A 72,089-nucleotide genomic window follows, 5' to 3' on the forward strand; every position below is an offset into this window, starting at 1 on the left:
CTTAGGGTGATGATTCAATAATCAGCACACTAAGAATGATATTAATGTCCATTAACTACCAAGAAAAGGGTTGCTAGGAGTATTGATTTCACACATCATGATTCACTTGTCGGTATTCCAGTTGCGACAGCACGACACAGAGGAATGAATAATGATGGCGAGAAGTATCACTACGTCAAGAATTCATAAGGGAAGGTGCAATCCTCATGACATTCCTAACATAAAGTGGATAGTAATTCAGGGTAGAACAGACCAATAGCTTGATTGCATTTGATCTGCAAAATACAACTGCTTTGACCCAATCCTAGAAAGGGATGAGGTACTGGAGTTTGTTTCTCCTAGTCATTCTAAAGTAGAACGGCTCGATGGACCACAAGAATAATAGGCACCGATGAACGAATGCTCACATACTCTTGACTATCAATTGATAGATGAAGGTCGGAATATAACGGAAGGGGGACAACTCAAAGGAACATATAACTTTCCGAGTTGTGGATGCATAGATTAACATGTCGAACCAAGTTCAACAGGTTTCTTCCAGATAACCCATGCAGAAAGGTAGAACTGGCAGAATCACAATTATGAATGGAGAACTCATCAAGAGCACTCTGGTTGTGATCTTTTGATCCAACAAACTTCTGCCATAAGTGGTTCATAGTATTTGGAAGAAGGAAATACCACGGACCTCGAGGACTAATGCAAAGGTTACTAATAACCTAAAGGAACGAGCAAACACTATCAACATGAAGTAAGTAGGGTGAATCTCGGGTTCAAAACCCAGAAATAGAAGGCCTACTAACTAAATGGCATCACGGGATGCTTTCAAGAATGGTGGCCAGAATCATCACACCGGGAACACAAAACATGGCTAGATTACTAGATGACTCCCTAAAACACCTAGGGTCATAATAATAGCTCCAACATATATGTCGAGGCAATAGAGTACCTCAACTGAGTGTTTAGTGTGCTTATTCTGACCAAAAGGACATCGGGAATGGAAAGAAAGGATTTGCAAATGCATCAGACTATTTAGAAACCTGGGATGACTCGGACAGCATGACGGGTGTAAATGCTCAAAAATATTTGAGACATCCTGCCAAATGGTGGCATAACCACTCAACAACACAATATCAAGGTTCCGAGATCAACTGTCAACACACAGAAGTAGTAGAAACTGAACTGGGCTTAAATCCATCAATCCTATAAGTCTATGGATTAGTAACACGTCATCCTAATAGATAGATGAGAAGGCCTAATTCTTAATCCCCATAGAAGAGAAGAGGATGACTCAGATCAGAAGGCATAAGGTAAAGGAGTAAAAAGAGCCTTACGTTCCCTTCCCCAATCAATTCCCTTACATAACTAAAGCATTTCTAGACACAACTTTGACCAGTTGGCTTGATAAACCTACAGGCAGTCAGGCTCTGATACCAAGATGTCAGGACCCCGATTCCAAGTCACATCGATCTAGCCGGTAACACCTCATATCACTTTGCGGCCTCACGCACGGTAGTCCCACGGGTGTCACCTTACCATGGCCCGGGACCATTTGCGCCTTTTAGCTCACGTATATGATAGTGTCGCTAGCATCCATATGATAGAGAACCCAGGCCGACATGGCTAGTCGTGAACCCAAAGCGGCACTAACCTATGGGGATAGGCATACATGAATCACATCGAGCATGTCGGTCAGCAGCGTGTGAATCCGGGCTGTAGCACTGGGCTAACAGGACTCCGGGAATCCAGGCTGTAGCAGGCTAGGCAGGACTCCGGATGTCACCGCGTGACATTTCCCCGAAGGGACAGACACAGGAACGAAGTGAAACACATGCCGGCCAGTCAAGTGTCCTGAGCAGTAGTGCTGGGCTAGCAGGACTCCGGTGAACCGGGTTGTAGCGGACTACTATGGCTCATGGAAGCACTAGACTACATTTCCCCATAAGAGAGGCTGCCAAGGATAAACAACTAGATTGTCGGATCCCACACATACCAAGCATTTCAATCATACACACAATATGCTCGATATGTGTAAATACAACATGGCATCACAACATAACTCTACAACTCAAGTATTTATTCCTTAGGCTCCGAGGAGCGGGATATTACAAACATGGGTCTCATGACCCAACAATCACAGCATACAAATCAAGCACATGCGGAAGCTTAACATGTCTGAGTATAGACATCTACAAATGGAAAAAGGCTAAGAAGCCTGACTATCTACCAGATCCTGCCGAGGGCACAAGATCGTAGCTGAGGTATCAAGCTAACGTCGAAGTCCACGCGGAACTACTAGCGAGACTGAAGTCTCTCTCTGCAAAACATAAATTAAGCAAACGTGAGTACAAAGGTACTCAGCAAGACTTACATCAGAACTAGCTACATATGCATCGGTATCAACAAGGGGGGTGGAGTTTAACTACAGCAAGCCAGCTTTGACTCAGTGGCTAACCTGAACTACGACTGCAAGCAACTCTTTTGAGGTGGCGCACACGAGTCCACATATTCACCATTCAATACACCACTACGGAACTGCTCCCGTCTCCCTACGAGAAGGCCATCCATAGCACTCACACTTATCTTGCGAGTTTTAGAGTATCCACTTTCACTTGTCTATGAACTATGCAAGGGGTCCAAGTTTCCATATTCGAGGAATCCGGCTATTCGAATAGATAATGATAACCCTGCAGGGGTGTACTTCTTCACACACGCTCCCACCACTTACCACCATATACACGTCATGTATCTCGGCAACCTTCAAGCGGAAGCCTGGCGAGGGTGTCGGCCACGGCCTACCTAAACACTTAAGTCTCTAGTCCAGGTTTATCGCCTATCCAGGTTCCATCCGCAGGGAGTCCGGCCGAGGTTTCCACATATGGCCCCGAACGATGTGAACAGGGTTCCCGAGACACCAAACGGGCGCCCGGTACACCGTGCCACGGTGTATCTACCGCAACACAGCCCACCCCTAGGGTCGGCGCTACGCATAGCCGCCAACACATAACCTACAAACACCAGAAACTAGTTGCAACTCCTGGACAGAGTACTAGGGTGATTAAGAAGCCGAGAGGGTCAATTAAGGATCCCAATGAGTGGTAGTAGCTGTTCATGGATCACAGACACAGAACTCAGTTCCTGAGGACGGCTGCAATGAGACAACCCACCATGTACTCCTACATGGCCTCTCACCGCTACCTTTACCAAAACATGTTCACACACTTAGCTCACACACAGTAGGACATGTTCACACACCTCCGATTCATTCCTGATGAATCAAACCTGACGCAACTCTATGCAATAGCAGGCATGACAAACAAGCATGAATGAGTAGGCACATCAGGGCTCAAACAACTCCTACTCATGCTAGTGGGTTTCATCTATTTACTGTGGCAATGACAGGTCATGCAGAGGATAAGGGGTTCAACTACCGCAACAAGTAACAGATGAATCGTTGTTGTCCTAATGCAGTAAAGGAGAGCAGGAGCGAGAGAGTGGGGTTGTATCGGAATGAACAAGGGGGTTTTGCTTGCCTGGCACTTCTGAAGATATCATTGGGTCTTCATCAGTGTCAACGATCACAGCGTCAGTACAACGTCTATTGAGAGGGGACAACCACCGGCAATAGAGAAGGAACACAATCAATGCAATGCACAACATGATACATGACAATGACATGGCAATATGTTATTGTTTGAGCTAATGCAACTAGCAACACAATTAAATGAAGTTGGTTTGAACCCAAGTTCAAATTCAAACTCCGCATGTGGTTATTTAAATACCATTCATTTGATTTGTCCTAAACAGTGGCCTTAAGTTGTTCTAACATGCATGAAAATGGTACAGATGGATTCCTTGAATTTTTTTTGATAATTTTTCATATATAAATTATTTCATTTGGAGTTATGGTTGAATTTCTATGATTTTTAGAAGTTTTGAGCATTTTCTGGAATTTCTGAATTATTTCAAATCCAGAAAATGATTAACTGCGTCAGCATTGCGTCATGCTGGCGTCTGCAGGTCAACAGGGCTGTCCAGGTCAAACCTGACGGCTGGGCCCCACTAGTCAGTCTCACAGTTAACTATTTGGGTTAACTAGACTAACTAAACAACACTGGGCCCACTGGTCAGTGACTAACTAAACTAACTTAATTAAGTTTAGATCTAACTAACTGGGTTAGCCGGGCGAGGCCCGCATGTCAGTGACTCCAGGGTCAAACAGAGGTCAACCTCGGGTCAAACCCGATGCTAACTGGGCTTTGACCCACTGCGGGGCCCGCTGTCAGTGACTAGGTGAGGTCCAGCTGGCGGGGATTAGCACTAATGACCCCGCCACGTCGGCTGTCACCGGAGTTGGCCGGCGGCGACCAAACCCGCGGCGGCAACGCGCCGGACTTGCGCTAAAGGCGACGGGGGCGGTGGCTAAGGGCATCAGGGCGTAGCCCGGACTCGCCCGCATCCAGGGAGGTAGGTGGGTGGTCGTGGGGGCGCCAAAGCTCGCCAGAACGGAGCTCGCGGCGGCGGTCGGAGCTCGGGTGTGCTCGAGTTCGGCGCTGGGATGCACAACAGGGGCGTGGAGAGGGCTACGGCCTCCTGGGAGTGTGGCAAACGCGGTGACCCGCGTGGCTGTGGCCACGTCGACGGCGTCGCCGGCGGAGCAGAGTGCTCGGGCTCGGTGGAGATGGCGGCTAGGGGGCGCAACCGAGGCGTAGAGGAGGGGGGTTAGGGGCAGGGGCTCACGGTAGATGCAGAGGTGGCCTCGGTGTGCTCGGGGAAGCACCGGAGCGAGCGGGGCGGCAGGAGGCATCTCCGGTGGCCGGCGACGAAGACAATGAAGATGGCGTCGATGCAAGGCCTCTGGCGAGGCGTGGCCGGACGGAGAGGACGAGGGAGGCGTGGCGATGCTCGCGGACACGTCGGGGAGGCGAGGGGAGCACGGAGGCCGCGTCTACGGCGTACGGCGGCGACGAGCTCCGCTCGACTTCGGGAAAGCGAGGGGAGGGGAGAGAGCTGCGAGGAGGGAGGAGGTGCAGAGGGTCGAGGGAGGGTGCGTGGCGCCCTCGGGTGGATCCAGCAGCGTGCAGGCAAGCAGGAGGTGGCCGGCGCGTGCGCGCGCGCGTCGGGCACACGCCCTCCTGCCTACTAGCAGGAGGTTGAAGACGGTGGCGGCTGCGGTGGGCTGGGCTGCTGCTGGGCTGCACAGTGTTGGGCTGCGGATGGGCTGCCAGGTAAGTTAGGTGGGTTTCCTTCCTATTCTATTTTTCTTCTGTTTTCTATTTTTCTGCTGCTGTTTTGGCTTTAGTAAAAATACTAAAGCATTTTGTAAAATGCTGGAATAATTTGTGGACACTCTCTAGATTATTCTAGTGGCCCACATTTAATTTCAGCATTATCTGAGCATTTAATTTATTTATAGTATTTAAATGCCCAAAGTCAAATACAATATGAATTAATTCCAAAATCCAGGAATGACCTAGAACTATGTTCATCATTTTTGGCAGAGGCTTTCACCCTTATCAGAAATCATGAACATTTTCAAAGGGCATTTTTGGGTTCATTGAAAATGACTTTAGTTGAGCCTATTTGAAATCCATGTGGTGCTAGGGTTTGAACATCCCCATTTCAAGTTTCTGAGAAAAAGTAAACATGATGCATGGAGGTTATGCAAGGATAGGCAAGACCAAGCTAGGGCTGTGACATTGGAAAGATTGGTATCTTCAGCGATGACTATTGCATGAGGACGAATTTTTGACACAGGCGGCAAAGCCTTGCTGATCGAAAGAGGTTCCATCTTCCTTCAAACTAGGATACCCACTCGCTACATCTGTCGGGTCTAGTTTCGGTACCCATGCTTTGGCACGGCTCAATGCTGTTACAGCTCGGGCTCTAGCACAAGACCGCTTGATTTCTTGAAACCTGGTGGGCAAGATGGACAGTTTCTTCAAAACATCACTTAACTGGTTTGGCCCTTTATTCATTGGGGAGATAGTAGCGAGAGTCCGCTGAGCTCCGGTGTATAGTTGCTCAACAAGAGTATAGACCGCCTTGAGCTTCACCAGTGTGTCTTGGCTAAGGTTGCTGCTCCTGGGACCCGAGTAAGTTTAAATTTGGTCAAATGGAGGCTTAAATTATGACGACAAATACTCACTTTGGATAAATAGCAAAGTGACTTACCGAAGATAGCAGAAACCATCTGAGACTCACGGTGTTTTAAACCGGCGAGTTCAGTGATAACTTCCTCAAGAGTCGCCTCTGCTTTCTCAGCATGCTGTATCAGGGCAGTCTTTTCCTTAGCCCAAGCCTCTTTATCCGCAGTAAAGCTGGTCTTCAATTTTTCCGATTCAGACACACTAAACTGGAATTTTGATTCAGCCTTCTGGGTCTTAGTTTCCTGAGCCCCTAGCCGGGTCTTGGCCTCGTTTAGTTGAGTTTCCAATTCAGTGGTAGCAGCCTACAAGCAGCACATATTTATCAAACATATTTCAAGGCGGATTACAACAGTTAAGTCCCAAGCACTTTGCAAGCGAAACCACTTGGCACTTGGGGGCTAATGTCTGTCAACGCAATTTTTCAACGGAAATGGCTTTTCTAAAGTCCCAAGTGCTTTGCAAGCACAACACTTGGCACTTGGGGCCTAATGCATATTGCTTGTCACTTCCTAAAGATGATCTGGGTGAGCTGTCAATAGTCTCAGCTGACTCATGGAGGCTATATAGTTCAGTTCTGTTCTTTTACAGTGATCAATAGGACCGGCTCATTCATACTGATTAAACCGGCCCTTGGGGACTACAAATGCAAAATTATGCTACTATTAGCATCCGGTTTAGTTTTAAGTCGGACTTCGAGGGAGTCTAGGACAGAAGCTTGTAAATTTTTTAAGTCTACAGATTATTCAATCTTATCATGATCAGAAGACTAGGGGGCTGGCAGGATATATAACTAATATAAGCCAAAAGACGTACCTCATACTTCTGGTGCATCTGTTTGACCATCTCAATTTCCAAGTCACAGCTGGAGTGTACTTGACTGAGATAACCAGATAATACTTCACTATTACTCAATTGAGCATAGTGGGAGACGTCGAACCTCACTTTCTGTCTTTCCATGATTTCTTGTTTGGCAGAATGTCTCACTAGTACAATTGGATTCCCCGGTTCAGTAAATCCGGTGCCAGTGATTAAAACGTCATCAGCATGAGTTTTTGGCGGGTTAACTGAGCTTGACGGTTCAGTAGTTTACGGATCAATATTGGTTTCATCAATAGACAACTCAGGTATCTCAGATTGAGCATGGCGAGCAGGATCTTCTGGTTGTTCAGAGTTTTCTGGTGCAAAGGTTGGATGGTCCGATTCAGTGGCTTTAGGATCTTCGGCCGGTTTTCTCACCTTCACTTTCTTGTTGGGCTTTGCTTGACCGCTAAAAAGAATTTGGACAAGTCGGCATAATGATGAAGATATAAAGGTACAGAAGAAAGATAATTATTCTTACCCAGGGGCAGTCTTGAAAGCCGGCAGTTGAGTCTACGATGAATCGCCAGAGGAAGAGCGGGAAATCTCCTGCAAAAATAAGTCAAAGGAATTGAGTGGTTAACGAAAACAAAAACCTACCAGTAAATAAAAGAGTTAAGGTCAAGAAGAACCTCATTTTGACGTTTTCGAGGAGTGTTTGGTAAACCGGAGGATAAATCTTCACCTCCATTGGTCCCGGTCTAGCGGCGGCTCTCATGTTGCTGTCGTTTCAAAAGAAAATCAGGTTCTAAATAATCCAAGGGGTGTGAAAACCTTACTTTTCGGGTTACCCACCGAAGTTTCTGCCTTGGTAAAGGTTCTGAGTCAGAGGAAATGATAGTTACCTCTTCTTCAACCGCTTGGCTGGCTCTCGTGTCATCCTGACAATAGTCAGTGTCAATAAGGTGGTCGAAACACAAGCCAAGAGAGTCAAGGGCTACCTCCGACTCAGAAGTTTCGTCCAGCTTAAGGAGATCATAGGCGCTTGGCTTCTTCCTAGATCTCCCGATGGTCTTTTTGGCGGCTTTCGCGGCAGCCCTAGCCTTTTTGGCAGCCTCATGGTCATATTTTGCCATCCAGAAGTCAGATTTTGCCTGCGGAAGAATAACATATTTGAGTTCATGCAATGTTTGGGTGATGAAGTAAGGTAAAATAAATCACGAGGCTTACATATGGCGGCGGGTTAAGCTTGCAGAAAGGATTTAAGCCCACTTTGCTGCAGTTTTCAAATTTGCTATTTACAAGCATTGTTGCCATTTCAATGATGCCCTCTTCAGTCAGACACAGAGAGCTATGGAGTAAGGGATCGTCTGTTCCTCCAGTGTAAGTACACATTAAGCCGGGTCGGCGGCTTAAGGGTATGATGTAACACCCACAATGTGGCTATATCTCCCACGTGTCGGGGCACCACTTAGATGCATAGCCGCATGGTAGGCATGTCGCAAGAGGGGTAATCTTTACACATCCCATGTACTAAATAAGAAAGGGATAAAGAGTCGGCTTACAATCGCCACTTCACACAATACATAAATATATCATACATCATCCAAGGTACAATCAAAGGTCCGACTACGGAACCAAACTAAAGAAAGACAACCCCAAATGCTAGATCCCCGATCGTCCCAACTGGGCTCCTCTACTGATCATCCGGAAAAGAAACATAGTAACGGTCTGAATCCTCGTCGAACTCCCACTTGAGTTCAGTAGCATCCCCTGCACTGGCAGTATCGGAACCTGCATCTATTTGGAAGTATCTGTGAGTCACGGGGACTCAGCAATCTCACACCCTCGCGATCAAAACTATTTAAGCTTAAGGGTAGGAAAGGGTAGTGAGGTGGAGCTGCAGCAAGCACTAGCATATATGGTGGCTAACTTACGCAAAAGAGAGCGAGAAGAGAAGCAAAGCACAGTCGAGAAGCTAATAATGATCAAGAAGTGATCCTGAAGCTACTTACGTTCAAGCATAAAACGAGACCGTGTTCTCTTCTCGGACTCCGCCGAAAAGAGACCATCACGGCTACACACACGGTTGATTCATTTTAATTAAGTTAAGTGTCAAGTTCTCTACAATCGGACATTAACAAATTCCCATCTGCCCATAACCGCGGGCACGGCTTTCGAAAGTTCAAAACCCTGCAGGGGTGACCCAACTTAGCCCATCACAAGCTCTCACGATCAACGAAGGATATTCCTTCTCCCGGGAAGACCCGATCAGTCTCGGAATCCCGGTTACAAGACATATAGACAATGGTAAAACAAGACCAGCAAAGACGCCCGATGTGCCGACAAATCCCGATAGGAGTCGCACGTATCTCATTCTCAGGGCACACCGGATGAGACATCCTACGAGTAAAACTAACCCTCAAGTTGCCCCGAGGTGGCCCCGCAGTCTACTCGGTTCGGACCAACACTCAGAGGAGCACTGGCCCGAGGGGGGGTTTAAAATAAAGATGACCCTTGAGTCTGCAGAACCCAAGGGAATGTATATGGTGGTAGGTAGGCAAATGATAAAATCAAGGTTGGGCCTTGCTGGAGGAGTTTTATTCAAAGCGAACTGTCAAGGGGTTCCCATAACACCCAACCGCGCAAGGAATGCAAAATCAAGGAACATAACACCGGTATGACGGAAACTAGGGCGGCAAGAGTGGAACAAAACACCAGGCATAAGGCCGAGCCTTCCACCCTTTACCAAGTATATAGATGCATTAAAGTAAACAAGATATAATAATGATATCCCAACAATATCCATGTTCCAACATGGAACAACCTTCATCTTCACCTGCAACTAGCAATGCTATAAGAGGGGCTGAGCAAAGCGGTAACATAGCCAAACAATGGTTTGCTAGGAAAGGTGGGTTAGAGGCTTGACATGGCAATATGGGAGGCATTATATAGCAAGTGGTAGGTATCGCGGCATAGCAATAGAGCGAACAACTAGCAAGCAAAGATAGAAGTGACTTCGAGGGTATGGTCATCTTGACTGCAAAGTTCTCAGAGTTGACGAAAGCTTGATCCTCGTTAGCATACTCAACAGGTTCCTCGATCACATACTCGTCTCTTGGCTCTACCCAAAGCAAGAACACAAGCAAAGGACCGACAATCAATCACGGTGCAATGCAGAAGCAACATGATGCAAAACATGGCATGATATGCAAGAATTATATGCAATGCATATGCATGCTCCGGAAGGGGCAGATTGATCAAGGCATCAACTTGGCAAACCAAGTGTGCCGCTGGAAAGATGAGATGATTTCGGTTGAAATCAATATAAAGATCACCGGAATCGGATGCACAGTTTGCAAATGGCAAGCAAAACAAGAATGGCACAATTCCGCGATTAACAGCATGATGCAATCTAGAATGCAACAAGAAACTAAGCTACTGCACACCAACATACCAACAAAGAATATGGGAGTGATGTACTCAAGATGCTTGAGAAAACATGAACACTGAGCTACGGATAAATCACAAAAGAGCAGGTTCAAACAATCATGGCAAAAGTGCAAAAGATATCAGCTTCACAGACTTAGTGAAAATACTAACATGCCAGGAATAACATCAGGAAGCCATGTTTAGAGCAAGCAAAAAACATGCTACAGGAACATATCAGAGCAAACTAAGGTATGGCATGAATCTACTAAATGCATAGAACTAAAGTCCCTTACCGATCATGAGCCAAAAAGACACAGAAGTTATGATGGCACCCATGTAAACATAGCAAGTTTTATTAACAGTTTCAAACTTAGTAGAAAACAGAGCATGGCATAAATAGAACTATGAAGGCATATTTGCGAGCTCAATTCACTCACCACAAGGCATTGCATGACAATATAAGCATGGCAACGGCAAGATGGCATGTTCATGAAGCTAACCATGGCAAGATCAAGTTCATAGCATGCTTGTATCACTAACAACAATCATGGAAAAATTGATTAACATGTAAACAATCTGCCAGGAACATTTTATAGTACAAGTAGAGCAAGATTAAGACATGCTAGGGCACTCCATAATTTCAAACAGGGCCATGGATGGATACATCATAACCATATGTCCAAAACATCCTTACTGAACATACTCAAAACAAGCATGGATCTCATCGTAGCATCATGTTTACATGGCATCAAAATAACAGCAGGCACAAGACTTAGTAAAATCCTAAGTCCCTGAAATCAGCAATATCATGAAGGCTACTTTGCATGCTTGTGTTAGTCACCACATTTATCACAAAAATACATGGGAAGCACCCCTGTAAATATGGCATGGCATAGATCAAAACACATGTAGAGCTCATGCCCATATGAAGCACACATCAAATGTGACAAAAATGACAAATCATCATACTCTGATAAGTAACAACACCTAACAATTTATAGCACTCTTGCATCAATGATTTGGGCATCAAGATGGACTCAAACAAGCATGCCACAATGGAATGTAATGAAGGGCATCTCACAATGAACATTTTGATATATCATGCGCATGAAACAGAGCTACGGTCATGGAGTTATGATGCAATGAACAGGGCATAAAAATTATTGGATCTGAGGACTTAGAAAAATAACGGACGAGCGTCGGATAACTAAACTATGCGCGAGCGGGGATCTGGGGGGATTGCTCACCAGATGGGATCGTCCCAGAGAGGAGAAAGCGGGTGGGCCTGACGGGCCGGATGCGGGGCAGGGCCCACTTGGAGGTCGTCCTCCTCCCGAACCCTCCTGGATCGGGGAGGCAGGAGGCGACGAACGTTGGCGGGCGGCGTGGGCGGTTGCCGGCATGCGGCGGAGCAGGGAGGCGGCGGACGGAGCGCGCTGGAGGTGGTGCACGAGGGCGGCGGTGGTGGTGCGTGAGGGCGGCGGCGGCGAGGCACGACACGCGGCACGGTCGACGGAGCAGGGCCACCGGCGGCGAGCGGTGCGGTGGCGCGAAGGAGGCGGCGGTGGAGGGATCCGGCGAAGCGAAAACGGGGCACTCGGGCGTGAGGCGCGGCCCGATGGCAGAGAGATGGCCCCGCGAGCCAGATTTGGGCTCGCGGGCCCGACGGTGAAGTGGGGCGCGGTGGAGGCGACATGACGCTCCCTGATTCGTCGGGGTGACGCGGCCGGTGGACGCGTCCGGCGCGGGCGGACACGTCCAGCGGCGGAGTGGGAAGTTGTTAGGGTTTCATCTGCGCGAATTCGATGGGGATCACATATATATAGGTAGAAGGAGGTGGGAGTGTCCAAATGAGGTGCGGTTTTCACCCACACGATCGTGATCTGACGACGGAGGACATGGGAGTGGTTTGGAAGGGTTATTTGGCCGTTTTGGAGGGGTGTTGGGCTGCAACACAAAAGAGGCCTTCCGAGTTACTCGGTTGGCCGTTGGAGTATCAAACGGACTCCAAATGGCACGAAATTTGACATGCGGTCTACCGGTGGTGTTCCAAGGCCGGTTGGCAAATCTCGGTCCAATCCGAGAATGTTTAACACCCGCTCATGAAAAGAGGCAAAAGGGGGCGCCGGTGCATGTAGGAGTGTCGGATTGCAAAACGGACAACGGGGAAAATGCTCGGATGGATGAGACGAACACGTATGCAGATGGGATGCACATGATGACATAATATGAAATGCATTACATGAACAAAATCCAAAACAAAGACAAAAACCCAACCATGAAGGGAATCTCGTAACTTAAACCGAAAATGGCAGAGTCGGAGTTACAAATATGGCAAGTTACATCCAGGGTGTTACAACACTCCACCACTACGAGAGGATCTGAAAGAACTCCAGATATTCAGAACGGAGGTGGTCCTCGCGTTCCCAGGTGGCTTCTCGGTCAGAATGGTGTGACCACTTCACTTTCAGGAATTTGATAGACTTGTTGCGAGTCTTGCGCTCGGTTTCTTCAAGAATAGAAACGGGATGCTCATGATAAGACAGGTCTTCTTGGAGATCAATCTCTCCGAAGTTGATGATGCGCTCAGGAGTCTTGAAACACTTGCGAAGCTGTGACACATGAAACACATCGTGCACATTTGCGAAGTTGGACGGAAGCTCAAGTTGATAGGTGAGGTCGCCTCTTTTGCCAATGATCTTACCGAATGAAATGACACAAGCCCTGAGCATATCTTCAAGAATTTGATTGACTCGCTCGACTTGTCCACTAGTTTGAGGATGGAAGGCTGTGCTGAAGCGAATGTTGGTGCCCACGGCCTTCTGGAAGGAATCCCAGAACTTAGAAGTGAAGATGCTTCCACGATCTGAAGATATCAACTGCGGAATGCCGTGCAAAGAGACAATCCTGGAGGTGTATAGCTCTGCCAGCTGAGCTGCTGTGATAGATTCTTTGATAGGAAGAAAATGAGCCACTTTTGTAAGCTTGTCGATGACAACAAAGATAGCATCATTTCCATGCTTGGACTTGGAAAATCCAGTCACGAAGTCCATCTCAATATGGTCAAACTTCCATTCTGGAATGGCAAGAGATTGGAGGAGACCAGCTGGCCATTGGTGTTCTGCTTTCACCCTTCTGCAGGCATCACATTCATTCACGAATTGAGCAATTTCTCGCTTCATTCGAGTCCACCAATACGACTGCTTGAGGTCATGGTACATCTTTGTACTTCCAGGATGAATGGATAGAAGGGAATTGTGAGCCTCGTTCATAATGACTTTCCTTAGATCACCTTTAGGAACCACAATTCGATCCTCGAAGAAAAGAGTGTCTTTGTCATCAATGCGATACCACTTGTGTTTGGGTTGGCTCTTGGCAATCCCATTTTTCACCTTCTTCACTATGACGCCCGGATAATTAAGTTACAGTGAACCTCCTCTAATGATGCCACGTCACCTCGGTTACTGTTGATAAAGTCTCGTTAGTTCAAAACCAATTCAAGTTTAAATTTAAGTTAAAGGCAAATATCAAAAGTTTTCAAATATTAAAACTAAAATGTTCATGTTGTGCCAAATAATGCATGGGTAATTATGGTGAAGAAACCACACTATTATAAAGTGTTTAAATACTCTAGAGTGAATAAAGCATTAGCAAAAAAATGATTATTTATATGCTTTTAAATATAAACAAATGTTAAACTAGTTTATTTAGTCATCAAAATTTTTGTGACAGTGTCTTATATTATTATGCTAATTTAGGAGCAAGGGTTATACTTTGTAAAACTAATTCGCTAACTAAAATAAAGAAAGCAGAAAAGTTTTGAAAGAAAACAAAAGCAAAAATAAAATAAAATAATGTAAACAGGCCGAAACCCCTGTCCACCTAGGCTGCGACCCACCGGACCGGCCCCCTCCCTCGTCGCCCTTGTCGTCTCCCCAACCCCCCCCCCCCCCCCCCCCCGCCCCCCCCCCCCCCCCCCCCCCCCCCCCCCCCCCCCCCCCCCCCCCCCCCCCCCCCCCCCCGGCCTTTCGTGAGCCGCTCGGTGAGCTCCACCCCTTTCTCCTCCCGTTCCTGCGGCCACCACCAGTCAACACGCGCCGCTGCGAGCGTTCGAACGCACCCGGTCCCGCGACGAATCGTGCCCCGCAGCCCCGCCTTCGGGATCGCCCGAGCCATGGCGTCCGCCCGCTCGTCGCCGGCGACGCTGCGGTCCTCCTCCGGCCGAGCCGCCTGCAACCTACATCCCGCTGGACGCCTCTGTCTGACCCCCGCGTGCGCGTATGCTGCCGCGCCCGCTCGCCTCTGGCCTCGCTTTGCCTCGCCTCCGGCCGGCGCTTGGCCGCACCCCGCGCCGCTCGCACAAAGCCCCGTCGTGCCCGCTCGGCGCTGTCGCCACTGCCTGCTAGCTACTGCTGCTCCTACATGTTGCTGCCTGCTGCATCTGCTCGCTGCCTTTTGCTACTAGTGCAGCGCTTCTACAGTAACATTCAGTTACTGTAGTAGTAGCTAGCTTTGCTGCTGCTGCGTTGACTAACCCTTTGTACAGCTTCTAAACAGCGACTAAATAATTGTTAACTGGTCTAATAAAAATATAGGCAGATAGTACACTTGACAAGCTCCAAGTTACCCCATTTGACCAAATTCAAATAAGGCATGAATTAAATCCTACAAAAATTATAAAATGCTATCTTGTGTTAAAAGGAATAGATTTACTTCCTAGCATTGTGTGTGTTCGTGTTTGCCATGGCCGAGCGCCCGTGCAGGTGTGCCATGTGATGTGTGTGCGTGAGTGCGTGCGCTGTGTGTGTTCTGTAGGTGTGTGTGATGTGTGTACAGCGTGTGTGTGGCCGTGTGTGGGACTGCCCAAATTAGTTTAGGTCTAATTTAATTAGATAGATTAGTTTTAGGATTACTTTTGTTGTTTAGCTAGTATTAGTATTTAATTAGTGCTAAGTTATTTTAGTAGTAGATGACATGTGGGTCCTCATTTAGATAACTTAGGTTTATTTATTTGTTTAGGAAAATAGTCTATGACATGTGGGCCACACATGCCCTTTTGACTAGTCAAATTGACCTGGTCAATTCGGATTAAACAAAATATAATAAATCCAGAAATTTCAGAAAATACTTAAAACTTTGGAAAATCATAAAAAAATAACCATAACTCCAATGAAAAAACTTTGTACATGGAAGTTGCTCAGAACGACGAGACGATTCCGGATACGCAGCCCGTTCGTCCGCCGCACACCCCTAGCATAGCAAACACGCAACTTTCCCCCTCTGGTTCATCTGTCCGAAAACGCGAAACACCGGGAATACTTTCCCGGATGTTTCCCTCCTTCACCGGTATCACCTAGTACTGCGCTAGGTCACCCCTAGCACCGCGTATTGCCTTGTTATGTTTTGTGATGCTTTGATTGCCCTGTTATTTATTGTGTTCCCCCTCGTTACTTCTTTCCGATAGACTCCGAGACCGCGGTTGAACCAGTGATCGACTACTTCACCTTCGAGGGTCCGTTTCTATCTGCAGAGCAACCAGGCAAGCCCCCCCCCCTCCTCCTTGATCACCAGATATCGCCTACTCTCCTCTATACTGCTTGCATTAGAGTAGTGTAGCATGTTACTGCTTTCCGTTAATCCTATTCTGATGCATAGCCTGTCATTGTTGCTACAACTGCTGATACCTTACCTGCAATCCTAAATGCTTAGTATAGGATGCTAGATTATCATCAGTGGCCCTACATTCTTGTCTGTCTGCCATGCTATACTATCGGGCCGTGATCACTTGGGAGGTGGTCATGGGTATATACTTATACATAATATATGATACTTGTGGTGACAAAAGACGGGTCGGCTCGAGGAGTACCCGCGGTTGATTCACAAATTGGGGGCTGGAAGGACATACTTTCCCGACAGCCCTCTGTGTGGATCTTTGTGGCGAAGCGACAGGGAAGGTTGAGACCACCTAGGAGAGAGGTGGGCCTGGCCCTGGTCGGCGTTCGCGGTTATTTCAAGATAACACGTTTAACTAGATCTTGGTATTTGATCTGTGTCTGGCCACTGGCCTATACGCACTAACCATCTACGCGGGGATAGTTATGGGCATTCGACGTCATGGTATCAGCCGAAGCCTTCATGACGTCAGCGACTGAGCGGCGCGCGCCGGATTGGACCGTAACCTTGCTCTTGTATTAAGGGGGCTAGTTCTGCTTCCGGCCGCGTTCGCAACATGCAGGTGTGCAAAGGGCGATGGGCCCAGACCCCTGCGCCATAGGATTTAGACCGGCGTGCTGACCTCTCTGTTGTGCCTAGGTAGGGCTGCGACGTGTTGATCTTCCGAGGCCAGGCATGACCCAGGAAAGTGTGTCCGGACAAAGAGGATCGAGCGTGTTGGGAAATGTGGTGCACCCCTGCAGGGAAGTTAATCTATTCGAATAGTCGTGATCTTCGGTAACAGGACGACTTGGAGTTGTACCTTGGCCTTATGACAACTAGAACCGGATACTTATTTAAAACACACCCTTCCAAGTGCCAGATACAACCGGTGATCGCTCTCTCACAGGGCGACGAGGGGAGGATCATCGGTTAGAATTATGCTACACGATGCTATTTGGTGAACTTACTATCTACTCTCTTCTTCTGCTGCAAGATGGAGGTTACCTGAAGCGTAGTCTTCGAAAGGACTAGCTATCCCCCTCTTATTCTGGCAATCTGCAGTTCAGTCCACATATGATACCATTATTCCATTTGATACCAATGCATACATTTGTAGTGTAGCTCCTTGCTTGCGAGTACTTTGGATGAGTACTCACGGTTGCTTTGCTCCCTCTTTTCCCCCTTTCTATACACGATTGCTGCGACCAGACGATGGAGCCCAGGAGCCAGACCGCACTGTCGATGACGACTACTACTACTCGGGAGGTGCCTACTACTACGTGCAGCCCGCTGATGACGACTAGGAGTAGTTTAGGAGGATCCCAGGCAGGAGGCCTGCGCCTCTTTCGATCTGTATCCCAGTTTGTGCTAGCCTTCTTAAGGCAAACTTGTTTAACTTATGTCCGTACTCAGATATTGTTTGCTTCCGCTGACTCGTCTATGATCGAGCTCTTGTATTCGAGCCCCCGAGGCCCTGGCTTGTAATATGATGCTTGTATGACTTATTTTTATTTGTAGAGTTGCGTTGTGATATCTTCCCGTGAGTCCCGGATCTTGATCGTACACGTTTGCATGTATGATTCGTGTACGATTGAATTGGGGGCGTCACAAGTTGGTATCAGAGCCGACTGCCTGTAGGAATCCCCCTTCCACACTCCTTGGCCGAAGTCGAGTATAGACATTGCAAAACTTTTACTAACATGGCTGTGTGCCTTACGGGCCCACGTCGCCATTTGGATGGTATTAGGATCTTTTATTCCTCATCTATACTCTGGGACTCTGATCTCTCTTCTATTCGGGTTAAAAGATTTCTGCTAACTCTAACTCTAGGTTCTCGTAAGTCCTTTCTTCCGGAGAGCCCCTTATTACAGATGATCATCTGCTGCACCAGAAGATTCAACAGATACTCTCTGATGTTCGCCCGAGAACTTGTGCTCATCGCTTTTGCGATTTCCTTCCACCGTCAACCCTATGGAAAACTACATACACTTGCCATAAATACAAACATTTCTCGTTGCTCTTGTTATTACAAGATGCCCCGAAATACTCTATGTTGTCCCGAGAATCCTTTGAGCTTACTACCATGTTGTTCTTTGCCACATGAATACCCCTACGGATAATTTCTCGCACTTACCGGGGATCCGTTCGTCCCCAGTTGTTCAGGTGTTTCGCAAAATTCTTCGAATTGCCATTCGAACTTCTGAAATCCTCAGTAGCCTAATGCTCTTGTTCTTCTTTACCGTCTTGCCTAATGGTTACTTCCATATGTCAAACAATATTCATTAAAATACTTTGTGATCGACAATCTGATCCCGTTGATTCAACTTGTGTGTGAATGCACACAATCATTAGTTATTCCCTGAAAATTATCCTTCTGGCTCAGACGTCATTTTGAACATGAGCTGGTTGTCGACCAACCAAATTGCCATCGATTGTAACCCTAAGGCTATTCAACTTATCCATCCCTAATCAGAGCATTGCTTCTGATCCCTTGTTTTGGAATTCATAATTCCTTTGCATTTGAGTTTTGAGTTAGTCAGTTGTTTCTATATTCTGATCCCCTTGCAATCTTTCTTCCTCTGGTTGAGTACCGATACTCACATCAGATCCCTTATGGACCACTAGATCCTTTATTGGATTTTTTTCGACACCATCCTTCATATTCATTAAACATTGTGAGCTTTTCTTCGGATACATAATACCTTTGGTAAATTGTATCCCTTGCTTTTGTCAACCATGCTCTGCTCCCGAACTTGAGTTATTCGCTCATTGAAGTTGGGGGTATGTGTTCATAAGATGCCCCGATGGGTTAAACCTATGCCTTCCTTACTTTGTGTGAACCCGAAAGATTTCACGGGTCATAATTATCTAGTATTGCACCAGGTAAAACTTTCGACAACTAATGTCAATTTCGAAAAGCGAGAGGTGAATGGAAGGTTATACCTAGAAGAAGTGGGAGTCAACCTTGAACTTTGTGTTCATGCCCATGGACACGGTGTATATCCTATCATGGAAGCTTCTTGTAATAATAACTATTCCCTTGATATAATATCATTTGGTATTTGTGAATTGGTCCTTTGCAATTGTGGTTCCGATCATATTTTCTCCTTGATTCCATTTCTCGGACTAGTTAAAGCACTTGTCTTCTGCAGATCAATGCACCTCTGCGACCTCTATTATGTTCTACCTTCGAGTATTACCCCGTGGTATCTCGATAAAATCACAGAACCATATTACTTCTTGTGAGTTCTTCTTCAAGTATTATTTCTCACCAATTTCAATTTTTCCCTGGGTTCTGAGTTGTTAGACACTCAGGGACACCGATAGTGAATCGAGTCTGAAATCTGATTCATTAACTCTAAGTAATTTTCGTTGCTTATGAGTTTAATAATCCTTCAAGTCATTCCTAGCCCGATCGGCTATATCATTATCGTGCTAAATTTTAATTGTGCTACCTGGCCCTTCTTCTCGGCGCATAATTTTCGACGATGAGCTAATCTTACGTCGAACTTCCTCGTCATATCATTTCTCCTTGAACATCAAACTTGATTTCGAGTTTATGTTGTACCCTTGGCTCCCATAACTTTTCGCTTCATCATCATTTGACTTGATGGCATCGCCGATCGATTACATCTTCATGAAATCTCTCGAGAACTGTGTCATGATCATCATCAACATCCTAAGCTCTTCCAAGATATATATCGAATTCTTGATGGGCAATACCATCCTTGCCCCTCGATGATTCGTGTTATCATCGACCACTTTATTGCCTTCCGTTCAACACAAACTTGTTCGTGTTTTGTGTTATACCTTGAGATCCTTGCTACCTTGCAGTTCTTCTTCTTTACCTTGGAAGTATTACCATCTTTTACGTCAAGAAAGTCGTGAGAATTTCACCACCTATTAAGAGATCTTGATACAGGTGATACTTCTTGCCATATCCGTTCATTCCTTGGTCCCCGTGTTGTTTCTAACCGGAAAACTGACAATTGAACTATGATGTGCGACTTTAAAACTTCTAGCAACCCTATTGCTTTGAAGTTAATGGTCGATGTTTCATTCTTAGACCATTGGTTATCGAATCACCATTCTAACATTGATCATGCTACCTAAGCCCATATTTCGGGTGCACTTTTCAATCAATGTTTAATTGTGTATGTTTTTCCTCGAGCATACATCAATATAACATTTCATATGACAATTGTTATCTCCTTGTTCACATAATGGTGGAAATCCATCTTTAGGAAATATCGATGGATTGTCGTTGAGTTCATCAGTCACGTCCTCATTCTCTCCTTGGTTTAATGATGAAATTTTGTTTCGGAACTCGCTTCTGTAATACATTTCCCGAGAATCTTACAATTTTGTCTCGTCAATTGTGTTGCAACTTTTCTTCTAAGACATCCTGAGTCCGAGGTATCCTGACACCAATCAGATCTGAATCTCGGTCAGATATGATGGTTGGGACATATTTCCAAGAGTTATAACACTGGTCTTTTATATGACCCGGTAAGATGATGTCATGCCTAGCACACCTGGCCATAGGACCTATTGTTATAGTTCCCTTCTTAGCAAGGTTAGCGATTCTTCCATGTGGAAATCGTAAGACTTATCCTATAAGTTGTTCGTGACGGATCCTTTGTGCCTTCAAATTCTGACCCTTACTTGATGGCCATGTCAATTCTATCTCGAAGCATGTCTGTGGTACTCTGATTTTCCACAAGAACATTTGAAGCCCAATGCTAAATGTTTCCTGTTCGATTATCCAAACACCATTGTATGGGTAATGCCAAAATTTCTCTCCCCTTTCCTAAAGGGTTTTCTACGTTATATCTTGTCATGGATATCATGATCTGCTTGTCCTTGGGAAGGATATACCCTTGAAATATGTGTTTAAACACATTTTCCTTTCCATTGTTCTGTTTAATCTGATAATCATATTTTCCTTTCCATTGGTTGGTTTAAAATTTCTTGTGATCTATATGATCTGAGCAGTAATATTTTCCTACTTATGTAAACACCTCGGTGTACAATTCTGTCAGCAAGACCCTGTTACTATTATTGATGACATTCTGGTAGCCACCGATGGACGATAACTTTGCCTATTGGTCCGCCTCGTTCAACGAGCAGGAAAATGGTTCTCTTCGTCCCTCGCCCTTGGTACCGACGTTATTGCCGACATAATCAATAGGCTACCGTCTGACCTGCCTTGCTGTCATGACCATGCAAGATGTCACCGCTCCTCCTACTTTTAAACCACATGGTGCGTCCATAACCCACAACTCCACATGATCGAAACCTGACTTTCCTGCACACCCCTGTTGCCAAAGATATTCCTCGCGCTTGGCTCCGTATGTAAGTCACAGGCCACCTTCCTAGTGGTCTATTCTAGTATCAGACGCATGATTCATTCTTCGACGCTTTGAACCCCTTCCACTATGTTTAAGGCATCGGACAGTTGTCTATCCGCTTGGAATGACTTATTGTACCTTCTTACTTTGCTCTCGATGTCTTTCACTTGTTCAACTTGAGAGGTACTCATCTTTTCATTCATGGGATACCCCCAGACGATTACCTCTTATAGCATTCTATCGTTGTCGAGCTGCCCCTTACCTATTCGTAAGTACGATGGAGTTCCCGAAGGAAGGATGATGACTTCATCATGATGTCCTGAAGCAGAGAAATGAAGACATCAACATAAGGGATCAACTTCTTCGAGAAGAGCAAGCAAGACCGAGAAGACCCGATAGATTCCTTAGCAAACCTTTCCCCTGTACACTACCTCTTAAATCTCGGGACGAGATTTCTTGTAGTGGAGGAGAATTGTGATGCCCGGACAATTAAGCTACAGTGAACCTCCTCTAATGATGCCACGTCACCTCGGTTACTGTTGATAAAGTCTCGTTAGTTCAAAACCGATTCAAGTTTAAATTTAAGTTAAAGGAAAACATCAAAAGTTTTCAAATATTAAAACTAAAATGTTCAGGTTGTGCAAATAATGCATGGGTAATTATGGTGAAGAAACCACACTCTTATAAAGTGTTTAAATACTCTAGAGTGAATAAAGCATTAGCAACAAAATTATTATTTATATGCTTTTAAATATAAACAAATGTTAAACTAGTTTATTTAGTCATCAAAATTTTTGTGACAGTGTCCTATATTATTATGCTAATTTAGGAGCAAGGGTTATACTTTGTAAAACTAATTCGCTAACTAAAATAAAGAAAGCAGAAAAGGTTTGAAAGAAAACGAAAGCAAAAATAAAATAAAGTAATGTAAACAGGCCGAAACCCCTGTCCACCAGGGCCGCGGCCCACCGGAGCCGGCCCACCTTCCTCCCCGCACCGCGCCAACGTGTCGCCAAGCTCCCTCGCCGCCCGCCTCGTCTTCCCCACCGCTGGTTCGAGCTCCATGCCACAACAGCATCCGCGACGAGGTCATCTTCAACCCCCGAACACCGAGCTCCGTCGCGTCGGATTCCGCCTCGCCCCTGCGCTCCCGTTTCCCACAGGCCTTTCGTGAGCCGCTCGGTGAGCTCCACCCCCTTCTGCTCCCATCATTGAATTGTTTCCACGCCATAGCTAGCCGAGCGCGACGCGCCTCCACTGCCGAGCTACGGCTCCGCTGTCGAGCTCGTCGTCGCGGTCACCGCACTCGCGGCTCGTCCGACCGCGTAACCATGCTCCCTGCGCCACCAAGATCCCGTAGCACTCTCCAGTGCGTGCCCTCGCTGCCCCTAGCTCTGTCCCCGACGAGCCTCGATTCCGACCATCCGCCAATGTGCTCGCGCCGCTCAACTTCGGCCACTCCCGTGCCTGCGGCCATCACCAGTCAACACGCGCCGCTGCGAGCGTTCGAACGCACCCGGTCCCGCGACGAGTCGTGCCCCGCAGCCCCGCCTTCGGGATCGCCCGAGCCATGGCGTCCGCCCGCTCGTCGCCGGCGACGCTGCGGTCCTCCTCCGGCCGAGCCGCCTGCAACCTACATCCCGCTGGCCGCCTCTGTCTGACCCCCGCGTGCGCGTATGCTGCTGCGCTGCTGCCGCGCCCACTCGCCTCTGGCCTCGCTTTGCCTCGCCTCCGGCCGGCGCTTGGCCGCACCCCGCGCCGCTCGCACAAAGCCCCGTCGTGCCCGCTCGGCGCTGTCGCCACTGCCTGCTAGCTACTGCTGCTCCTACATGCTGCTGCCTGCTGCATCTGCTCGCTGCCTGTTGCTACTAGTGCAGCGCTGCTACAGTGACATTCAGTTACTGTAGCAGTGGCTAGCTTTGCTGCTGCTGCGTTGACTAACCCTTTGTACAGCTTCTGAACAGCGACTAAATAATTGTTAACTGGTCTAATAAAAATATGGGCAGATAGTACACTTGACAAGCTCCAAGTTACTTCATTTGACCAAATTCAAATAAGGCATGAATTAAGTCCTACAAAAATCACAAAATGCTATCTTGTGTTAAAAGGAATAGATTTACTCCCTAGCATTGTGTGTGTTCGTGTTTGCCATGGCCGAGCGCCCGTGCAGGTGTGGCGTGTGATGTGTGTGCGTGAGTGCGTGCGTTGTGTGTGTTCTGTAGGTGTGTGTGATGTATGTACAGCGTGTGTGTGGCCGTGTGTGGGGCTGCCCCAAATTAGTTTAGGTCTAATTTAATTAGATAGATTAGTTTTAGGATTACTTTTGCTGTTTAGCTAGTACTAGTATTTAATTAGTGCTAAGTTACTTTAATAGTAGATGACATGTGGGTCCTCATTTAGATAAGTTAGGTTTATTTATTTGTTTAGAAAAATAGTCTATGACATGTGGGCCACACATGCCTTTTTGACTAGTCAAATTGACTTGGTTAATTCGGATTAAACTAAATATAATAAATCCAGAAATTTTAGAAAATACTTAAAACTTTGGAAAATCATAAAAAATTAACCCTAACTCCGATGAAAAAACTTTGTACATAAAAGTTGCTCAGAACGACGAGACGATTCCGGATACGCAGCCCGTTCGTCCGCCGGACACCCCTAGCATAGCAAACACGCAATTTTCCCCCTCTGGTTCATCTGTCCGAAAACGCGAAACACCGGGAATACTTTCCCGGATGTTTCCCTCCTTCACCGGTATCACCTAGTACTACGCTAGGTCACCCCTAGCACCGCGTATTGCCTTATTATGTTTTGTGATGCTTTGATTGCTCTGTTATTTATTGTGTTCCCCTCGTTACTTCTTTCCGATAGACCCCGAGACCGCGGTTGAACCAGTGATCGACTACTTCACCTTCGAGGGTCCGTTTCTATCTGCAGAGCAACCAGGCAAGCCCCCCCTTGATCACCACATATCGCCTACTCTCCTCTATACTGCTTGCATTAGAGTAGTGCAGCATGTTACTGCTTTCCGTTAATCCTATTCTGATGCATAGCCTGTCATTGTTGCTACAACTGCCGATACCTTACTGCAATCCTAAATGCTTAGTATAGGATGCTAGATTATCATCAGTGGTCCTACATTCTTGTCTGTCTGCCATGCTATACTATCGGGCCGTGATCACTTGGGAGGTGGTCACGGGTATATACTTATACATAATATATGATACTTGTGGTGACAAAAGACAGGGCGGCTCGAGGAGTACCCGCGGTTGATTCACGAATTGGAAGCTGGAAGGACATACTTTCCCGACAGCCCTCTGTGTGGATCTTTGTGGCAAAGCGACAGCGCAGGTTGAGACCACCTAGGAGAGAGGTGGGCCTAGCCCTGGTCGGCATTCGCGGTTATTTCAAGATAACACGTTTAACGAGATCTTGGTATTTGATCTGAGTCTGGCCACTGGCCTATACGCACTAACCATCTACGCGGGGACAGTTATGGGCACTCGACATCGTGATATTAGCCGAAGCCTTTGCGACGTCAGCGACTGAGCGGCGTGCGCCGGATTGGACCGTAAGCCTGCTCTTGTATTAAGGGGGCTAGTTCTGCTTCCGGCCGCGTTCGCAACGTGCAGGTGTGCAAAGGGCGATGGGCCCAGACCCCTGCGCCATAGGATTTAGACCGGCGTGCTGACCTCTCTGTTGTGCCTAGGTAGGGCTGCGACGTGTTGATCTTCCGAGGCCGGGCATGACCCAGGAAAGTGTGTCCGGACAAAGGGGATCGAGCGTGTTGAGAAATGTGGTGCACCCCTGCAGGGAAGTTAATCTATTCGAATAGTCGTGATCTTCGGTAACAAGACGACTTGGAGTTGTACCTTTACCTTATGACAACTAGAACCGGATACTTATTTGAAACACACCCTTCCAAGTGCTAGATACAACCGGTGATCGCTCTCTCACAGGGCGACGAGGGGAGGATCATTGGTTAGGATTATGCTACACGATGCTACTTGGTGAACTTACTATCTACTCTCTTCTTCTGCTGCAAGATGGAGGTTACCCGAAGCGTAGTCTTCGAAAGGACTAGCTATCCCCCTCTTATTCCGGCATTCTGTAGTTCAGTCCACATATGATACCCTTATTCCATTTGATACCAATGCATACATTTGTAGTGTAGCTCCTTGTTTGCGAGTACTTTGGATGAGTACTCACGGTTGCTTTGCTCCCTCTTTTCCCCCTTTCTATACCCAATTGCTGCGACCAGACGATGGAGCCTAGGAGCCATACGCCACTGTCGATGACGACTACTACTACTCGGGAGGTGCCTACTACTACGTGCAGCCCGCTGACGACGACCAGGAGTAGTTTAGGAGGATCCCAGGCAGGAGGCCTGCGCCTCTTTCGATCTGTATCCCAGTTTGTGCTAGCCTTCTTAAGGCAAACTTGTTTAACTTATGTCCGTACTCAGATATTGTTTGCTTCCGCTGACTCGTCTATGATCGAGCTCTTGTATTCGAGCCCTCGAGGCCCCTGGATTGTAATATGATGCTTGTATGACTTATTTTTATTTGTAGAGTTGTGTTGTGATATCTTCCCGTGAGTCCCTGATCTTGATCATACACGTTTGCGTGTATGATTAGTGTACGATTGAATCGGGGGCGTCACATTCACCATGGCATCAAGAAGTTGTGCCTCACGAATTTGATCTTCCAAAGTAGGGGAGACTTGGAGGTTGGCAAGAAAGCCTTGAGGAAGAACTCGGAGATTCAGTTTGCGGAAAGCTTCACAAAGGTCCGGTTGGAAGGGCTTGAGAATTAAGCTATTGCAGTAAGCCTTTCCTGCTCAAAGCATCTACAATGACATTGGCCTTGCCTGGAGTATATTCAATACTCGAATTGTATTCTTGAATCATTTCGACCCAGCGAGTCTGCCTGAGGTTGAGGTTGGGTTGAGTGAAGATGTACTTTAGGCTCTTATGATCAGTGAAGATGTCCACTTTCCTTCCCAACAAGAGATGTCTCCACGTTAATAATGTAGGACAACTGCCGCCAACTCAAGATCCTGAGTGGGGTAGTTCCTTCCGTTGGGCTTCAACTGGCAAGAGGTATAAGCCACAACTTTCTTCTCTTGCATTAACACAGCACCGAGACCTTGCAGGGAGGCATCACAGAAAACTTCGAATGGTTTGGATTCATCAGGAGGAGTCAAGACATGAGCTGTGACTAACTTCTCTTTCAGGGTGTTGAAAGCAATGTCGAATTCAGGCGTTCAGACATACTTAACATGCTTCTGGAGGAGGTTGGAAAGAGGCTTTGCAATCTTAGATAAATTCTCAATGAATCTTCGACAATAGCTTGCAAGCCCAAGAAAACTGCGGAGCTGCTTGACATTCTGAAGAGGTTCCCAATTCACAATTGCAGACACCTTCTCGGGATTAACAACGATGCCCTTGGCTGAGATGATATGGCGAAGGTAAAGAACCTCATCAAGCCAGAACTCACACTTGGAAAACTTCGCATAGAATTGATGCTCTCTGAGTTTGTCGAGTATCAATCTCAAATGCTTGGCATGATCCTCCTTGTTCTTGGAAAAGACCAAAATATCATCGAGATACACCAGGACGAAATCATTTGTGTAAGGGTTGAAGATGAAGTTCATCATGCGAGAGAACGTTGGAGGAGCATGGACAAGGCCGAAAGACATGACATTATATTCATAAGAACCATAGCTTGTTCTGAATGCTGTCTTGGGGATATCTTGTTCACGAATGCGAATCTGATGATAACCCATACGGAGATCAAGCTTGGAGAATACTTGAGCACCCTTTAGTTGCTCGAAAAGCTCATTGATGTTGGGAAGTGGGTACTTGTTCTTTATTGTTTTCATGTTCAAAGGGCGGTAGTCGACGCAGAGTCGTTCCGTTCCATCCTTCTTCTTGACAAAAAGAACACCACAACCCCATGGAGATGAACTCGGTCTGATCAGACCCATGCGCTCTTGTTCATCGAGTTGTTTCTTCAACTCCTTCAACTCTTCTGGACCAAGCTTGTAAGGACGTTTGCAAACAGGTTCCGTGCCAGGTTCCAGATCGATAACGAATTCAACTGGCCGGTGAGGAAGCATTCCCGAAAGCTCTTCTAGAAAGACGTCTTGATATTCACAAACGACTGGAATCTGAGAGATGGCATTCAACTCGCCCTTCTCATTGAGAGAAAATAGTCGAATGGTATCATCACGAGCGGCATAGATGATCACATCCTCAGACGAGTGTGTCAATTGAATCTGCCTGGCAGCACAACCAAGCTGAGCCTTGTGCTTAGAAATCCAGTCCATCCCGAGAATTAGATCAATATCAGAGTCACCAAGAACAATTGGAGAGGACAGAAATTTATAGTCTCCAAACTGGACAGAGACATCGGGAGCAACCAAACTAGAAGTCATAAGCTTTCCCGGAGAAACAACTTGCATGACTTTGGACAAAACCTCTGTGTCAACATTGTGCTCTGATGCAAAAGGGAATGACACGAAAGAATGCGATGCACCAGTATCAAAAAGAAATTTTGCAGGAATGGAGTTAACTGGAAGGTTACCCATGATCACTTCTGAAGAATCCTCTGCCTGAGCTGCGTTCATCATGTTGACCTTAGCATGCTTGGGATTATGCTTGACCACTGCATTGCTGGCAGATCTCACAAGAGGAGGAGGCGGAAGGCGTCTTTGGTTGAAGCACTTGTTTGCATAGTGCCCTTTCTGCTGACACTTGTTGCAAGTAACCTCTGAGAGCGGACGGTGATAAGGGGAGCACTTGACCTGGGAGTATGAGATTGAGCTTTGTTATGATAGCCTGGGTTGGGTGGGTGGGAGGATCCATTGCCACCTTTACTCTTCTGCTGATAAGGCTGACAAAACGGAGGAGGAGGTGGCAACCAGAACTCTTTTGCTTAGTTGCCACTTGAGTTGAAGAAGAAGATTGAGCTGCATCCCTGACTCTCTTCTTAGAAGCATCACACTTAATCTGAGCGGCATCTTGCTTTAGTGCCATGTTGTAGAATTCATCATACTTAGTCGGCTCAAGAAGCATGAGAGCTAATTGCAGATCTTCTTTGAGGCCACCTCTGAATTGATAAATCATGCTCTTTTCATCAGGGACATCTTGTTTAGCGAAGCGAGCGAGTTTCTGAAACTGGATATTGTATTGATACACGAACAAGTTGTCTTGCTTGAGATTGCGGAACTCCTCACGCTTACTCTCAACAACACTTTGTGGAATGTGATGAGCTTTGAAGTCTCGGTGGAAATCATCCCAGGTAATGACACGACCTCCTCTAGAATCTCTGTATTGTTGATACCACTCAGCAGCTTGATCCTTGAGTTGAAACAAAGCAAACTTGACAAAGTCCTCAGGCCTGACATTGCTACACTCAAAATGTTTGCAGATATCCACAAGTCAATCATCGGTGTTTGTGGCCTTGACACAGTTGCTGAAGGACTTCGGCTGGTTTGCGAGGAACTGGTTGAGGGTAGCAAACTAAGGCTGACTGTTGCCTTGTCCTTGATTTCCTTGGTTGCATTGCCCTTGGTTGCGCTCTTGCAAGAGTTGCAAAAGCATCTGAATGTTGGCATTGGTGGCTGCCATGACAGCTTGCCATGCCCCCGGAGGTGGAGGTGGTGGCGGAGGGTTCGACTGATCCCCATCATTGCGGTCCGGATTCTGACGCGTTGGAGGGGCCATCCTGAAGAGGTTGACATCCGTTAGCATCTTGAAAGACATATATACAAGCTGAATCAATGGATCGAAATTGCAACATAAATCCTTAACATTCGAACAAGAATGAACGAATGAATTCCAAAGTAAATCATCACACTTCCATTAAGTTGAGAAGCCACTTAGATAAAGGTAGAAGAATAAAGCAACAAGGTACGAATATGAACAAATAAGTGGTAAGGATTACCCATCGCAAACCAAATATCTGCGGGAAGAAATACGAGAGCTACATGAATTCCCACCTATAAAACTCCCGAAACTTCCTGGTTATGCAATCAGCTGTTGGGGATGCAGGGGAAGCATAATATCTCACCCAAAACTAGCAAATCCTACATCCAGCCATATCCATCCTTCAACACATAACCAAGAAACCTTTGGAAATAATTTACCTCAACCTTCAAAAAAGCATCCGTTATACGAGTTATGGCAATACTACCGAACTCCCGCCCCAGTACTAGGTGGTGTCGAGGTTATCTCACCAACAACTACATAAAAGAGATTTTCGATGTCGGCGAACTCAGGTATTCCAGAACTGCAACGATAAAATTGTGACAACAACACCTCGGAGCTCAACTCCCCGGGACACTGCCACAACCCCTAAATGTCAGGAGGCACCAAGAACAATGTTCTCGTCACAAGACTATTGGAAATATTCCAAGATACCCGCATGAACCTAAAAAAAATTCGTGAAATTTGAGGAGAGAAGAGTCAAAACTCTACGTCAGGAGGCCTCACCAGAGCGACGAAGGGACTGAGGAGTAAAAAGAATCCTACTCTCCGATATATATAATCCTAAGACTCAAAACATTTTGTTCTAGACTCAACAACGTCAGCGATTCGATCAAGCAGGGGGCTCCTAAGTCGGGGAAGGCTCTGATTACCAACTTGTAACACCCACAATGCGGCTATATCTCCCACGTGTCGGGGCACGACTTAGAGGCGTAGCCGCATGGTAGGCATGTCGCAAGAGGGGTAATCTTTACACATCCCATGTACTAAATAAGAAAGGGATAAAGAGTCAGCTTACAATCGCCACTTCACACAATACATAAATATATCATACATCATCCTAGGTACAATCAAAGGTCCGACTATGGAACCAAAATAAAGAAATACAACCCCAAATGCTATATCCCCGATTGTCCCAACTGGGCTCCTCTACTGATCATCCGGAAAAGAAACATAGTAACGGCCCGAATCCTCGTCGAACTCCCACTTGAGTTCGGTAGCGTCCCCTGCACTGGCATCATCGGCACCTGCATCTGTTTGGAAGTATCTGTGAGTCACGGGGACTCAGCAATCTCACACCCTCGCGATCAAAAATATTTAAGCTTAAGGGTAGGAAAGGGTAGTGAGGTGGAGCTGCACCAAGCACTAGCATATATGGTGGCTAACTTACGCAAAAGAGAGCAAGAAGAGAAGCAAAGCACGGTCGAGAAGCTAATAATGATCAAGAAGTGATACTGAAGCTACTTACGTTCAAGCATAACACGAGATCGTGTTCTCTTCCCAGACTCCGCCGAAAAGAGACCATCACGGCTACACAAACGGTTGATTCATTTTAATTAAGTTAAGTGTCAAGTTCTCTACAACCGGACATTAACAAATTCCCATCTACCCATAACCGTGGGCACGGCTTTCGAAAGTTCAAAACCCTGCAGGGGTGTCCCAACTTAGCCCATCACAAGCTCTCACTGTCAACGAAGGATATTCCTTCTCCTGGGAAGACCCGATCAGTCTCGGAATCCCGTTTACAAGACATTTCGACAATGGTAAAACAAGACCAGCAAAGCCGCCCGATGTGCCGACAAAATCCCGATAGGAGTCGCACGTATATCGTTCTCAAGGCACACCGAATGAGACATCCTATGAGTAAAACCAACCCTCAAGTTGCCCCGAGGTGGGCCCGTAGTCTACTCGGTTCAGACCAACACTCAGAGGAGCACTGGCCCGGTGGGGGGGGGGGGTTAAAATAATGACCCTTGAGTCTGCAGAACCCAAGGGAAGGTATATGGTGGTAGGTAGGCAAATGGTAAAACCAAGGTTGGGCCTTGCTGGAGGAGTTTTATTCAAAGTGAACTGTCAAGGAACATAACACCGGTATGACAGAAACTTGGGTGGTAAGAGTGGAACAAAACACGAGGCATAAGGCCGAGCCTTCCACCCTTTACCACGTATATAGGTGCATTAAAGTAAAAGATATAATAATGATATCCCAACAATATCCATGTTCCAACATGGAACGACCTTCATCTTCACCTGCAACTAGCAACGCTATAAGAGGGGCTGAGCAAAGCGGTAACATAGCCAAACAATGGTTTGCTAGGAAAGGTGGGTTAGAGGCTTGACATGGCAATATGGGAGGCATTATATAGCAAGTGGTAGGTATCGCGGCATAGCAATAGAGCGAACAACTAGCAAGCAAAGATAGAAGTGATTTCGAGGGTATGGTCATCTTGCCTGCAAAGTTCTCAGAGTTGACGAAAGCTTGATCCTTGTTAGCATACTCAATAGGTTCCTCGATCACGTACTCGTCTCCCGGCTCTACCCAAAGCAAGAACACAAGCAAAGGACCAACAATCAATCATGGTGCAATGCACGAGCAACATGATGCAAAACATGGCATGATATGCAAGACATGATTTGCAATGCATATGCGTGCTCTAGAAGGGGAAGATTGATCAAGTCATCAACTTGGAAAACCAAGTGTGCTGCTGGAAATATGAGATGATTTCGGTCAAAATCGATATAAAGATCACCAGAATCGGATGCACGGTTTGCAAATGGCAAGCAAAACAAGAATGGCACAAGTCTGCGATTAACAGCACGATGCCATCTAGAATGCAACAAGAAACTAAGCTACTGTACTCCAACATACCAACAAAGCATATTGTAGTGATGTACTCAAGATGCTTGACAAAACATGAACACTGAGCTACAGCTAAACCACACAAGAGCAGGTTCAACCAATCATGGCAAAAGTGCAAAAGATATCACCTTCACAGACTTAGTGAAAATACTAACATGCTAGGAATAACATCAGGAGGCCATGTATAGAGCAAGCAAAAAACATGCTACAGGAACATATCAGAGCAAACTAAGGCATGGCATGAATCTACTAAATGCATAGAACAAAAGTCCCTTACTGATCATGAGCCAAAAAGGCACAGAAGATATGATGGCACCCATGTAAACATAGCAAGTTTTATTAACAGTTTCAGACTTAGCAGAAAACAGAGCATGGCATAAACAGAATTATGAAGGCATCTTTGCAAGCTCAATTCACTCACCACAAGGCATTGCATGACAAGATAAGCATGGCAACAGCAAGATGACATGTTCATGAAGCTAACCATGGCAAGATCAAATTCATAGCATGCTTGGATCACTAACAACAATCATGGCAAAATTGATTAACATGTAAACAATCTGCCAGGAATATTTTATAGTACAAGTAGAGCAAGATTAAGACAAGCTAGGGCACTCCATAATTTCAAACAGGGCCATGGATGGATAAATCATAACCATATGTCCAAAACATCCTTACTGAAGATACTCAAAACAAGCATGGATCTCACCGTAGCATCATGTTTACATGGCATCAAAATAACAGCAGGCACAAGACTTAGTAAAATCCTAAGTCCCTGAAATCAGCAATATCACGAACGCTACTTTGCATGCTTGTGTTAGTCACCACATTTATCATAAAAATACATGGGAAGCACCCCTTTAAAGATGGCATGGCATAGATCAAAACACATGTAGAGCTCATGCCCATATGAAGCACACATCAAATGTGACAAAAATGACAAATCATCATACTCTGATAAGTAACAGCACCTAACAATTTATAACACTCTTGCATCAATGATTTGGGCATCAAGATGGACTCAAACAAGCATGCCACAATGTAATGAAATGAAGAGCACCTCACAATGAACATTTTGATATATCATGCACATGAAATGGAGCTACTGTCATGGAGTTATGATGCAATGAACATGGCATAAAAATTATTGGATCTGAGGACTTAGAAAAATAACGAACGAGCGTCGGATAACTAAACTACGCGCGAGCGGGGATTTGGGGGGATTGATCACCAGATGGGCTGGGCCCAAAGAGGAGGAAGCAGGTGGGCCTGACGGGCCGGATGCGGGGCGGGGCCCACTTGGAGGTCGTCCTCCTCCCGAACCCTCCTGGATCGTGGAGGAAGGAGGCGACGAACGCTGGCGGGCGGCGCTCGCCGGCGACGGGGCGAGCGCGCCGGCGGGATCTGGTGGAGATGGGGCAGCGCGGGCGGTTGCCGGCGTGCAGCGGACTAGGGAGGCGGCGGACGAAGCGCGCTGGAGGTGGTGCGCGAGGGCGGCGGTGGTGGTGCGTGAGGGTGGCGGCAGCGAGGCACGACGCACGGCACGGTCGATGGAGCAGGGCCGCTGGCGGCGAGTGGCGCGGTGGCGCGAAGGAGGCAGCGGCGGAGGGATCCGACGAAGCGGCGGCGGGGCACTCGGGCGCGAGGCGCGACCCGGTGGCGGAGAGATGGGCCCCGCCGGCCAGATCTGGGCTCGCGGGCCCAGCGACGAAGTAGGGCGCGGTGGAGGCGACATGGTGCCCTGCGGTTGGCTCGGGCAGCGGTGGAGCTGACGTGGCACTCCCTGATTCGTCGAGGTGACACGGCTTGTGGACGCGTCCGGCGCGGGCGGACACGTCCGGCGGCGGAGTGGGAAGTTGGTAGGGTTTTATCTGCGCGAATTCGAAGGGGATCACATATATATATATATATAGGTAGAAGGAGGTGGGAGTGTCCAAATGAGGTGCGGTTTTCGCCCACACGATCGTGATCCGACGACGGAGGACATGGGAGTGGTTTGGAAGGGTTATTGGGCCATTCTAGAGGGGTGTTGGGGTATCAAACAGACTCCAAATGGTACGAAATTTGATAGGCGGTCTACCGGTGGTGTACCAAGTCCGCTTGGCAAATCTCGGTCCAATCCGAGAATGTTTAACACCCGCTAATGAAAAGAGACAAAAGGGGGCGCCGGTGCATGTAGGAGTGTCGGATTGCAAAACGGACAACGGGGAAAATGCTTGGATGTATGAGACGAACACGTATGCAAATGCGATACACATGATGACATGATATGAAATGCATGACATGAACAAAATGCAAAACGAAGATAAAAACCCAACCACGAAGGGAATCTCATAACTTAAACCGAAAATGGCAGAGTCGGAGTTACAAATATGGCAAGTTACATCCGGGGTGTTACATATGATCCGCCATGCGACCCAGCAGTGGATTAAATCGACTCCGGTTAACCCATTTCCTAGCAAGGCTTGGACTTTTCTGATTGTAGGAATGAGTTTCTTGTGTTCAGCGGTGGTAAGTTTATCAGGGAGTTGATAACTTGAGTCGAGCCGTTCAACACGATAACCTGGCAATGGATTTTCATCAGACGACGAGATATCTTTGCAATAGAACCATGTTTGGTTCCAGTCTTCTGCGTTGAATTAAAATTCCACCAAGTTCCAAGTTGGGCCTGTTTGTGAACTCATTTTGCCGGTTCAGGTGAATGTATTCTCTGAAAAGCTCAACGCTAGGCTCTTCTTGAAGGTATACCTCACAGAAAACTTGAAAGTTACAGATGTTTGATATAGAGTTGGGTCCAATGTCTTGAGGATGGAGTTTGAAGAAGTGCAGAACATCCCTAAAGAACTTAGAGCCGGGCGATGAGAAGCCCCAGTTCATATGATCAGTGAAGACAATAACTTCACCGTCCTTTGGCTGAGGTCTCTCTTCGCCCGGGTCAGGAGCACGGTAATGCATGACACTTTTCTCTGGCAAATATCCAACGGTGACAAAATCCTTGAAAGTGCTCTCAGTGACGATGGAGGGAACCCAGTTACAGGTTGTAATTGTCTTTGGTGGCATGGTGAAAGGACAACCTAAAAAAGGAAATAATGTGTTGATACATCTCCAACGTATCTATAATTTTTGATTGCTCCATGCTATATTATCTACTGTTTTGGACTATATTGGGCTTTATTTTCCACTTTTATATTATTTTTGGGACTAACCTATTAACCGGAGGCCCAGCCCAGAATTGCTGTTTTTTGGCCTATTTCAGTGTTTCGAAGAAAAGGAATATCAAACGGAGTCCAAACGGAATAAAACCTTCGGGAACGTAATTTTCTCACCGAACGTGATCCAGGAGACTTGGACCCTGCTCCAAGGAACAAAAGAGACGGTCACGAGGGTGGGGGCGCGCCCCCCCTAGGGCGCGCCCCCTGCCTCGTGGGCCTCGATGCTCCTCCGGCGTACTTCTTCCTCCTATATATACACACGTACCCCCAAACGATCAGAACAGGAGCCAAAAACCTAATTCCACCGCCGCAACTTTCTGTATCCACGAGATCCCATCTTGGGGCCTGTTCCGGAGCTCAGCCGGAAGAGGGCCGTCATCACGGAGGGCTTCTACATCATCCTAGCCTCTCCGATGAAGTGTGAGTAGTTTACCTCAGACCTTCGGGTCCATAGTTAGTAGCTAGATGGCTTCTTCTCTCTCTATGAATCTCAATACAAAGTTCTCCCCCTCTCTTGTGGAGATCTATTCGATGTAATCTTCTTTTTGCGGTGTGTTTGTTGAGACCGATGAATTGTGGGTTTATGATCAAGTCTATCTATGAATAATATTTGAATCTTCTCTGAATTCTTTTATGTATGATTGGTTATCTTTGCAAGTCTCTTCGAATTATCGGTTTGGTTTGGCCAACTAGATTGGTAGTTCTTGCCATGGGAGAAGTGCTTAGCTTTGGGTTCGATCTTGCGGTGTCCTTACCCAGTGACAGAAGGAGCAGCAAGGCACGTATTGTATCGTTGCCATCGAGGATAACAATATGGGGTTTATTTCATATTGCATGAATTTATCTCTCTACATCATGTCATCTTGATTAAGGCGTTACTCTGTTTTTAACTTAATACTCTAGATGCATGCTGGATAGTGGTCGATGAGTGGAGTAATAGTAGTAGATGCAGAATCGTTTCGATCTACTTGTCACGGATGTGATGCCTATATACATGATCATGCCTAGATATTCTCATAACTATGATCAATTCTGTCAATTGCTCAACAGTAATTTGTTCACCCACCGTAGAATACTTATGCTCTTGAGAGAAGCCACTAGTGAAACCTATGGCCCCCGGGTCTATTCTCATCATATCAATCTCCATCACTTTAATCTTGCTTTGCTTTTACTTTTTTACTTTGCATCTTTATACCAAAAATACCAAAAATATTATATCTATCAGATCTCACTCTCGCAAGTGACCGTGAAGGGATTGACAACCCCTAATCGCGTTGGTTGCGAGTAGCTATCGTTTTGTGCAGGTACGAGGGACTTGAGCGTGGCCTCCTACTGGATTGATACCTTGGTTCTCAAAAACTGAGGGAAATACTTACGCTACTCTGTTGCATCATCCCTTCCCCTTTGGGGAAAACCAATGCAAGCTCAAGACGTAGCAAGAAGGATTTCTGGCGCCGTTGCCGGGGAGTCTACGCAAAAAGTCAACATAGCAAGTACCCATCGCAATCCCTATCTCTCGCATTACATTATTTGCCATTTGCCTCTCATTTTCCTCTCCCCCCAACTCACCCTTGCCGTTTTATTCGCCCCCTCTCTCTCTCTATCCTCCCTCTCTATTTGCCTCTTTTTGCCCGTTTGCTCTTGTTTGCTGGTGTGTTAGATTGCTTGTTTGTCGTGATGGCTCAAGATACTACCAAATTGTGTGACTTCACCAATACCAATAATAATGATTTCCTTAGCACTCCGATTGCTCCTCTTACCGATGCTGAATCTTGTGAAATTAATGCTGCTTTGTTGAATCTTGTTATGAAAGATCAATTTGCCGGCCTTCCTAGTGAAGATGCCGCTACTCATCTGAATAGCTTCGTTGATTTATGTGATATGCAAAAGAAAAAAGATGTCAATAATGATGTCGTTAAATTGAAGCTATTTCCTTTTTCGCTTAGAGATCGTGCTAAAGCTTGGTTTTCGTCTTTGCCTAAAAATAGTATTGATTCATGGAACAAGTGCAAATATGCTTTTATCTCTAAGTATTTTCCTCCCACTAAGATCATCTCTCTTAGAAACGATATTATGAACTTTAAACAACTTGATCATGAACATGTTGCACAAGCTTGGGAGAGAATGAAATTAATGATACGTAATTGCCCTACTCATGGTTTGAATTTGTGGATGATTATACAAAATTTTTATGCCAGATTGAATTTTGCTTCTAGAAATCTTTTAGATTCGGCCGCGGGAGGCACTTTTATGGAAATCACTTTAGGAGATGCTACTAAACTCTTAGATAATATTATGGTTAATTATTCTCAATGGCATACTGAAAGATCTTCTAATAAAAAAGTGCATGCGATAGAAGAAATCAATGTGTTGAGTGGAAAGATGGATGAACTTATGAAATTATTTGCTACTAAGAGTGTTTCTTCTAATCCTAATGATATGCCTTTGTCTACTTTGATTGAGAATAACAATGAATCTTTGGATGTGAATTTTGTTGGTAGGAATAATTTTGGTAACAACGCTTATAGAGGGAATTTTAATCCTAGGCCATATCCTAGTAATCCTTCTAATAATTATGGGAATTCCTACAACAACTCTTATGAAAATTATAATAAGATGCCCTCTGAATTTGAGAATAGTGTTAAAGAGTTTATGAATTCACAAAAGAATTTTAATGCTTTGCTTGAAGAGAAATTGTTTAAAGTTGATGATTTGGCTAGAAACATTGATAGAATTTCTCTCGAGGTTGATTTTTTAAAACTTAGATCTATTCCTCCTAAGCATGATATCAATGAGTCTCTCAAAGCCATGAGAATTTCCATTGATGAGTGCAAGGAAAGAACCGCTAGGATGCGTGCTTCCAAAGATGCCTTTATTAAAGCGTGTTCCTCCAATTCCTATGAAAATCAAGATGAAGATCTAAAAGTTATTGATGTGTCCCCTATTAAATCTTTGTTTTGCAATATGAATCTTGATGAAACTTAATATGATCTTCCTTTACCTAGAAGGCGTTCTAAAAATTCAGAGTATTTAGATCTTAATGATGAAATTGATGGAAGTGGAATTGAAAGAAATAAACATCTAGATGTTGCTAAACCCATTATATTGGATTTCAAGGAATTTAATTATGAAAGTTGCTCTTTAATTGATTGTATTTCCTTGTTGCAATCCGTGCTAAATTCTCCACATGCTTATAGTCAAAATAAAGCCTTCACCGAACATATTGTTGATGCCTTGATGCAATCTTATGAAGAAAAACTTGAGTTGAAAGTTTCTATCCCTAGAAAACTCTATGATGAGTGGGAACCAACTATTAAAATTAAAATTAAAGATCATGAGTTTTATGCTTTGTGTGATTTGGGTGCTAGTGTCTCCACTATTCCCAAGACTTTGTGTGATTTACTAGATTTCCGTAATTTTGATGATTGCTCTCTAAACTTGCATCTTGCGGATTCCACTATTAAGAAACCTATGGGAAGGATTAATAATGTTCTTATTGTTGCAAATAGGAATTATTTGCCCATAGATTTCATTGTTCTTGATATAGATTGCAATCCTTCTTGCCCTATTATTCTTGGTAGACCTTTCCTTAGAACGGTTGGTGCGATTATTGATATGAAGGAAGGGAATATTAGATTTCAATTTCAATTAAAAAAGGGCATGGAACACTTTCCTAGAAAGAAAATAAAATTACCATATGAAACTATCATGAGAGCCACTTATGGATTGCCTACCAAAGATGGCAATACCTAGATCTATCCTCGCTTTTATGCCTAGCTAGGAGCGTTAAACGACAGCGTTTGTTGGGAGGCAACCCAATTTTATTTTATTCCTTTCTTTTTTCTCCTGCTTAGTAATAAATAAATTATTTAGCCTCTGTCTTGGTTGTGTTTTTTTGTGTTTAATTAGTGTTTGTTCCAAGTAGAACCGTTGGGAAGACTTGGGGAAAGTCTTGTTGAACTTGCTGTAAAAAACAGAAACTTTAGCGCTCACGAGAACTGCTGTCATTTTTATTTGAAGAGTGATATTTAGTTAATTCTTTTTGCAGATGATTAATAGATAAATTCCTCACGTCCAGAAATTTATTTTAAAATTTTTGGGTTTCCAGATCTTGCGCTAGCTACAGATTACTATAGACTGTTCTGTTTTTGACAGATTCTGTTTTTCGTGTGTTGTTTGCTTATTTTGGTGAATCTATGGTTAGTAAAATAGTTTATAATTCATAGAGAAGTTGGAATACAGTAGGTTTAATACAAATATAAATAAAGAATGAGTTCATTACAGTACCTTGAAGTGGTCTTTTGTTTTCTTTCGCTAACGGAGCTCACGAGTTTTCTATTTTGAGTTTTGTGTTGTGAAGTTTTCAAGTTTTGGGTGAATTCTTTTGATGGATCATGGAACAAGGAGTGGCAAGAGCCTAATCTTGGGGATGCCCATGGCACCCCCAAGATAATCCAAGGACACCAAAAAGTCAAAGCTTGGGGATGCCCCGGAAGGCATCCCCTCTTTCGTCCACTTCCATCGGCAATTTACTTGGAGCTATATTTTTATTCACCAACATGATATGTGTTTTGCTTGGAGCGTCTTGTATTATTTGTGTCTTTGTGTCTTAGTATGCCACAATCATCCTTGCTGTACACACCTTTTGAGAGAGCCATACATGAATTAAAATTTGATAGAATACTCTATGTGCTTCACTTATATCTTTTGAGCTAAGTAGTTTTACTCTATGTGCTTCACTTATATCTTTTGAGCTAAGTAGTTTTGCTCTATGTGCTTCACTTATATTTTTTGAGGTTATAATTTTGCTCTATGTTCTTCACTTAGATCTTTTAGAGCACGGTGGTGGATTTGTTTTAAAGAAACTATTGATCTCTCATGCTTCACTTAAACTATTTTGAGAGTCTCTTAATAGCATGGTAATTTCCTTAATAATAATATGCTTGGTATTCAAGATTTGTGAAACTTTCTTTTGAGTGTGTTGAATACTAAGAAAAGATTGAAGCATGATAATTGTTTTGAGATATGGAGGTGATAATATTAAAGTCATGCTAGTTGAGTAGTTATGAATTTAAAGAATACTTGTGTTAAAGTTTGTGATTCCTGTAGCATGAACGCATGGTGAACGTTATGTGATGAAGTCGGAGCATGATTTATTTATTGATTGTCTTCCTTATGAGTGGCGGTCGGGGACGAGCGATGGTCTTTTCCTACCAATCTATCCCCCTAGGAGCATGCGCGTAATACTTTGCTTTGATAACTTCTAGATTTTTGCAATAAGTATATGAGTTCTTTATGACTAATGTTGAGTCCATGGAGTATACGCACTCTCACCCTTCCACCTTTGCTAGCCTCTCTAATACCGCACACTTTTCGCCGGTATCATACACCTACCATATACCTTCCTCAAAACAGCCACCATACCTACCTATTATGGCATTTCCATAGCCATTCCAAGATATATTGCCATGCAACTTTCCACCATTTCGTTTATCATGACACACTCCATCATTGTCATATTGCATATCTCGGTACACCGCCAGAGGCATTCACATAGAGTCATATTTTGTTCTAAGTATCGAGTTGTAATTGTTGAGTTGTAAGAAAAATAAAAGTGTGATGATCATCATTATTAGAGCATTGTCCCAGTGAGGAAAGAATGATGGAGACTATGATTCCCCCATAAGTCGGGATGAGACTCCGGATGAAAAAAGAGAGGCCAAAGAAGCCCAAATAAAAAGAGGCCATAAAAAAGGAGAAAAGGCCCAAATAAAAAAATAAGAGAAAAAGAGAGAAGGGTCAATGTTACTATCCTTTTACCACACTTGTGCTTCAAAGTAGCACCATGATCTTCATAGTAGAGAGTCTCTCATGTTATCACTTTCATATACTAGTGAGAATTTTTCATTATAGAACTTGGCTTGTATATTCCAATGATGAGCTTCCTCAAATTGCCCTAGGTCTTCATGAGCAAGCAAGTTGGATGCACACCCACTTAGTTTCTTTTTGAGCTTTCATATACTTATAGCTCTATCCCTAATCACTCACATTGATATCTATTGATGGGCATCTCCATAGCCCGTTGATACGCCTAGTTGATGTGAGACTATCTTCTCCTTTTTGTCTTCTCCACAACCACCATTCTATTCCACCTATAGTGCTATATCCATGGCTCACGCTCATGTATTGCATGAAGATTGAAAAAGTTAGAGTATGAAACAATTGCTTGGCTTGTCATCGGGGTTGTGCATGATTTAAATATTTTGTATGGTGAAGATAGAGCATAGCCAGACTATATGATTTTGTAGGGATAACTTTCTTTGGCCATGTTATTTTGAGAAGACATAATTGCTTTATTAGTATGCTTGAAGTATTATTATTTTTATGTCAATATAAACTTTTGTCTTGAATCTTTCCAATCTGAATATTCATACCACAATTAAGAAGATTTGCATTGAAATTATGCCAAGTAGCACTCCACATCAAAAATTCTCTTTTTATCATTTACCTACTCGAGGACGAGCAGGAATTAAGCTTGGGGATGCCTGATACGTCTCCAACGTATCTATAAATTTTGATTGCTCCATGCTATATTATCTACTGTTTTGGACTATATTGGGCTTTATTTTCCACTTTTATATTATTTTTGGGACTAACCTATTAACCGGAGGCCCAGCCCATTTTTTTTGTTTTTTTGCCTATTTCAGTGTTTCGAAGAAACGAAATATCAAACGGAATAAAACCTTCGGGAACGTGATTTTCTCACCGAACGTGATCCAGGAGACTTGGACCCTGCTCCAAGGAACAAAAGAGGCGGTCACGAGGGTGGGGGCACGCCCCCCTAGGGCGCGCCCCCTACCTCGTGGGCCCCTCGGTGCTCCTCCGGCGTACTTGTTCCTCCTATATATACACACGTACCCCCAAATGATCAGAAGAGGAGCCAAAAACCTAATTCCACCGCCGCAACTTTCTGTATCCACGAGATCCCATCTTGGGGCCTATTCCGGAGCTCCGCCGGAAGAGGGCCGTCATCACGGAGGGCTTCTACATCATCCTAGCCTCTCCGATGAAGTGTGAGTAGTTTACCTCAGACCTTCGGGTCCATAGTTAGTAGCTAGATGGCTTCTTCTCTCTCTTTGAATCTCAATACAAAGTTCTCCCTCTCTCTTGTGGAGATCTATTCGATGTAATCTTCTTTTTGCGGTGTGTTTGTTGAGACCGATGAATTGTGGGTTTATGATCAAGTCTATCTATGAATAATATTTGAATCTTCTCTGAATTCTTTTATGTATGATAGGTTATCTTTGCAAGTATCTTCGAATTATCCGTTTGGTTTGGCCAACTAGATTGGTAATTCTTGCCATGGGAGAAGTGCTTAGCTTTGGGTTCGATCTTGTGGTGTCCTTACCCAGTGACAGAAGGGGCAACATGGCACGTATTGTATCATTGCCATCGAGGATAACAAGATGGGGTTTATTTCATATTGCATGAATTTATCTCTCTACATCATGTCATCTTGCTTAAGGCGTTACTCTGTTTTTAACTTATAATACTCTAGATGCATGCTGGATAGCGGTCGATGAGTGGAGTAATAGTAGTAGATGCAAAATCGTTTCGATCTACTTGTCATGGATGTGATGCCTATATACATGATCATGCCTAGATATTCTCATAACTATGCTCAATTCTGTCAATTGCTCAACAATAATTTGTTCACCCACCGTAGAATACTTATGCTCTTGAGAGAAGCCACTAAGTGAAACCTATGGCCCCCGGGTCTATTCTCATCATATCAATCTCCATCACTTTAATCTTGCTTTGCTTTGCTTTTACTTTTTACTTTGCATCTTTATACCAAAAATACCAAAAGTATTATATCTGTCAGATCTCACTCTCGTAAGTGACTGTGAAGGGATTGACAACCCCTAATCACGTTGGTTGCGAGTAGCTATCATTTTGTGCAGGTACGAGGGACTTGAGCGTGGCCTCCTACTGGATTGATACCTTGGTTCTCAAAAACTGAGGGAAATACTTACGCTACTCTGCTGCATCATCCCTTCCTCTTCGGGGAAAACCAACGCAAGCTCAAGACGTAGCATGTGTCGGCTCAAGTTAGTTGGTGGGATTACAAGTTAACAATTGCAATACATGTTCAGAATGGCGGCTTAAACGAGGGCTGATGATATATGAAGTAATGATAAGCCGGCAGAATAAGCCACCATGACTAAGATATTCAAGATCTACCGAGAGTAAAATTTGCTAAGTGTTAGGACAAATAGGTTCCATAGTTTGAAGCTATAAATTCGGATCTACCGCTACTCAGAAAAGGGAATAAATTCGAGACCTACAGAGGCGACAGTGGAAAAGCAGAGGTGCCCTAGAGGAGATCTGTCGCGATGAGGATATATTCTAGTATCAAAAATAGGTGCTAAATCTACTACCGCGCAAGATTTATGTGGTTTTTGGATCTAATCCATGGATCTAAACAAGGAGAAAGAAGGGCAGCGACGAACACCGATGAATCCTAATGACAGATCTATGACGAAAGAAAGGAGGGCTTACTGATGCTGATAGGACAGCGGAGTGGCGCCGCGGTTTTCTGGTCCGTTCATGGTGATGCAGCGTCCGGAGTTGAGGTCGGCGACGAAGGTCGACGGCGGCGGGGCTCGTGCGGATTGGTGTGTCGCGAGGAGGAAGAAAGCGAGAAGGAGAAGAATGAAAGGTGATTCTGTGGCCTTATTTATAGGCTTGGAAGTACGAACGGCAGGCGCGGGAATCGAGGAAACAGTAAAATGGATATGTGACGGCACATGCGCCTCGATTTTCGGAGGGCCGGGAAAGAAAGAGATTTATTAAGATTTGGATTCTGTGTAGCATTAATCGTAGATGATGTCATGGCGGGTTATCACAATTTTTGGAGACGACGTCATGGCGGGTTACAATATTTCATAGTAAGAGGAGGAAGGATTTTTCTAAGTATTGAAGATTGACATGAACAAGTTCAAATCAACCTGGGGCCTAATGTTGGGGATATGACTATCAGGTATGACCCGCCCAGGAGGGGCCAGGTCATCCCTATGGCGTTTCATCTCAATGAAGCCCAAGAGCATATTAACAATGGCGGTTCATAGATAGGCTTAGTAGAGGGCCCAAAATCGAAGGCGGCTTAAGGCCCACGGATATAAACCGCCATGTACATAGACTTGTATTGTAAGGCATGTAAGAAAGGTCACCGAGCCGGATATGTTATAGGAGCTGGCCAGGACTCTGTAGGCCACAGGGCGTCAACCCGTGTATATAAGGGGATGACCCAGCGGTGGCTTAGGACAAGAAACAACAGATCGAGGGCCAGGTTAAGTGTATTCGCTCCCTAGTCATCGAAACCCTAGCAATACCACTTCCAACTGGATTAGGCTTTTACCTTCACCGCAAGGGGCCGAATCAGTATAAACTCCTTGTGTCCTTTGTCCCGATTAACCCCTTTAAGCTAATCTCGTTGCGATGGCTCCACGACTAAGTCCTCACACTAGGACATCTGCCATGACAATTTCACGACAACAATGTCTTTGGTTTAAGAACCTGCAAGTGTTTCTTGTAGCGATATTAATCCCATAAAAAGGACTCGCATGTGGGCATCTGCTATAATAATCAGGTACTTCATTCTCATTATCAAATTCAAATGCTCAGTGAAACTAACCAATGAATGGACTGGTTGGTTAAATCTGAATAAACAACACTTTATTCTCATCTTTTCTCCTCTTCCATTCACTGAAACATCTACAGTGCATGCTTGTTACTTCTTTGAGTGCTCGAACACAAATACTGAGAAAACCCAATTATCAAATTCAAAATGTGGTTCCTGTTCTGGGAGGTATGACGTGATTTCTCTGCTGGCATGTGTGTGTGTGTTGATTGCTTGTCTGTTGCCGGGTGGATTGCACAGTGGCGATGCCGGGAGCCATGGGTCATCGGAAAAGTGAGATGCCGACGTCGCTCAAAACGATCCTTTCTGGGCATTGACTGGATCCTCCACATGCCATTGATCCTTTGGTTCGTACATGCTTGGCATTGACTGGATTCTAGATTGGCTAGCTTGTATCCCGGCCAACCTCTCTGTCCTGATTTTTTAGAAGCCAACTTACTTCAAAAGGAGGCCTGGATTACCTTATATTCAGCATTGGTTACATGGAATAGATTTTTTTACGATGAAAAAGTTTGACAATTGAAAATCTATCCGAGAATCATGCTAGTTTGTGCGCTGAAATTTGCACCTAGATAGGTTCAGATGTTTGGCTATCTAGGCACTGCCTATTTGTCTGAACCTAAAAATTCACAAATCAAATTCACAAATCAAATACTGAGAAAACCCAATTATCAAATTCAAAATGTGGTTCCAGTTCTGGGAGGTATGACGTGATTTCTTTGCTGGCATGTGTGTGTGTTTCTTGTTTGTCTGTTGCCGGGTGGATTGCACAGTGGCGATGCCGGGAGCCATGGGTCATCGTAAAAGTGAGATGCCGGCGTCACTCAAAACGATATTTTCTTGCCATTGACTGGATCCTCCACAAATTATTTGATGCCATTGATCCTTTGGTTCATACGTGCTTGGCATTGACTGAATCCTAGATTGGCTAGCTTGTATCCCGGCCAACCTCTCTGTCTTGATTTTTTAGAAGCCAACTTACTTCAAAAGGAGGCTTGGAATACCTTATATTCAGCATTGGTTACATAGACTAGATTTTTTTACGATGAAAAGGTTTGACAATTGAAAATCTATTCGAGAATCATGCTGGTTTGTGCGCTGAAATTTGCACCTAGATAGGTTCACATGTTTGGCCAGCTAGGCACTGCCTATTTGTCTGAACCTGAAAATTCACAAATCACTTTAGTTTTCACTAACACAGCTAGGGCCAGCACCCCCTATCAAAAGAGACAATCTCAACAGCGGACGGGGTGGCGGAGTAGTCACATACCCACCATACAGTAACTGCTAGCTATACTTGTGGAGCAAATTCTTTGTCGTATTCATCAGGCGGGAACGACTTGTGTAGAATCTGAGCTTGTGGTGAAAAAATAGAAGAAATGATCCTGGACCACTAGATTGCAGATCAATGGTACAGATTTAGGTGGAGGCATCTCAGCCCATTTAATGCAGATTTTGCAGAAACCCCCCTACTGATAGTTCGACATGAAATAGGACATTTGCATTATGCACCTCAAGTCTTCGTGAAATAAAACCATTTTTCAGATATGAACAGTACTAATGCCCATATCTTCTTAGTCTGAAACAAACTCGTCTCATATAAGATCTGCGAAAAATATTTACTGGATGAAATGAAATCCAGACACAGTTATGTGACACCACTAATTTTTGAAGAGAGTCGAACATCTTGGTCACTAAGAAACGACAATATATATCACAAATATTTTAGCACATGAGATAATAAGCCATCCCAAATCAAGTACGACCACACATACATGTCAAACTGGAAAATATAGCAATTTAAGGATTGAAATTATCACTATTCAGCAAGCATTTCAGTACTTGAGTACATGAGAACACATCACAAGAGGCAAGTAGAACCACACGTACATGTCAAACTGGAAGTAGAACAAATTAAGGACTGAATTTATCAGTGCTCAGCAAGCATTTAAGTACTTGAGTACATGAAACATACATATCATTTTTAGTATATGGCCGGCAAGACCAAGTGGTAAAGACTGAAATTATCATCGCCCAACAAGCGTCTTGCTGGTACAAGACCGAAAATATCTATCATTCTGCCTCGTGTTAGTGCTTCCTGGTAATCGAGCTTCCTGCTGGGAGAGATTGGACTCTTATAGACTTGATCAGTTCGACCTACCTAGGTAAACACACCAAGTAAATAGGTGTCATTCAGAAACATTTACCAAATAGCATATCTCGAGAAGAGAGACAATCATTATATATGTCTAGCTGCATTCAGCACTCCAACCTAGGATACATAACCTATATGTCAAACTTGGGATGAAATTCTTGAAACATATTAATACATATGTAACCAATCAGGATAACTTTGTAAGTTAAACTGTCTTTCCAGCATCTACAAGGGAGTTTTCAAATCAAATAAAATGGCATGTGATAGTTGGAGAGAGTACAAATATTTTGTTCATTATTCCATTATAGACCTATGATAAATGAATTACAATTCCATGATTAGTTAAAAGCACAAATGAGAACCACAAATAAGTGGCATTGAGCAATTTAAAGGGAGTTTTATGACTGCCCTGCAGATGCAAATTATTATTCAAATTTGATAGCTATAAACAAAAAACCTGATGGCATGCATTATATTACATCTTGTAATAATAAGAAAACCACATAAGCATGGGAAAAAATGAACAAGATGGCAGGTTGGCTCATGTCATGGACGAAGGATTAGTACTAAAGCACATACACACATCCTTGTTGTAGCCATACCATAGGCCAATAAAAAAATGGAAGGCGCACATATCTTTGGTAAATGATTTATGTATGCCTAATCATTTTAATCAGCCTAGTTGAGTGGTCATAGCACGACAAATATGTGGTAGTCTTCGAAGCAAGAAGGAGCACAAACCTCTACTGTTTTGTTTTTTGTTTTTTAGAACATGTTCTTGCATCATGAAACGCCATTTCCTTATAAATGCTGCATTTGCGCGCGACTTCTTGATGAATTCCAGGCCTTCTCTTCTCACTGGATCCACTCCTCGCACCATCCCTATGGCCCTTTATTCTAGAGCATGTGCCCCTTGCATTGATATCCTTAGGTGTAGGATTGTAACATCCTTTGGAATGACACTCCCAATACACAACTCCTCATTTTCTTGTGTATTGCATGGTACGGTCGAAACTAGTTGGGCTAAACCCAACTCAATGCCACACAAACTATTGTGTAGGAATTCAATTCCTTCCATGGAGTGTTTGGATTCTCCTATGAGATCTTCTAGCTTGTCCCTCATAGCAACTATCTTCCTTTTCACAGCAATGTCAACCAGATCTATTAAATTTTCTTCAAGCACATTCCCTTCCCCATCATAGACAATGTCCCTACGAATAGGAAAATTATCACATCATCATCATCATGTGGGTCAAAGTAGATAACTATTAATGTGTCTACATCAACATGATAAGAAATATACCTTTTGCAATTTTTCTTCCATCGCTTAAGAATACAAAGGCTTGGCAATTCATTTATTTTCGCACCCCTAAATACCCTAATAATGTGACGGCACACAATTCCCTTGGACTCAAAAAGCTTGCAAGAACATTTAGCGGTCATGGATGTTGTGTCATAACACACTTCTCTAATCTTCTTGTATTGATCGCTGGCAAACATGATTTTAATCCCCTCATGATTTTCTGTCTGCTGAACATCACAATCATCTCTGGCAGCAAGCACCTGAGCCTGAAACAATTCAAAAACCTCATGGGTGAATAGCACCCTGCCTTGTCTCTCTATTTCCCATGATGTCAACAACTCACTTTGTTGTGTATTCACTTGTGTTATCCGCAATCAGCTCACTTTGACTTTGACATTTCAAAGCAGTGTCAAGCCTTAGCCAAAACTCAACAAAGGTAAGCTTGTGACGAATGAAACGTTTAAAAATGAATTTGCACTCTCTGAAATAGAAGTTGTCCTGAGTAGACTAGCTAGGTGAATGTCCATAAAGTAAGCTGGTATCCATGTCGCACGAAGCTTATACCTTTTGGCAAACCACTCGTAGTCCTCCAACTGAAACTCTATGATGAAAGATTGCCATCTATCCTCAAATTCAGCAGGTGTTTCAGAATTCCACACGCAATGTTTCAGCCTATCATAGAACACAAGGTCATTCCTCAATTCCAGGCGTACCTTCCCTGGAACCTTTTCCATAATGTGCCACATGCACAATCTATGTGTCGTGTTCGGTAGAGTTTTTCTGGTTGCATTTTTCATCCTAACACATTCATCAGTTATGATCACTCTAGGCGCAATCCCACCCATTGCTCTAAGAAATGACCTGAACAACCAAATATAGGATTCTTCTGTCTCATGAAGTAGAAACCCCGCCCCAAAAAAGACACTTTGCATGTGATGGTTTACTCTAGTGAAGGGCGCAAAGGTGTATTCATATTGGTTAGTGCTGTATGTCGAATCAAAAGATACAACATCGCTGAAATGCCCATAGTTTTCCCTACTTGATGCATCCGTCCAGAATAAACGAATCAATGTACCGACCTCGTCAACTTCATATTCAAAGAAAAATGCAGGGTTCAGAGCCTTCAATCTACCAAATTGGTCCACCAACATTTGAGCATCACAATTTCTTATTTTATTTTCAGTCCACCATACTGATTCTGTAGGTCTTTCTGGGTGCACCCAACATGCTGAAAACCACCAACACTAACATTAAGTAGCCTATATGCTAAGGCAGTGCCAATGCTAGCTTTCTGACAATCGTGAAGTGTTGTCTTCACTCTCTCACTAATTTGACGATTGGATCTAATCAAGTGTTGCTGGCTCGGTGGCACAAAAGGGTGATTGTGATATTCAGTGAGTGAAGCTATCTTGTATTTTCCATTCCTTTCTCGAGTGACATATATATAAGCTTCACATCCACATCTAGTCAATTTAACCTTTCTCCTTTTCTTTGAAGCCTCAACAACAACCATACCTTTCTCGGGACGGAAGCCTTCTTTTGCACACAGGAAGCATTTCCATTGAAGCACATTATCTACGACCCTCTGTTGTCCAAGACGCACACCAAATCCGACATTGTGTGCATATGTCCTGTAAAATTCTAGCACTGAGGCAATGTCATCAAATATCATCCCTACTTTTGGCTTCAATTCCTCGTCACACTGGGGTTTATACAAAGAACCCTGCAACATTGATTGCAAGTTCAGTAACATTACCCTCACGTGACAACACCATCTCACTTCTAAAGACTACATGTTATTCGGTTATGATATCTCATTTTGTCACTGCCAAAAATTAATACTCCCATATGGAATGTCCATTTAATGAGAGTATTACAGGTTGTGACAAGTGTTATAACACAATAGGGCTGTCTAATTTCTACCATACATATCCCAGATGTTTAGTTTTAGCATATTTGTTTGCCACCTAAGGTTTGACATGGACATGACATATGATAAGTGTATATTTTCCTATCAAACATGAATGTATTCATGCAGTTTAATATGGACAAAAAATAAGAAGGTACATACATTATATTAAAATAAAAAACTATGTGTACCTCTTGAGAGAATGATTCTTTTTTTCGGTGTACTGGAGTCATTAATGAGAAGCATTGGAGAATTAATTTCTGCGAATGACGTTGCATCACTGAAATCTTGATTTTGAACATTGTTAACCGATTCCATGGCTGCAAACTGTTTTTTAGCAACCAAAATAGCACACAAGGGATTAACATAATGTTAGATACATTAGGATATCTTGATTTTCTCGTATCGCTATTGTCACCTGATAGTGCTGGTGCACATGCTGCGATCATTGGAATTGAGGGCTCTCCTAGAGGAGACATCGCACTTCTACCCTCCATTACTGGATCCTGTGTGAGAATTGCAAATTTAGACCGGGGATCATCTTTTCCATGTCAAACTTCTGCCACATGCATGGGTCATATCAAAGGCATGGCTTATGGGAAAGATTAGGGAAATGTAATTAATTACTCTCAGAAGGACAGGAAAATATTCATGTGCATAGAAATACTGGAGCGAGCACCCAACCAATAATAAATGTCAGAATTTTGGGGATGAAAGATCATCAGTAAGCATTTAAAAGGAATAGCCAACCCGACGAATCCCCTAGCAAAATATGTAATGGCATCTTTGTGTCTATTCAACATATGTATCTTGGAGAGAGAGAAAAAGAAAAATAGCCATTGTGTCTCACGTGTGTGCGTTTCGGCTTGCTGCTGAAGAATTGACGAAGCCAGAGCAGCCTACTTCGTGTACTAGTGCATCTCACCGGAATAGCTAGATTTGCTAGTGTATTGCTTCCTGCTAGAAATCGGATAACGTTTATGTACAGTTGGTACACGTGCTTGGTATGGCTGATGTAGCCATTGAAACCAACACAAGATCTCCATGAGCCAGTAGGCAGTAGCACTACACAATACCATAACTAAGTTATAGCACTAATCAACTTGCTGCTTTTGGAAAAAAAATAAGAATCCAACAAACATAAGAATCACCCCAGAGCAGATCAGCTTCTATACTACTCGGGCTGCTGCTCATTCTTCTTCTGTTGCTACCCAGCAACTAAATGGACAGATTCAACATTAACAAGTAGAAAGAATATAAAACTATAGAGATGAAGTATCAATCTACTAGCTAATAAAAAATTAACATTTATATTTTTACCTGAAGAATGAAGAACCGTGGTGGCCTATTCGTAGAACAAGAAGCGGCCGGTCGGGAAGGAGGCGAGGATCCACGACCGCTGAGCTAGTGCTGAATCGCGAGAGGAGGTGACAGGGGGTGGGCGGAGGAGGACGGCGGAGAGCTGATCTGGGAGCCTGAGAGTGGGAGGAGGTGAGGAATCCGATCCAATCTGCCTCAAACCACGCCACCAGCGAAGAAACGGCTAGGAGCCATCGAGGAGGAGATGGATCAGCTTCTTTGCTGCGCGTGCCCGCCCAGCTTGGCTCAGGATCTGCGCCGCCGCTGCAGCCGCCGCCGCCGCAGCCGTAGCCAAGAAATCTTCGATCCCGTGCCTTCGCTCTATAAGGATTTGGTACAGACGTGGGAGGGCAGCGAAAGCAAATTTGCTTGTAGCGTTGGACCTTTTTGCAAATTTTTTGTAAAGATCCCACCATTCGGACCTGTGCCATCAATCTCTCATCCGATGGCCCAACATCATTTCTTCTATTTTTTCACCACAAGCTCAGACTCTACACAAGTCGTTCCCTCATCAGGCCGGGCATGGGGTTGTTGTAATACATGCCCACCAAGATCTCCGGCCATATAGACCCGTGAGGGATCCAGGGAGTGTTACTCTATGCAGCATCATGACCACGATGGTGTCTTGATTTTGAAAATACTATTTGAATGGAATCACAACATTTAGTACACATTTGTTTTTCAGCAGTTGCTTTATTTTTATACCATGTGAATCTCCCTTGGTTAGCACTTGAGACATGCATTACACACGATTATTTTTTCTCGATTTAATGTTGTTGCTCTTTCCCACGAGGTACTTGATAAAAATGCTCGGCGTGTGGCGCTCTTCAATGACTTGTTCTCTTTTGAAGAGCATGCACCCAGTCTCTCTGTGTTCTTGACATACAAAAACTATACGTGTGTGAACTCTGGAAGTAAAATACCATATTGTCTGCTCGATTGTTATTGTAGTTAACAGAATATTTAAAATTTTAGTGAAATTGTACATCATCCAATAGTATATTAAGTATTAGAATTTATAGTGATTATCGACATTTATTGTATTTTTCAAGACATGCGTTGCACGTGCACATTTATACTATTTAAGTTTTCAACTACAGGGGCGTGAGACTTCAGCTTGCTCTATACATAAGCAGGGAAGTTGAGGGCAGAACTGAAGTGCAGTTATCCACTCCTTGCTTTGACTAGAACAACTTGCACTGTGAAAGCAAGATCATGCTGTAACATGCGTGCAACTGTGAGAAACTATGGATGGCTCCGTCTGAACTCTCTAGCCCTCCTCCGGAATTATGGGGTCCGCAGATGATGATGGTTTAGCAGAGGTAGGATTGCTCTGTATTACATAACTATGTTATGTCAGTCAAGTGTTGTTACGATGTAGGAGGCAGAGGCTTCAAAATCATCTGCGGAGTAAGTGATAGGAGGTCGCTGTGCAATAAAAGGGCCCATATAGATGAATGCCATTGGGTGCAAAATCTCGATCATAGAGGCCCATATCGTCAGCGCACACCAGAGACGGCCTACCAATGTCTGATGGCATCAGTTTTATTACTCCATAGATGTGGATTATCGGGCATGACAAAAGATGGGATAACAAATATTATGGATACAATATGGCAGCATAAACTTTGCAATTTTATGATTTGTGACCCGGAAGATTTTTTGCCATGCAGAGGTCCAATTTATCTGGCTATATGCACTGGAGTTTAATAATTTATGTGAACTAATTTGATATATGTGTGTGTGTGTGTGTGTGTGTGTGTGTGTGTGAATTTGGAGATACATATGCATTTGAGATGATTTGAGAGTGCCCTTACCGGTCATGTAGGTGCACAACAATTCGATTGTTCTGATTTATTGGATGTGTTATGCAACAGGATAAACAATGGGTGGGATTTTCCTTAGCATCAGGCGAAATGCCTTCGAATTACTAAGTTTTATTTGGGTTGTCTATTTCATATGTTAGTTCTGTATTGTACCAATGTTCAATCAAATGAAAATGCAGGGTACTACAATGATGAATGTATAATTTTGGTATTTCCATAAAATTCATGAAATATAGAACATTGAATCTTTGTAGGCGAGGATCTTTATAGGTGAGTCCCTATGCATTGATTGATGGGAAATTTTTTTAGGGGGGCTATGAGAGTTTCTCTGACACCGGTTCATGATTCCTCGGAAATCCTCCCAATCACTCCTGTTTATGCTAAACAACATACTATTTTATTACTCTTTCAGTTATCTTTTATCAATTTTTCTTTAGTGAATTCAACTTCAACATAAAACCGAGTTCTTCTAAGAGCACGTTCATGAAGTACATGTTTGACTGCGACAACCCCCAAGCATGTGTCCTCGAGGATAAGTAGAACACATATTAGTCGTAAGGGGGCACAAGGAGTTTGTTTCTCCCGTTGCAACACACGAGCACATTTACTCGATTAAAGATAAATAATTTTAGAACACATTTCTATATTTGAGAGACGTGCGTTGCACGTGCATACTTACTAGTATTAAGCAACAAAAAAACAGACACATTTTGTCAGGTTTTATTTTTGAGCTAAACACATTTTGTCAGGTATTCTCCTTATTTGATGTTCATTTATTTGCACTTATGCATGTATAGAACCAAGCCCATCTAAATTATATTTTTTAAAATTTTCATTTATATCGTATAAAACTGAAGAGTACACGAAAGAATAGTACGACATTCAATATGTTTTTAATGCAAAAACAATAAATTACAAAAGGAAGAAGTTCAACCACTAATAAGAGGGGAGTCCAGGAATAAAAAATTGGGGTTAAAAGAAACGAAAAGGGAATTCAACAAAATCATGAGAAGTACGCGGTACAAATGTTTAGAAATTTAGAGATGGACAAATAGAGGAATTGAGAGAAGAGTTCATTTTTAATGGATTTTCCCCGTTTCAAAAAACCTAGAGGTTCAAATTTCAATAAAAAAGAAAATTCAATGTTTATTAAAACCCCAAGAATGTCAAATAAAAAAATAGAGCAGTTCCAAAAGTATATAAAAAAACTTGTCCCTCCTCTCTGAAAAAACTAGAAGTTCAAATTTAAATAACGAAGCGGTTCGATGTTTATTACAAAACCAAGAAGTCCAAATTACTAAAATAGAGCAGTTCGATATTTTTTTTCCAGATTTTCCTTGTAAGTAAAGAAATAAAAACAAGAAGTTCAAATTAAAGTAATGGAGTAGTTCATTATATACGGAAAACTAAAATTCTTTTCGTTCGTTGATAAATAAAAGTATGAAGTTCAATTTTTTTAAAATGTTTCATGCTTATTTAAAAACCAACTTTTCCCTAAAGAATAAAACTAATAAGTTCTAATTACAATAATAGAGATGTTTGAAGTTTATAAAAAAGAGAATAACAAAGCATTTCATATTCGCTATTAACCTGAGAAGTTCTAATTAAACTAACCAAGAAGTTCAAATTCTATAAACAAAGCACCATGATATTTCTATACAAAGAACGAAACAAGGCTCGCCTAGAATAATGTATACTTTCGAGGTTCATATTTAATAAATTAGAGATTTCGACAAAAATGAGAAAACAAAAAAGAGACAAATATGTTTGTACAAAGAAAAGCTCATCGATTTTCCCGCCTTTGGAAAATAGATTTTCCTCATTTCTAAAATAACCTAGAAGTTCAAATTTAAAATTTTGATCTTTTAAAAAATTATTAAAAAACATGGATTCCCCTTTTCAAGAAAAATCTTGATTTCTTAATTTAAAATAAAAAGAAGCCCAATGTTTATTACAAACTCCAAGAAGGTCAAACATAAAAAAACAAGGACAGCGCTAACACCCACACGTGTGGTGGGAGCAAAACCCGCCCACACGCCCTATAACACGTAGACTGCGCCACGTCACCGCATGCATGCATGTGGGAATCTTTTTGGATTTCAGTTTTTAAAATGTTTTATCTCTTAAATGAAAAATCCAATTGCAGATCCGTTTTCACCATTAATTCCCTCGCGACGAGATCTGCGAAACTAGATCTCATATCAATATATTTTGATGAATATTTTTTGGGTTAAAAGTTGCCATGTCTATTGCACATGAATTGCCATGGTGTTTACACTGAAGTTGCCATGATATGTTTTAGCTATTTTCCTCTACATTTAAAAGTAAATTTTGACATATTATAAAACAGGGAATTAAGAAACTAGACTTGCCATGAACCATACACTAAAATTTCCATGATACAAGCACTTAAAATTGCCATGGTTCATACAAAAAATAATTTTTATGGTCAAAGTACTAGAATTGCCATCATCAAAAAACTAAAATTGCCATGCTCTACAAACTAAAATTGCCACATGGCAACTTTAGTTTAAGCACTATGGCAACTACAGTGTAAACATCATGACATCTTTTGGGCAGAATTTTTTTCCGTCACATATCAACATGGGGTCTACTTTTGAAGATCTCGTCGAGACAGATTTAATGGTGAAAATAGATTTTTAATTAGGAGATACAACATTTTTAAGCCGAAAACCAAAAAGATTCCAGCTGATGTCATCTGTTCATACATGGCAAAATGTGTGGTGATGGAGACGTGTGGGCGATGTGCAAGATGCCACACGTGTGGGCTTTATTTTTTTAGAAAAACAAAAGCATCTCAACACAAATTTATATAAAAAAGGATCTGTTAAAAAACCCAAAAGTTCAAATCTAAAAAATAGAGTAGTTCGATGGTTATACAAAATTCAAATTTTAATCATTAATAAGGAATGAAAAACAAGAAGTTTAATTATAAAAACAGAGTATTAAAAAATCATAAAAATTGATTTTCACCTTTCCTAATAAAAACTCTAGAATTTCGTATTTAAATAACGAATAGGTTCAATATTTATTAGAAAACTCGGATTTCTCTGTTACTAAAAGAAAATAAACCAACAAGTCCAAATTACAAAAAATAGAGCAGTTTGATATTTATAAAAAACTTAGGTTTTCATGGAGTTTTTTAGGAGCTATGTGTAGAAAAGCAAAAGTTCGAAGTGAAAACAAACATTGGTTCAACTACTAGATGATGTGTGTTTCATATAAAAACTAAAAGACAAATTCTAACAATACTTTTGATAGAAATTCACGTGGTCGACCTAGGAAAGTTCAAAAATTAGTTTTTGAGAGAAGAAAGTTCAAAAGTTATTGTGAAGGAGGTTCCCTGTGTAATTACATGTGCAAAAATACACAAAAAATGTTGTGCAAATCCGATGAACGGGTGAGGAATTACGAATAAAAATACGTGACAGAAGTTCAATGTGAAAACACCAAGCAATTCAACTACTACACCAAATGCGCCTCTGATGAGAATAAAAAGAATACAAAACTAAAAGCCTAAAAGATTTGTTGCGAGAAGTTCACGTCCTCCTCTGAGTGTAGTTCAAGATATCTAGTGCGAGACGTCCGACCTTCAATTACAAATTAAAAACAGACAAAAAGAACGTTGTTTTTGTCAATTTTATTACTGCTCTCAAACGGCAACGAATTTGTAACAAGTATCTACATAAAAAATTTGCTCCTATTCATAAGCTTTCGAACGGTATATTATATGCTATATTCCAAAGAAAGGTTTAAAAATTTCATGTATACCGTTCAAAACACGTTTTTATGTATTCAAAAAATTCTTTTGAACCGTTGCGAGTATGAAACATTGATCAACACGGGAAAGTTGCGTGTTTTCAACAACTTTAAAATAAAAAAGTTGTTAAGTTCAAACAATTCAGAAGTCTAACTACATTCTGTTATTTTAAAATAAATAGACAAAAGTTCAAAGTAAAAAAGCTGATAATTTCAAATTAAAATAACAGAGTAGTTCGATATTTAAAATAACTCAGATTTTTTCTTTTACTAAAGTAATGAAAAGTGAGAAGTTCAAACAAAAAATAGAGCACTTTAAAATTCAATTTACAAAAATCGAGCACTTTTAAAAAATAAAACTATGAAGTTCAATTTACAAAAAAAAGGTTTGATCCTTATTTTAAAAAATAGTTTCTTTTCTAAGAGTATGACTAAGAAGTTGAAATTTAAATAATAGAGAAGTTCGAAGTATATAAAAAACTCAGATTTGTTGCAAGAATTTCACGTGCACCTCCGTGCACAGTTCATAATTTATATTGCGGGATGTCCGACCTCCAATTACATGTTTTAAAAATGGCAAAACATGATCTGACCTTCAATTGTGTGTAATTCGACGCATACACACAAAATGTGACAAAAGTTCGTAGTGAAAACAACGAGAAGTTCAAGTACTGCAAGGAATGCATTTCGGGTGAGAAATAAAATTATGGAAAAAATAAAAGCTTAAAATGTTTGTTTAAAGAAGATCAAGTGCTCTGTCCGGGGAAGTTCAAAAATTCTTGTGAGAGAGGTTCACCTTGTATTTCCATGTTCAAAAACACACAAAAAATGTTTTTTGCATTTAAAAATAATTCTCTCAATCCACAAAGAAGTTCAGTTATTATTTGAGAGAAATTTGGTTTCAAAAAGAAAAAGAAAAATTCAAATTATAAGAATGGAAAAAGTTCATGTACTACATGGTGTGTGTGTTTAATATGAGAAAATGAATTAAAAGGCAAGGTCCAATTTTGTTGTTGTTATAAGTTCAAGTCCTCGGTCGGAGAATGTTAAAAAAATTATTGTGAGAGAGGTTTGTACCAAAGGAATATCATTTGTGTAAGACTGACATATGGATGAGAAAAATTACAAACGAAAATACGTCACAGAAGTTCAACGTGAAAACAGCAGGAAGTTCAACTACTAATCTGAATGAATTTTAGATGAAGAACTTTTAAAACCGTCACGAGTATGAAAAAATGATCAACAGGGGAAAGTTGCGTGTTTACAGTAGCTTTCCATCGGTGAGTGGATGGAAAGCTATGAGCAAAAAAAGCACGTGAAAAACAGAGTGAAGTTCAAGTAGACATGCCGAGAAGTTCAAGTTCTTCACGCGGTGCATTTTCGAAGAATCTGTTTTGCGATAAATACAGAACGCATGATCTCGCTATTTTCAGTATTACTTGAAAACGACTAGGAATTAGAGAAAACCATCTACATGAAAAAGTTTCGCATTTTCCGTAGCTTTTCAACGGTATATTATTTGCCCCATTCCGATAAAGTTTATAGAAATTACAGCAAAAACACATTTTTAGCCATTTTAAATTGACTTAAAACCACAAGGAATTGGGAGAAACAATATATACCAAAAAGTTCACATTTCCTCAAGCTTTTCAACGCCATATCATTTGCTTCATTCGGACATACGGTTAAAAATTGGCTCGAAAAATACGAACTCGGTGGAACTTGTACCATTTTCTAAATTACTCTTAAACCGTTCAAAATTAGAGAAAAATTTCAACATGAAAAAGTAGCACATTTTGATCAAATTTCCAACGCCATATTATTTGCCTCAATTGTATTAGCCGTTTAGAAATGACATCAAAAAAATGAACTCGGCTATTCGGTTCGCGAAATTTTATGATTTTCCAAATTACTCTTTAACCATAGGAAATTAGAGAAAACTTTCAACATATGGATGGAGCGTTTTTTCAGCAGTTTTTCAATGCCATATTATTTGCCTCATTCCGAGAAATGGTTTGGAAATGCGATCAAAAATACGATTCACGTTTTTTGTATGAAAAAAGGGTTTTCCAAACTGCTCTTTAACCGCTTACAGTTTGCCAAAAATTTAACTTGGGTCATGATACTCGTGTCCATAGCTTTCCAACGGTATATCGCTGGCTCCATTTGGGCAATGTATGCGGAAGTTCAACCTAGCACTGGGGGAAGTTCAGGTCAAACAACTCAGGCAGTAAAATTGCAATAGACGCAAGGGCATCATGTCCCAAGAGCAAATCCGCCAACGAGCGAGATTCCTATTTTAAATGGGCATTTAGTTGCTAAAAACAGTTTTTGGATTACACTTATATCACATAGAACACAACTGACCAGAATAATTCACGCGGGGAGACACAGTTGCGAAGATAGCCCGAAGGTCGGGTTCCTACACAGGGAAGTTCAGGATGTGTAACTCAAGAAGTTCAGGTTGTGATCAGAATAATATTCTGATCCCGTGGTCAGAATAGTGTTTATATATATAATGACATAATGTCGTACCTAGCTAGGATGCTTGGACCACCACTTCCCACTTCGTGTCAGCGGGGCAGATGCACGTAATGATCGATACTTTGGTCATACATGCATGTTGCCATGACCTACCATAAGACGGACCAATGAATCTATCGTTTGGTCAAACGAAAGTTGTTGTTGTTGTCCATAAACCGCTTGGGTCAATAGATTGAACCATCAGAAAAATCACATGAGAGGGACCACAAAACCAACACCTCTTGCATGCGGCCCAAACTAATGTACATTGGAAAGGGATGATGTGTGTTTTCAATATAGAATAATGTACAATTTAGATGTGGTGCCTACCTCTCGATACATACAACAACCATGAAGGCAAGGTAGTTAATGACAAGATACACAGGGTATGATGTAGGTCGACCCAGCAATCCGAGCATGCGGGAGGGAATCCTGAAAACGCATGAGCTCGAGCTTTGGTTGAGCGACATGTGACGATGACCGGCCCTATCATGAACTAGGAGGAATCCATTCATGGCCAACACATACCCCTCATTATCGGTCAAAGGGATAATATATATATACACTTGGAGAGCCCACAAATATGCGTGTCGTCACCAAAAACCGCACAAGGGAGACGTGGTCGATCAAAATGTATGGGTATTGTGGTGTGTGATGTGTTTAAATCCCAAATGCACAACTTCGATGGGCCACCAACTACATTACAAACCGAACACCGTACCCGACTCCAAGCCTGGTTCAATACATACGATGTCAGTTTCCCAACTTTGAGGCGGCGACGGTGGGAGGAGGAGGGTCGTCTCACGCATGCGCTCAAACTTTATTTGGTCTACCATGAGACACATCTATATCTATATATATACCCCTATATAGTGTGCGAATAACTTTGGAAGTTGGTCGTTGGATGAAGCCAATCCGATGGTACAGAGATGGCAAATCCGAGCACTACTGGTCATCGGATATCATCTATATTCCACTACATTCTGCCACATGTACAATCTAGAAGACTCCATGGCTGAACTTATGCATAATGCACAAACCTCAAAACACAAGCACTTCTCCTTTGTTCTCTAGAATCTTCCACAAGAATCTTCCATATCTTAATTGCCCAAACTTTTTTTTCTAAATGAATTGTCACTTTTTGTTTTTACTTTATGCTTTACAATGCACAATTCCATGAATCTTAAAATAGTTTTTTATAAAACTAATTGATTTTGGATGAGATGAACTATAAGAATGAAACAAACATCTACATCATGCATATATGACTCAAAGCTTACATGCTATAGTGTGGTATTTATTCATAATTTGGTTACCAAATCTCATGCGTGCAATGCACGTGTACCTTACTAGTATCAATAGGAAACCATCATGGTCAAACCCTTCTCGTGTTGGGTCAAAGGGATAGATTGTGCGGGCCCCCCTAATTGTCGGTAAAGGATAGTATATATACCTCGGGGAGCCCACAGATATGTGCCGCGTCTATAAGCCGCACAAGGGACACATGCTCGAGAAGAACACCCTGCCCCTATACCCCACATGCAACCTGAAAAATGTATATATAATCGCCATGACAGGTCAAGTCAATCATTCTTTAATTTTTTAGAGCAAAAAACCCATAAAAACATAGAAGGTTTATATAATCGCCATGATAGATCAAGTCAATCATTCTTTAATTTTTTAGAGAAAAAAATAACCCATAAAAACATAGTCTACAAATTAGCAAAACAAGGATCCCAAGGTTTATATAATTGCCATGATAGGTCACTATAGAGATATAACAGATCTCTATAATGGCCGTGTCATGGAATTTAAATGAAGCTTGAGATATGCAACTTCCCATCGGGTCACCCATCCTTGGACTACTCCAGCCCGAGCATGCTTAACTTCTGCGTTCTAGTTGACTAGGCTAGTGGATGGGAAGCTGCCCCTTACTGATAAGAATTGCCTCCTTGCCATTAAGGCGTTTCATGATGGTCACCCTATGGGACCTACTCCCTCCTATCACACACATTTGTGCTTTTAGAAACTGTGTGGGATATTTACATGGCCGGTGTGTTTCCGCTAGCCTTCAATGAGCACTGACACTGGTAGCGGGAAAATGATGGGAGAAGAGGCGGGAAACCAATGAGAGGAGTGGCGAGAAACAGTAGCCTGTTTAGAAAACCTAGTAGAGAAGGAAGCGTGAGCAGCACGACACATGCGCACAGTGCTTACCCATGTACAACATGTGCTGTCGAAAGGGCTCAGGGTTGTCGTTCAATTTGGGAGCATCCAACGGTGCACATGTACGATCCGTGGGGTTTGGGTTTGGCCAATCAGAACGCACGACTCAGATCACGCGCACAAAAGGGGGAGGGTGGCATCGGTGTAACACCCACAATGCGGCTATATCTCCCATGTGTCGGGGCACGACTTAGATGCATAGCCGCATGGTAGGCTTGTCGCAAGAGGGGTAATCTTCACACATCCCATGTACTAAATAATAAATGGATAAAGAGTTGGCTTACAATCGCCACTTCACACAATGCATAATTAATTCATACATCATCCAAAGTACAATCAAAGGTCCAACTACGGAACCAAAATAAAAGAAGACAACCCCAAATGCTAGATCCTCGATCGTCCCAACTGGGCTCCACTACTGATCAACGGGAAACGAAACAAAACAACAATCAAGATCTTCATCGAGCTCCCACTTGAGCTTGGTTGCGTCACCTGCACTGGTATCATCGGCACCTGCAACTGTTTTGGAAGTATCTGTGAGTCACGAGGACTCAGCAATCTCACACCCGCGAGATCAAGACTATTTAAACTTATGGGTAGGATAGGGTAATGAGGTGGATCTGGAGCAAGCACTAAGCATATATGGTGGCTAACATACGCAAATGAGAGCGAGAAGAGAAGCAACACAACGGTCGAGAAGCTAGAAGTGATCCTGAAACTACTTACGTTCAAGCATAACACAAGATCGTGTTCACTTCCCGGAGTCCGCCGGAAAGAGACCATCAGGGCTACACACACAGTTGATGCATTTTAATTAAGTTAAGTGTCAAGTTCTCTACAACCGGACATTAACATATTCCCATCTGCCACATAACCGCGGGCACGGCTCCCGAAAGTTTATACCCTGCAGGGGTGTCCCAACTTAGCCCATCACAAGCTCTCATGGTCAACGAAGGATATTCCTTCTCCCAGGAAGACCCGATCAGACTCGGAATCCCAGTTACAAGACATTTCGACAATGGTAAAAAAAAGACCAGCAAAGCCGCCCGATGTGCCGAAAAATCCCGAAAGGAGTCACACGTATCTCGTTCTCAGGGCACACCGGATAGGTCAAGCTACGAGTAAAACCAACCCTCAAGTTGCCCCGAGGTGGCCCCATAGGTTGCCCATTTCGGACCAACACTCAGAGGAGCACTGGCCCCGGGGGGGGGGGGGGGTTAAAATAAAGATGACCCTCGAGCTCCGGAAACCCAAGGGAAAAAGGCTTAGGTTGTTAGGAAAATGTAAAACCAAGGTTGGGCCTTGCTAGAGGAGTTTTATTAAAAGCGAACTGTCAAAGGGTTCCCTTAACACCCAACCGCGTAAGGAACGCAAAATCAAGGAACATAACACCGATATGACGGAAACTAGGGTGGCAAGAGTGGAAAAAAACACCAGGCATAAGGCCGAGCCTTCCACCCTTTACCAAGTATATAGATGCATTAATTAAAATAAGAGATATTGTGATATCCCAACATATCCATGTTCCAACACGGAACAAACTTCAGCTTCACCTGCAACTAACAATGCTATAAGAGGGGCTGGGCAAAAGCGGTAACTTAGCCAAACAACGGTTTGCTAGGATGGTTGAAAAAGGTTAGAGGCTATCATGGCAATTTGGGAGGCTTGCAAAACAAGTGGTAGCTAGGAAAGGGAGGGGCGAGAGCCCCTCCGAGATTGGATCTGTCTCTCTGTCTCTCTCTGTTTCTGCATTCTCAGATTCTTCCCTTTCACCGTTTCTTATATTCCCGGAGATCCGTAACTCCGATTTGGCTGAAATTTTGACACGATCTCTATCCGGATATTAGCTTTCTTGCGGCGAAAAAAGGGCATCAACCGCCTTACTAGTGGCCCACGAGGGTCAGGGGCACGCCCAGGGGGGTAGGCGCGCCCCCCTGCCTCGTGGCCACCTCAGGCACCGTCTCGCATGGATTTTTCTTCCCAAAAATCATATATATTCCAAAAAAATCTCCGTTAGTTTTTATCCCATTTGGACTCCGTTTGTTATGGATTATTCTGCGAAACAAAAAACATGCAACAAACAGGAACTGGCACTGGGCACTGGATCAATATGTTAATCCCAAAAATAGTATAAAAAGTTGCCAAAAGTATATGAAAGTTGAATAATATTGGCATGGGACAATCAAAAATTATAGATACGACGGGGACGTATCAGCATCCCCAAGCTTAATTCCCGCTCGTCCTCGAGTAGGTAAATGATAAAAAAGATAATTTTTGATGTGGAATGCTATCTAGCATAATCTTGATCATATGTCTAATCATGGGATGAATATTAAGACACGAGTGATTCAAAGCAATAGTATAACACCCTCGATGCGACTATATCTCCCACGTGTCGAGGCACGACTTAGAGGCATAATCGCATTGAAGGCATATGTCGCAAGTTAGGCAATCTTCACAACATCCCATGTAATATAAATAATAAAGGGGAGATAACATAGTTGGCTTACACTCGGCACGTCAATCAAGTACATAAATAACATTACATCATCCAAACACTCATGGCCCGACTACGGCGCCAAAATAAAAGAGAACCCAACATGCGACAACGGTCTCGTTCACCCCCAACTGGGCACCACTACTGATCATCGGGAAAGGAAACATAGTAACGTTGAGAGTCTTCGTCGAACTCCCACTTGAGCTCATACGCGTCTGCTGGAGCGGAATCATCAGGCCCTGCATCTGGTGTAATAGTAATCTGTGAGCCACAGGGACTCAGCAATCTCGCACCCTCGCGATCAAAACTATTTAAGCTTATAGGAATGGCAAGGTAAAATATGAGTGGAGCTGCAGCAAGTGACTAGCAAATATGGTGGCTAACTTATTCGCAAAAGAGAGCGAGAAGAGGAGGCAAAGCGTGAGCAAGAAACTAGAGAGCAACCTGCGGAAACATTACTCCAACACCGTGTCCACTTCCCGGACTCCGCCGAGAAGAGGCCATCACGGTAACACACTCAGTTGATTCATTTTAATTAAGTTAAGGTTGAAGTTATCTACAACCGGACATTAACAAATTCCCATCTGCCCATAACCGCGGGCACGGCTTTCGAAAGTTCAAATCCCTGCAGGGGAGTCCCAACTTAGCCCATGACAAGCTCTCACGGTCAACGAAGGAATAGACCTCCTCCCAAGACGTTCCGATCAGACTCGGTATCCTCGGTTACAAGACACTTCGACAGGTTAAAACAAGACCAGCAACACCGCCCGAATGTGCCGACAAATCCCGATAGGAGCTGCACATATCTCTTCTCAGGGCACACTCAGATGAGCCAACGATCGGGTAGGCCAGCCCAGAGTTGCCCCTGGTAGCCCCGGACATCGCTCAGGTTGGACCAACACTCAGAGGAGGCACTGGCCCGGGGGGGTTAAAATAAGATGACCCTTGAGTCTGCAGAACCCAAGGGAAAGAAAAGGCTAGGTGGCGAATGGTAAGAGCAATGTTGGGCATTGCTGGAAAAGCTTTAATCAAGGCGAACTATCAAGGGGTTCCCATTATAACCCAACCGCGTAAGGAACACAAAATACGGGAACATAACACCGATATGACGGGAACTAGGGCGGCAAGAGTGGAACAAAACACTAGGCGAGAGGCCGAGCCTTCCACCCTTTACCAAGTATATAGATGCGTTAAGATAACATAGCAATATAATGATATCCCCAACAAGTAAAATATATGTTCCAACAAGGAACGGCCTCCAATCTTCACCTGCAACTAGCAATGCTATAAGAGGGGCTATGCAAAGCGGTAACATAGCCAATCAACGGTTTGCTAGGACATTGGTGGGTTAGAGGTTTGACATGGCAATTTGGGAGGCTTGCAAGCAAGTGGTAGGCATCGTAGCAATGGCATAGCAAAAGAGCGAGCAAACTAGCATAGCAAAGATAGTAGTGATTTCGAGGGTATGATCATCTTGCCTGCACAGTTGTTAGAGTTAACTGATCCTCGAAAGCAAACTCAACGGGCTCCTCGTTAGCGAACTCGTCTCCCAGCTCTACCCAAACAAGACAAACAAGCAACAAGGACACAATCAACCACGTGCAAACTCAAACAACACAATGCAAAGATGATATGCTATGCGGGATGCGATGCGGGATGCAAAATGCAAGATATGACAGGAAATGCATGAAACTGGCCTCAACTTGGAAATCCAAGTGTGCCACTGGAAATATGAGATGAAATCGCTTGAAAACGATATAAAGAATGCCGGAATCGGAGTTACGGTTTGGAAATGGCAAGCGATTCAAAAATGACACCGGTTTGCGATTTACAGCAAGTAGGCATCTAAATGCAAAGAGATGAACATGCTACAGCACTCAAACATGACAACAAAATACATGGCAGGGATGCACACAAGATGCTTAACAAAAGTCTAGCATTGAGCTACAGCCAAATCATCCATTAACAGGTTCAAACAAGCATGGAAAAAATGCAAATGGCAAACAGATCTCAGACTTAGTGAAATCAACACTTGTCTGGAATTTCAGATCAGGTAGCCCTCTTTGGAGCAACAAAACTACATGCTACAAGACCTAAACATGGCAAAGTAAAGCATGGCATGGAGCTACTCAAAGAGCTTAACAAAAGTCCCTTAGTGACCTTGAGCCAAAAGGGATCAGAAAATACAATTGCAAGCACGTGAACATAGAAAAAACATAATTAGTTTCAGACTTAGTGAAAAACTGACACATGCTGAAATATAACTCAAGTAGGCATGTTTACGAGCTCGATGCACTCACTACAGAGCAAGTCATGGCAAGCAAGCATACACCCATCAAGAAGGAAAAAATTGCAAGCTAGACATGGCAAGAACAATAGCATAGCATGCACGGACCAACTACAACATCACCGGCAAAATTGCAAACAAGTTGACAATCTGCCCAGATTCACAAAGTAGCAAAAGTAGAGCTCGATTGACTCAAGCTAGGGTGCTCCATAATTGCAAACAAAGACATGGATGGATAGAGCACTACAATATTAACAAAACTCCCTTACTGATCATCCTCAAAAGAGGCACGGATCACTAGGAAACAACAAGAACATATGGCATCATGAGATAAACAGCTCCAGGACTTAGTGAAATCACTAAGTCCCTGAAAACAGAATTAGCAAGTGCACCACTTTGCAAGCTTGCACAAGTCACTACACACATCACAAAAATACATGGGTTGCACCTCTGGAAAAATGGCAAAACCCTTAACAAAACACATGTAGAACTCACGGGCATATCATGCACACATTAATCATGGCAAAAATGACAAAAGTGCTAAACGAAGTAACAGATCTGACAAATATCTCAAGTAGCCCTCTTCTAACAGCATTTCAGGCATCAAGATGAGCTCAAATGAAAATGATGCAATGGAATTAAATGATGTACTCTCTGATATGAACATTTTGATATGCTATATGCATGAATCGGAGCTACGGATGCAAAGTTACGGAGCTGCGAACATGGGCATATGAACTAAAAATACCAGGGACTTAGACGAAATTTTACCACCGGATCTAGGGTTTGACCCGGCAGCAGATCGAGGCGGCGGCGCGCACTGTTCACCGGCGGGGCTGGAGCTCGCCGGAGTGGCCGGGGGAGCAAGGGGCCGGCCGGATCTACGGGGTGGCGGGCGGCGGCGCACGGTGGGCGGCGCGGTCGAGGCCGGTGCGGCGGCCGGAGGCGACGGGGCCGGCGAGGAACTGCGGCGGGGCGGCGATGGCGGCTCGGCGGCCGGAGCAGCGAAGGTGCGACGGCGCTGAGGCGGAGGCGGCGCCGGAGCCGAGGAGGGAGGCGGCGCGGGGCGGCTCGGCTCGCGGGCTCGCGGGGGGCGGCCTTGGGCCTGGCGGGCCCACGCGGGCGGCGGCGTGGCGAAGTGGGCACGCCCCACGTGGCGTCGCGCGATTGGGCGGCTGCGGCGGGCGGACGTGTCCGGTTAGGCGGCGGACATGTCCGGCGGCGGCGGGGAGATTTTTTTTAGGGTTAGGGGAAGAGGATCCGCGAATTTGGAATGGGGGGTGTATATATAGGCCTAGGGGGAGCTAGGAGAGTCCAAATGAGGTGCGGTTTTCGGCCACGCGATCGTGATCGAACGCTCTAGATGATGGAGCAGAGTTAGGTGGGTTTTGGGCCAAATTGGAGGGGTGTTGGGCTGCAACACACACGAGGCCTTTTCGGTCCCTCGGTTAACCGTTGGAGTATCAAACGAAGTCCAAATGATACGAAACTTAATAGGCGGTCTACCGGTAGTAAACCAAGGCCTCTTGGCAAGTCTCGGTCCAATCCGGAAATGTTTAATCCCCACACATGAAAGAAAGCTAGAATTGACCACCGGAGGAGAACGGAACGCCGGAATGCAAAACGGACAACGGGGAAAATGCTCGAATGCATGAGATGAACACATATGCAAATGCAATGCACATGATGACATGATATGAGATTCATGACAACGACAACAACACACGGAGACAAAAACCCGAACCCGAGGAAATAAATATAACTTAACGCCGGAAACGGCAAGAGTTGGAGTACAAATAGGGAAAGTTACATCCGGGATGTTATAAATAGTCTATCATTTGACATAAAAACAATAATACTTCAAGCCTACTAATAAAGCAATCATGTCTTTTCAAAATAACATGGCCAAAGAATGTTATCCCTACAAAATCATATAGTCTGGCTATGATCCATCTTCACCACAGAAAATACTCACATCATGCACAACCCCGATGACAAGCCGAGCAATTGGTTCATACTTTTTAACGCACTTCAACATTTTCAACCTTCACGCAATACATGAGCATGAGCCATGGACATAGCACTATAGGTGGAATAGAATGGTGGTTGTGGAGAAGAAAAAAAGGAGAAGATAGTCTCACATCAACTAGGCGTATCAACGGGCTATGGAGATGCCCATCAATGGATATCAATGTGAGTGAGTAGGGATTGCCATGCAACGGATGCACTAGAGCTATAAGTATATGAAAGCTCAAACTGAAACTAAGTGGGTGTGCATCCAACTTGCTTGCTCATGAAGACCTAGGGCATTTGAGGAAGCCCATCATTGGAATCTACAAGCCAAGTTATATAATGAAAATTCCCACTAGTATATGAAAGTCATAACTCAAGAGACTCTCTATATGAAGAACATGGTGCTACTTTGAAGCACAAGTGTGGTAAAAGGACAGTAACATTGCCCCTTCTCTCTTTTTCTCTCATTTTTTCTCTTTTTTTCTTATTCTTTTGTAGCCTCTTTGGCCTGTATCCCCTTTTTTTTGGGGGGGGGGGCTTCTTTGGCCACTTTTATTTTGATAACCTCACATGGGACAATGTTCTAATAATGATGATCATCACACTTTTATTTACTTACAACTCAATATTACAACTCGATATCTAGAACAAAGATTTGACTCTATATGAATGCCTCCGGCGGTGTACCGGGATGTGCAATGATGTAGCGTAGCAATGCCATCAAAAAAACGGACAAGCCATGAAAACATCATGCTAGCTATCTTACGATCATGCAAAGCAATATGACAATGAATGATCAAGTCATGTATATGATGATGATGAAAGTTGCATCGCAATATACTCGGAATGGATATGGAAATGCCATCATAGGTAGGTATGGTGGCTGTTTTGAGGAAGTTATATGGTGGGTTTATGGTACCGGCGAAAGTTGCGCGATACTAGAGAGGCTAGCAATGGTGGAAGGGTGAGAGTGCGTATAATCCATGGACTCAACATTAGTCATAAAGAACTCACATACTTATTGCAAAAGTTTATTAGCCCTCAAAGCAAAGTACTATTACGCATGCCCCTAGGGGGATAGATTGGTAGGAAAAGATCATCGCTCGTCCCCGACCGCTACTCATAAGGAAGACAATCAATAAATACCTCATGCTCCAACTTCGTTACATAACGGTTCACCATACGTGAATGCTACGGGAATCACAAACCTCAACACAAGTATTTCTACTAATCCACAACTACCCACTAGCATGACTCTAATATCACCATCTTTATACCACAAAACTATTGCAAGGAATCAAACATATCATATTCAGTGATCTACAAGTTTTATGTAGGATTTTATGACTAACCATGTGAATGACCAATTCCTGTCATCTCTCTAAACAGATATAAGTGAAGCAAGAGAGTTTAATTATTTCTACAAAAGATATGCCCATGCTCTAACAAATATAAGTGAAGCAAAAGATCATTCTACAAATGGCGGTTGTCTATGTAAAGAGAAACAGGCAATGCAAACTCCAAATGATATAAATGAAGCACATGAAGCATTCTATAAAGCCATACTCAAAAGATATAAGTGAAGTGCATAGAGCATTCTATAAATCAACCAAGGACTACCTCATACCAGCATGGTGCATAAAAGAAAAATGAAAACTAAATGCAAAAGACGCTCCAAGATTGCACATATCACATGAACGAAACGAATCCGAAAACATACCGATACTTGTTGAAGAAAGAGGGGATGCCTTCCGGGGCATCCCCAAGCTTAGACGCTTGAGTCTCCTTGAATATTTACTTGGGGTGCCTCGGGCATCCCCAAGCTTGAGCTCTTGCCTCTCTTCCTTCTCCTCACATCGAGACCTTCTCGATCATCGAACACTTCACCCACACAAAACTTCAACAGAAAACTCGGTAAGATCCGTTAGTATAATAAAGCAAATCACTACTCTAAGTACTGTTGCAAACTAATTCATATTTTGTTTTTGCATTGTGTCTGCTGTAATATAACTTTTTCATGGCTTAATCAACTTATATGAATCGATAGTTTCATCAAAACAAGCAAACTATGCATCAAAAACAGAATCTGTCTAAAACAGAACAGTCTGTAATAATCCGAACATTCACCATACTTCTGATACTTGAACAATTCTACCAAAATTATGAAAAATAAACCATTTGTATAGGAAGAAAGTGCAAAAAGAATCAGAACCATTTGACGTTCCAGCTAAAAATGTAAAATTGCGCACTACAGCCAAAGTTTCTGTCCTGCACCGTACAAACCATCAAGCAAATGTAAACATCCTAAAGGCAAACCTTGGCACATTATTTTTATAATACAATGGAATTGTACAAGGGGATAATTATATTTATTGAAAAGTTTCTGTAATCAAGATTCACAAAGTTTCCGTGAGCATGAACAAAGTTCAAGGCTAGCTCCCACTTCAACAATGCTTGTCTTTCTCACTTTCGCTTTCCTTTTTGAAAAAGTTTTGGGTCGCACTCTTTATTTTTGTTGTTTTTAAACTATATAAAAGCACTCAACAGAAATAAATGACTCTCTAAAACTTCCGGGTTGTCTCCCTGGCAGCGCTTTCTTTAAAGCCATTAAGCTAGGCATATAGTGCTCAAGTAATGGATCCATCCGGATCCCAAGGTATATCAAAGCAAATTTTAATTAACAATGATTTGTAATTTAGTGCTGAGCACAAGGTAACATATATCATGTAATGACGAAGTCTAACTCTCTTCCTATGCATCGGCATGTCATAAAAGAACAATTCATGCACACAAAGTAAAGGCCAATGCATAGTATAAACAGTTTCTTGCAATTTTATCATATTGGAAACATAGAGAGGTGGAGATATAGTTCCTCTCTCATAATAATTGCAAGTAGGAGCAGCAAGCACATGCATATTATATCTATCAAAATCATCATGTGTAATAGTAAAACGCAACCCATCAATGTAATCCTTAATAAGGGCAAAACTTCTCTGATATAGTGTAGTCGGGAGAATTCAAAAAGATAATAGGACTATCGTGTGTGGGTGCAATAGAAACAATTTCATTTTTAACATAAGGAACTATAGCAAGTTCATCTCCATAAGCATAATTCATATTGGCATCTTGGACACAAGCATAGAAAGCATCATCAAAAAGGGATATTTCAAGAGAATCAATGGGATCATAACAATCATCATAGCAATCATCCTCCGGTAAGCACGAAGGGAAATTATACAATGTATGAGTTGAAGAGTTACTCTCATTAGAAGGTGGGCATGGG

The 72,089-nt window shown here is 43.3% G+C and overlaps 1 long non-coding RNA gene across 2 annotated transcripts; it reads right to left on the reverse strand.

The window, feature by feature from the left end:
- Positions 1 to 46,719: 46,719 nt before the first annotated feature.
- On the reverse strand, positions 46,720 to 52,139 carry LOC125518804. 2 transcript variants are annotated; one of them, XR_007288139.1, is made up of 6 exons: positions 51,616 to 52,139; positions 50,714 to 50,854; positions 50,487 to 50,622; positions 48,387 to 50,109; positions 47,825 to 48,294; positions 46,720 to 47,089 (listed from the first exon to the last, which is right to left on the reverse strand). It is a non-coding gene; the product is annotated as an uncharacterized LOC125518804 (long non-coding RNA). The 2 variants fall into 2 exon arrangements; XR_007288138.1 differs by having other exon boundaries at positions 50,714 to 50,801; positions 51,616 to 52,137.
- Between the last annotated feature and the right edge of the window lie 19,950 nt (positions 52,140 to 72,089).

Source organism: Triticum urartu, chromosome 7 (genome assembly GCF_003073215.2).
Source record: "Triticum urartu cultivar G1812 chromosome 7, Tu2.1, whole genome shotgun sequence".
Taxonomy (NCBI): Eukaryota; Viridiplantae; Streptophyta; class Magnoliopsida; order Poales; family Poaceae; genus Triticum; species Triticum urartu.